The sequence below is a fragment of the Hippoglossus hippoglossus genome, chromosome 8 (genome assembly GCF_009819705.1).
Source record: "Hippoglossus hippoglossus isolate fHipHip1 chromosome 8, fHipHip1.pri, whole genome shotgun sequence".
NCBI classification, from domain to species: domain Eukaryota; kingdom Metazoa; phylum Chordata; class Actinopteri; order Pleuronectiformes; family Pleuronectidae; genus Hippoglossus; species Hippoglossus hippoglossus.
This window is the reverse complement of record NC_047158.1, coordinates 9,120-81,208: the sequence shown is the minus strand read 5'-3', so window position 1 is coordinate 81,208 and position 72,089 is coordinate 9,120. Positions and strand designations below refer to the sequence as shown.

The following is a 72,089-nucleotide window of genomic DNA, read 5'->3' as shown; positions in this document are numbered from 1 at the left end:
TCTAAGCACTGTCCTGTGCCCCGTACACCGTACGACCCCAGGACATGCTGTACCCAGGACATGCTGTACTAGAACAGACTCATCTTGGATGTCTAAAACAGTGGTCGCCAACCCGTCGATCGCGATCTACTGGTCGATCTCGCAGTCTTCACTGTCCATCTCCGAACTCTCTGGACTCACTGGCTGGAAACTGACTGTTTCCAAAAGTGGGGGCTTAAAAATGTCATAGTGTGACCGCAAGGCCTAAATGTAGCCACATTGATGAGGTTTAAAACACATTAATGTTGAAGTAGTTTCTGTCTGACACATGGACATTTTTTCCATTGCTATAGAATAGTGTCTCAAGTGTAAATAGGGTACGAAGTGTGTGTTGATGAAACATTCCCATGAGCCCTTCTATTCTCAGTGGAAAACAGGTCGACAATACAACAGGTTTCACTCTACTGCTGCTGCAGACTTGGATGATGTAATATAGCTAGTTGAGCTCCACTTTATCTTCAGAACAGTGCTATGCAGGGCAGCCATGTCACACCCTCCTGCTGTAGTGACTATCTCTCATGTGCACATGTTGGTACAAAACACCGCCCTCCGGACACTGAAACAAGTCTCATACTCTATATCAGTGGTCGCCAACCCATCGAACGCGATCTACCGGTCGATCTCGCAGTCTTCACTGTCGATCTCCGAACTCTCTGGACTCATTGGCTGTGGCCGCGCCGCAGATCAGCTGTGTGTCGGTTGTCTGTTTTTCACACGCGCTGTGTGTCTGCTACTGGCGGCGGAGCAGCTGGTTTATCTACTGCATTTCCTTCAAACAAGTCGGTTTATGTACTAAACTAAATGTTAGGATACGGTATGCATCTTCCGGTCTGTCGATAACAATCAAAGCCCCGTTAGAACAAATTAATAAGAAAGTGAAACACTGGAGTGCTTTTACTTTGAAACGGGTTCCGGAAATGTTGTAAATATGTTTGTGTCATAGACATATAAACATTGTGTTTCACAGAAGAATAAACAGAGGAAATGATCTTTCACCTGAGTTTTAATGTTTATTTGTTGGAATTATGTCACAAACATGGATTTTAAAATGTTAAAACCACTTTCTAAATGCGTTTCAAAATAAAAGCTGATGTTTATTACCTAGTTCAGGTAGGGGACAAAGGGCGCTGGGGATCCTGGGGAAGGAGGCCCCCCAGAACTGGGAATCTGGGGTGGAGTCAGGGGGCTGGGGGAGAAGGGTGGGAGCGAGGGAGGCCAATGTTCTGTTTTTGATGGATCTAAGAAAGCGTTTAGAGTATCCTCTCTTTCTGAAGTTCTGGAATAGGGTTGTAGTGACTTGTTTGAAATCTGTGAAATGTGAGCAGATGCAGTGAAAATTGATTAATTTGGATGTTATGATGCCTTTTTAAAGGTGTGTTTGGGATGGTAGCTGGATTTATGGAAAAGTGTGTGGGTGTCTGTAGCTTTGAAATGTACTTTTGTGCATAGTTGTTTTTGTTCTGGGTTTGAATTTTGAAAAAAAAACTGTAGGAAGGAACCTCAAAGGGAATGGTCCATGTCTGTGGGACCTTGTGTATTTTGGGTAGTAGATACAACTGTCTTGAACGTGGGGTGTTGGGGCCGAATACAAAGTTTCTTTGTTTTGCGAAAATGAATTTTTTATTGTAAAGTGTTTGGATGATGTTACTGAGATGGCATCTGTGTGTTGGGTTGCATACTGTCCTGGATTGGTCTATAGTGGTGCCTGTTTGTGTGCTTCTTCCAGATATTGCTGTCTGTCCATGATGATAGTTTTGGAGCCTTTGCCCGCTGGTTTTATTATTATATTTGGATTGTGTTTAAATTGAGTTAGGGCCCTGCGCTCGGCCCCTGACAGATTATGTGGGATGGCTATCAGAGGCCGATATGAACGCAGGGCCCGTCTGTCTGTTTCTATGAGTTGTTTAGCTTTTTTAATAGATGTGTAAACCGAGAGTGTTGGTGATTTGGCCTGGTGTGAAAGAATTCTGTTAGTTTGAGGCGTCTTTGATATCTGTATAAGTCCCTTTGAAGTTCCTCTCAGTCATATTTGTAGGGTTGTTGAATGAAGGAAAGTCCCCTCTCTAGTGGTTGTATATGTGCCGGGGACGGAGAAAATTATTTTTGAAAGGTTGAGTATGTTGGAGCTCCACCCCAGGTCCGGGCTGGGGACAGGGTTTGGATTTGGGGTTACAGAAAGGGAGTTGGAGGGGTTGTTGTTTGGTTGTAGTTGTTGATCTTGGTGATGAAATACCAGGTTTGGTTTATTGCTTAATGTAAATTTAGCTGATTGCACCAGCTGTTGAAGATGAGTTGGGCTGTGTATCTTGTCCAGTGTATATTGTCTGGTTCTGTAATGAATGTGTCATGTGGGATTTCTGTGACAAAGGGTACACATGTGGTCATTACGTTGTTGATGAGTTTAAGGTTCTGTTGATGTTGTGTGCAGAGCTGTTTTGAAAAATTCATGATGGGGAAATAGATGTCTGCGTTTGGGAAGGTGGTCTTGGGTCGTCTGAATAATGTCTTTAATTGTTTGGTGGAAGTTTGTCTTGGGTCCTGGTCCTTGTAATTTATGCCGATGGAGAAGATAACAATTTTGGCTGTGGGGTTGGGGGATGTTTTTTCACAGATTTCTAAGAAATGATAGGCGTTGGCTCCGGGATAACTTTCTAGCTGAATGTTGGGGTTGGTGTGGGCCGGGATGCGATTGATGTTTGAGTCAATGGGGAAAGCACGGGAGGTACCTGGGTTAGCAGGGTCCTGGTTGACAGGTGGGCTGGCTCCCGGGGTTCGAGTTAAAGTGTTAAAATGTTTAGGCCACAGCTCACACACACAAACACTACACCAGAACTCACACTTACACCACAGCTCACACACACAAACACTACACCACAACAAACATACACCACAGCTCTCACACACAAACACTACACTCTGACCACTTATGTCCATTAACACACACCAAACACCACAACATAACCACCACATCACACATAGGACTATAACCAGGAACACACAACGCACCCAGACACTTAATCATCCACCAAGCAACAAACACTTTTCCACACGGCATGATGCGACAGGTTCACAGACTTACAGATTTTATCAAACCAGACACACCAACAGAAAATACAGGAAAACACAAAACACTGGATGCACACAAACACAACAATATAACAGGACCACTACAACAACACCATACTCACCCTCAGCAACACCAACCGCAACACAGTCGGATGGGCCAGAAAAAGGTATGGGCAAAGACTCAAACCTAAGACAATAGAAACAACAGAAATTGTCCCGAACAAACACACACAACAGAGTAAAGTCACTAACCACCACAACCTCCCACCTTCCTCCAAAACCAAGAACAAGTTGGAAAGCTCTCTTCCCACCATCCTGGAGGTATCCGATGAGGAGGAATTTTCCCCACTGCCAGCTCTGAACCAGGTATCACTCTCACCAGATCCACACATAATCAGAAACAATAAGCATAAGAACAACCGGACACCCCCCCTCCCACACAACCTCAGATAATTCCACAAACACATAATCAGCTACCACAGTCCCCACGACCCACAAAACCTCACCCGGTATAAAAACACTAGAAACAAGAGACTTTCCCCCTATTTCAAACCAGGACCCCCAGATGACCCCTTTCTCTTGACCCCCCCCCCCCCCCACAGCACAGACCAAGGAACCCAAACAATGACAGATGACACCCGACCAGCTACCCACCCAACCCATTTACACTAATGGGCCTCTGCAGCCACAGAGTGTACCCATTAAAACCTGTTCAAACCCCTCATAAACCAGGGAACCCAGACAGGTCCCTGTTGAACCAGAAACCTCAACCCCTCCCGACAGGGAGTCAAGAAGGTCTCCTGGGGGCCCAAACCGGCCACACAGAAGACTGAAACAGACAAATCCAACCCCCAACTTTCACCCATCATACCGTTAACTACCAGACAGACCACCTGACCCATGCCATCACCATCCCACTCTCCAGACTCACCAACTACCTGCACTCAACCAAATGCCACCAGAAAAACCCTGGAAGTTGGGGCCCAGGTCCACCAGCTAGCAGACAGACGAAACAATAGTGCAGAACTTTTATCCATATCCCTCACTACTCAAAGCTAATCCAACTTGACAGTTACCCCGGAGCAAACTTATATCATTTCCTCAAAATATGCGAAAAAACAATACCAAATCCCACAATAAAAATTGTAATACTCTCAATTGTTATTAATAACAGGGACCAGGAACCCAGGCAAACCTCCTGCAAACAACTGAAAACATTATATAAACAGGCCACAGCTGTCTTGCCCAATGCTGACATCTATTTCCCCATCATAAACTTCTCACCTAACCTCACCACAAAACAGCAGAGCAACCTCAAATACATAAACAACACAATAGCCACATTTTATCCATTTCTTGCCTTCAACACCGAACAGCTAAACAGCTCAATTTATAAACCCAAATGAACCTAAACCGGCCATTAACACTCACACAATGTGCCAGACAACCTTTCGGGGACCAAACGCAGGGCCCTAACACAACTCATCAAAAATCCAAACATCATAATAAACCGGCCGACAAGGGGTCCAAAATAGTAATCATGGACCGAAATCAATACCTACAGGAAGCTAACAGACAACTTTCAAACACAAAGCACTACAAACCCATCCAAGAAAGCATCCAGAGTCATACTCAGACAAAACTCTGCACTATCATCCAATCCTTATACGTCAAGAGAATCATGACAAAACAGAAAAATTACCTATTTGGCCCCGACAACCCCCGTCCCAGACAATTTTATTTACTACCCAATATCCATAAGGAACCACACACATGGATCATTCCCCATGAAGTCCCTACCGGCAGACCAATAGATTGTAACAGCACTTCATACAAAACTTCTGAATACATTGAATACTTCCTCGGCCCCCTCTCCACCAAGCATCCCACTTACATCAAAGATACATACCATTTCATAGACATCATCCGACCCATGGCTATCTAAACCCAATCATATTTATTTACATTTGACATTCTACACTAACATCAACACAGAGGCCGGACTCACCTAGATCCACCTTCAAAGACCACCTTGACAAGAATAGACCGGACAAAGAAGTCATTCAATTGTTAACCACCTGCATAAACAATAACAATTTCTTATTTAACAACAACCACTTCCTCCAAATACAAGGAACAGCCATGGGTCAGCACCAACATTTACATGAGCGAGTGGGAGCGAAAGGCACTAGCCAAGTGCACCCACAAACCTTCATTATACCTCAGATTTCTGGGCGACATTTTTGACATTTAGACCCATGACATCTCCCTATTCCCAGCATTTATCAACACTCTCAATAACCACAATCCAGCCATTAAAATCAAACACATCATAGATTCCAAAAAGGTAAATTTCCTAGACACAACAGTTTTCAAACAGTCAACCAATTCGGCACACACCAGATTACTAAAGAAAGTTTTCTTCAAAACCACAGACACACACGCCCTTCTTCACAAAACCAGTTACCATCCTAAGCACACATTCAAAGGAATAATAAAATCACAAATCATCCGATTTCACCGCATATCCTCCCAATTAACAGACTTTCAATCAGCCATCTCCATTCTATTCAATAGCCTTAGGGAGAGAGGATACTCAAAACTATACCTCCGAACAATAAAAAAGAGCACCTTGGCTTCCCTCACTCACACTCACTCTCCCAATCACCAGGCTCCACCTCAGGTCCCTGACTCGGAGTGGCCCCCGCCTGCAGGTCCCCCAACACTACTCCCTACCTACTACCCTAACCAGGGTCTTTACCCCAACCCTAACCCTAATCCTAACCCCCCGACCCCCCTACCATAACCCTAACCCAATCCTGGCCATAACCCTTACCCAATCCTAGCTCTAAACCAATCCTAGCCCTAACCCCAGCCCCAGGACCAGAGAGCCACCCACACGTTTGTTTCACCTCCATCTCACATGTGGAAAAGAAAAAAACTAATAATCAGCTCATTGATTATGATCAGGATCAATTCAGTTTATAAAACATCAGAGAACCTTATTTCTACATTGATTTAGAAAACAACAGCAACATTAGTTCTTTCAAATATATTCATGTCAGCATAAATATAGATTTCTGTGTTTACAAAGTGAGAAGTAAATATCTGTGATAAAGGAAGGTCAGTGTTCGATTGAAAGCTGATCTCTGTGTGGAGCAGAAACATCACAACGACTAACTTTGAGCAACAAACATGGAGACAAAATAAGTTAAAGATTTAAACACAGAATCTAAATCACTGCTTTTAATGACTTGAGTTTACTTGAGTTTACACCACTCAGCTGTGTCTCCATGATAATTAACCATAACTCCAGCATAGAGAGGCTGAGTGAATGTGGTCTGGACTCTGTGGAGGAGAGTCATGGTGTCAGAGACGCTGCAGAAGGACAGAACACCTGCACTGTGATCCAGGTACACTCCTACTCTGGAGGACTGAGGACCTGACACTGGAGTGTTGATTTTGTTGTAATAAAAGTTATAACTGTTTCCATCACTACGTAACATCCAAGATTTACCATTGAATCCAAATCCACATTCAAATGAAGACCCTGCTCTGCTGATATTCTTGTATGCGACAGCTACACGAACTCCATCTCTCCACTCCACCTCCCAGTAACAACGTCCAGTCAGACTCTCTCTACTCAGGACCTGAAACCAATTAGTGAATATGTCTGGGTGATTAGAATAAAACAGTTTTTCTCTCATAAATGTTACTTTTCTGTTTCCCTCAGATAATAACAGACATTTGTTAGCCGTGTTTGGAGCCAGTGTGATTTCCTGTGAATATTTTAAGAAGTCAGCTCTGGTCTTGGGCTCTGGTTGTGGCAGTAAAACATCCATTTGAGACACAATCTGTAAAGTCTTAGCTTTCCGTTTGCTCCCAGTGCAGGAATCACAGGCCACATCTTCAGGTCCAGCATAGCAGTGATCAGCAGGAGCAGCTTGAAGTCCAGTCTTCTTCAGCTCCTCCAGTAAATCAGCTATCACAAAGCTTTTCACCGGGATAGGCCTCGGTGTGAAGGTCTGTCTACACTGAGGGCAGCTGTAGATTCTTCTCTCATCCTCATTGTCCCAGTGGGTTTTAATACAGCTCATACAGTAGCTGTGTCCACAGCCAATAGTCACTGGATCCTTCAGTAGATCCAGACAGATCGAACAGCAGAATCTTTCTCCATGCAGTTGATTTTCTTGCTGCCCCATTTCACCTGGTGCCAGTGACTGTAGAATAGTTTCACTTCCTCTGAACAAAAACAGATCTCTGCTCCTTCTGCTCTTGTTCACTTCCTCTTTTTAACATGTTAAAACACACAATTGAAAAGACCAACGGTATGGTTGGGAGGCAGCTGCCTTTGTTGTCACACTGTTTAAAGGCAGCTGCCTTTGTTTGTCACACTGTTTAAAGGCGGCAGCAATGCCCCTGAGGTTAGGATTAGACTTGGGGTTAAGGTTGGGGTAAAGACCCTGGTTAGGGTAGTGGGTAGGAAGTAGTGTTGGGGGGACCTGCAGGCAGGGGCCACTCCGAGTCTGGGACCTGAGGTGGAGCCTGGTTGTCGGGAGATCGAGTGGGAGCGAGGGAAGCCAAGGTGCTCTTTTTTTATTGTTCGGAGGTATCGTTTTGAGTATCCTCTCTTCCCGAGGCTATTGAATAGAATGGAGACGGCTGATTGAAAGTCTGTTAATTGGCAGGATATGCGGTGAAATTGGATGATTTGTGATTTTACTATTCCTTTGAATGTGTGCTTAGGATGGTAACTGGTTTTGTGAAGAAGGGCGTGTGTCTGTGGCTTTGAAGAAAACTTTCGTTAGTAATCTGGTGTGTGCCGAATTGGTTGACTGTTTTAAAAAAACTGTTTGGAATCTATGTGTGGATTTGGTGAGAGTGATACCTGGTTCAGAGCTGGCAGTGGTGAAAATTCCTCCACATCTGATACCTCCGGGATGGTGGGAAGAGAGCTTTCCAACTTCTTCGTTCTTGGTTTTGGAGGAAGGTGGGAGGTTGTGGTGGTTAGTGACTTTACTCTGTTGTGTGTGTTAGTTCAGGACAATTTCTGTTGTTTCTATTGTCTCAGGTTTGAGTCTTTGCCCATACCTTTTTCTGGCCCATCCGACTGCTCTCTGTAGGGCCAGCGTGTTGCGGTTGGTGTTGCTGAGGGTGAGTATGGTGTTGTTGTAGTTGTCCTGTAATATTGTTGTGTTAGTGTGCATCCAGTGTTTTGTGTTTTCCTGCATCTGTTGGTGTGGCTGGTTTCAACCTTTCAAAATTATTTTCTCCGTCCCTGGCACAGATACAACTACTAGCGAGGGGGCTTTACTTCATTCAACGACCCTACAAATATGACTGAGAGGAACATCAAAGGGAGTTATACAGATATCAAAGACGCCTCAAACTAACAGAATTCTTTCACAATAAGGCCAAATCACCAACACACTGGGTTTACACATCTATTAAAAAAACAACTCATAGAAACAGACAGACGGGCCCTGGGTTCATATCGGCCTCTGACAGCCATCCCAGATAATCTGTCAGGGGCCTAGTGCAGGGCCCTAACTCAACTTAAACACAATCCAAATATAATAATAAAACCAGCGGGCAAAGGCTCCAAAACCATCGTCATGGACAGACAGCAATATCTGGTAGAAGCACAGAGACAGCTCACAAACACTCACCACTATAGACCAATCCAGGACAGTATACAACCCAACACACAGATCCATCTCAGTAACATCATCAAAACACTTTACAAGACAAAACAAAGAAACTTTGTATTCGGCCCCAACACCCCATGTTCAAGACAGTTCTATGTACTACCCAAAATACACAAGGACCATTCCCTTTGAGGTTCCTCGACCCATTGTTTCTTAATGCAACAGTGTTTCATACAATATATCACAACACAAAGACCACTTCCTTGTCCCCTCTCCAACAAACAGCCCAGCTACCTTAAGGACAAGTACCATATCCTGGAAGTCATCCGACCCATGGCTGTCCCCATCCACTCCATCCTCTTCACAATTGATGTAGACAGTTTATCCACTAATATTCAAACAGAAGCCGGACTCAAGGCCATCACATCCATTTTTACTAAATAACCGGACAAAAACAGACCAGATCAATACATTTTACAAATATTAGAAATTAGAAAACCCAGCCCCCTGACATCCCAGATTCCCATTTCTGGTGGGCCTCCTTCCCCAGGATCCCCAGCGCCCTTTGTCCCCTACCTGAACCAGGGTCTGCATCCCAACCCCAACCCCTACCTACCGACCCCTGGGGCAGGAGGTGTGGTGGCAGTTTCTGTTTAATAATGATACTCTATTGTATAATAATACACACATAACATTGTCTCTAGGAAAGTTCAACCAAAACACCTGCAGGTGGGCTCACCCCACACAGCCACCTAGTGTGACGTGTATAGAATGAGCACAGAGCACAGGAGAATCACTTCACTTATACAATCAGAAGCCCCTCCCCGCGAGGAGCCAAAAGGTATTCTTCAGCCTCTTGATGTCTGACCAGGTTGGGCAGAGTTCCTGTCTCAGATCTCCGTCTCAGACCCCTGGTGTGCCTTTCTGGTGTGAGACAATCTGTCTCCGAGATCCCCTATCTAGATTTACAACATCAAAAGACTCCAGTCCTGTATACAATGCAGAGTTCCCCTCACCCATCTCTATCAGACACACTAAGTAACCCCTGCAGTGAAACATTTGCTAAGACACACATGTGGGGGCCATAAACACTTATAGTCCCCTCTGCAACTTTTGTAAGTCACAGAAACACATTTGTTATCTACTTCTTCTAAATACATATCTGTTCTTCTATTAAACATTACACAAATGCAAATCTGCCATTACAGAGGTCAACCACTATCCCCTAACCCTAACCTCCACCTGCCGACACAGTTCAATCAGGGCCCCCACCGGTTCACCCAGACTAATACCTCTACAATCCACTTTCTCCCAAAAAAAATCACACTTCTCCACACCAACATAAAACACAACTTCCAGAATATTGCATCACACCATCAAACATTTCACTACCACAGACCCATCTCTGCCCTCTGTAGGAACCCAAGCCTCCAGGATCTACTCATACATTCCAAATTCACAGATCACCACCTCAGTTACAACACAACCACCACTACAGAAACAGGAAATTCATACACAACTCACACAGCCTTCTCCTCCCTAGAGTCATTTTCTCTCAACAGTAAGAACATCATCTACATTATAACATACTCCCTCTGCAAGATTCATTATATAGGGCAGGGGTCTTCAACGTTTTTCAGGCCAAGGACCCCCAAACTGATGGAGAGATAGAGCAGGGACCCTCTACTATATATATTGTATAAAATTATGTTTTATATTAAACTGGGCCTAGTGCCATGTATAAACATAGCTACCCTGTTATTGTGCATTCAATACTAAGCTATTCAAATAATACACAGGTTCATATATTCATGTTTTTATTATTGTGCGTCACTGAATGTGTGCATTGCTGACTGAAAGATAACGTCTTCTGCCTCCATTTATCCGTTCACTACAATATGTTGGATTCATGTTAATGTTTATTTAAAGACATTTAAATTTGTGGGAAAAGAATTGATTGGAAAAATAATTAAAAATTAAAGAAATATAAGAAATTGTCTAATCAACCAAAAATGTTGCGACCCCCCCTGCAGTACCTTCGCGGACCCCCAAGGGGTCGCGGACCCCCTGTTGAAGACCTCTGCTGTACATACAGTGAATGACAATTGAACATTACATTTCATTAAACTTGAACTACTGAAATGAAAACACATTGACCGATAAACAAGGTTGTACATTTACATTCCCTACCAAACCAGCCACAACAGTTGTATGAACAATTTATTAATCTACACCCTTGAGAATTCTTGTCCCAGGTGGTTTCGGGTGAGTGTCCTATTACCATGTATTTCAACCACACTCAGGTGGGTGAAGTTGTTCATTTTAAAGAGGATTTATCTAAATTGTATTATCCTTCTATTTTGGTAATGTGCACAGTCATATAAAAACACCTACATGTTGCACTGAAAAGTGAATTCTCAGTGTTCAGATTATGTGGCAATGCAGTAATCAATTGATTACTAATAATTTATTAATCAGTTGGTAACATTGACCTTGCGATCATACTTACTTCTAACACGGATCCTGCCACATCCCCAAGTAATGCTAATGTTTGTCTGGTTTGCGATCCCATTTAAGTGATACTCTGGAGATAAGTTCTCCTACCTCCCCTATCCTTATGGTATTTAATGATGGTAAAGTTTCATGTGTAAGAAGTCGGATTTATAGTAAACAAGTAAGTAGATACTTGTCACTCTTGCATTTAGGACTAACTGAAGCACACAGAGTAAACCATTTGAACTCAACTTCTAAGTCATATAGAACTGAAAAAACACTACCATGATGCAACAGAAAATATGAATCTTAAACTTGTATCTATGCTGCACTTAGTGTCATTTCTACCCCTGGCACAAACAAAGGCTGACAGATATCTGGGTAATTGGCCATGATATCACACAAGCCATACAGCTTCAAGCCATCCCTTATCTGCAGCAGAATTGGAAACAGCACTGTTTTTGTAATAAATCACATGAACACACAAACACACATGTACAAACATTTAAAACAAGCATAAACATGGTTAATCACAGAATACTTAAACTTAAGGATTTCATGGAGAATGTAAATGTTATTTGGGAATACAATGAAACCAAATTTTGCAGCATTACTCATCATCATATGTGTAGAGCCATGTATAGCCACCAAATGTTTTTAATCAGCAGTTGGTGTATGGTATTTCATTAACAAAGGCCATTTTACTCCCAAAACATGGGAACCCAGTTGTGGCACAATAGCAGCTAAAGGGAATAAGAAATTGACAGAAAGTCTGGTCAGGCATACGTTTATATGTAATACAGTGACACAATGACCTTTTCTCAATAGGACGATGGTTAAATCAAGTAATGAAAAAGTGATTGTTATAGCTTGACCATGTTGTCAGGTGATGATGCCAAAGTGTATTGTTGTAGCTTTTATGGTTTTTGAAATCTAGAAACTTTCATGCCAATACACACACACACACACACACACACACACACATTTTTGATTCTGAAACAGTATTTCATCCTTTTTCTCCAAAGTGATTGATCCTGTGTAGCCACCATTCAAGATCTCCTCTGTGAGACCTTGAATTGTTGTCTCAGTGGCTTCCTCCACCTGAAATTAAAACCGACAGCTAACAGCTTTTGTGTCGTCAACATACACATCAAGCTATATTGCTAACTTTTCAAGAATGACACAATTCGAGCTACAGGTATGTTGACTATTGTATGGCCTGCTCCTGATAACAGGATTGTATGAGTGACAGAGATAGTCGGTGCCCTGATCTGTTCAATTCCTAAATTTTCTTCCGGGTGATCAATAAAGTGTGATCGTATCTTGGTTGTCTCCATGTTTTGTCAGATCTAGACTGCTGATTAGTCTTTAGTTTATGCTACGAAGACTCTGTAACTGTAATTTCGCTTGGTGTATTTAAAGAGTAATTAAACCCCCAAACCACTTCAGCTGAAAACCAGTGTATATGGGTATTTAGTAGTGTTGTTGATAGATTCAGGTCCAAATCTTGACATTTTAGTGCAAAGTATTTGAATTCTAGATAGTGTGTTTATAAATATGCATAGCCACTGCCCTCTACTGGTTGAAACCCGGCTATTGCAATGGAATGTTGCTATTGGCTGATCTGGAGGCAGGTGACGTATATGGAGGCAGCTTTCATCACCAAACAACCCCCTCCTCCTCGCCCCCTCCCATAAAACTAATGTGGCACGACTCTTGAGGCGTGTCTTTTGTTCTTAGTCTTGATAAGAGATCAGTATATTGATCATCTCTGTGGTGGGAAAATTCTACTGACCAGGTGTCTCACTGCTGTGACCTTGACAAACAGGGAGTTTGCTACAGCGGACGGATACAGCAGATAGACACAGATGATGATTTCATGTCTTTTTTTCATATTACGTTTTATGAAGCGCCTCTTTGTATTAGTTCTGGCTTGTCTTTTTTCATATTGTTTTATGAAACGCCTCTTTGTATAAGTTCTGGCTTTTGTGAACTTGCGGCCAGTTCCATTTTGAGCACCCGTGCTTGTTGTGTAACCTCTGCAGAGTTTACTATTATAAAGACTCAAAGGCAACTCCAGTCTGAGAATTTCATTATTTCAAATCTCAAGATGAATTTCCATCACATCTCCCAGATGTTTTTTGTCCAATTTTCAATGTCCATGGACCCAGTGCACAGGAACTTGTAGCACCAAAGCATCATGAAATTCGAAGCTGGTCCTCCTTGGGCCAAGCTGGCAGCCATTATTTCTCCAACAGTCCTAAAAAAAACGACAAGGGCACAGGTGCTAATTTTGTTGTTGCTCGCTGTGATGTACGCAGAGATAAGATAACACCCAACTCTTTAATTCCCCTAAGCTTTACAGATATTGGAGCTCATTGTTTTGGTTTACTGTTTTTATTCACTCTCAGTGCTCTCATAGCGTCATTTTTGGCTGCAGCAGGCAGCTGTTTTGCTCTAAAAAGCTCTAAAAACCCATTGTACAGTACCTGCTCAGCACCAAACAGCAAACAGCCAGTTAGCTGTAGACTAACTGGTGAACATAGTGGAACATTTAGCAGGAAAAGATACAGATATTTCCCTCAGGAGTAGGTGGAGACCAAAAACAGAGCTAAAAGAGACGGAAGTTTGGATTGTGATGCAACAAGTGGACAGAAACATGACTTCAAATGAATGATAATGTTGATATGTATCCACTGTATGTGGAAATGTACAACTGTTTGCTGCCATGTTTGCCATTTCAACTTAAAAGGTGATATGTCAAGGTTGTGTTAACAGCTCGTTTCAGCTGCTCCCAAGTGGAGAATTGCAGGTTTAAATATATTATTAGTAGTCAATGGTTGCCCAGATTAACCCAATCCAGATAACAGACACTGAAGTGGCGCATAAAGCACATACCTGAAATGACCTTTGTCCAAATCAGACAGTGAATAGTTAGGTGTTCTGCCATGTGTGCTGTCCACAAAGAATCGCTTTTCGATGCCCTCCACTATTCCTTAAACAAGATTAGAATTATGCATTACATTACATTTCCTGATAAAATGCACAATTACATATCTTGCATAAATACAATATTTAAAGTACAACTTATGTGAGACTCTAGAACAGTGGTTCTTAAGCTGGGTTCGATCGAACCCCAGGGGTTCGTTGAGTCACTCTCCAGGGTTCGGCAGGGGTCAAGACACACACAATATAGCCCGGTTCGCACTAGCAATGTCGGGCCGTTTTTGTCGGCCGTCAAAAAATTGGCAACACACAATTCTTCTTCGCTGTGTTAGATAAATTCAGCCCACTCGTATTATTCGTGACGTCACGCTCCGCTTGGCCATCATTGGCTGCAGCGGATCACGCCACATTGCGTGATCAGGAACTTGGTGCGCTCAGTAGTCGACTTGTGGCTGTTGTGATTGTACGTCATTTGTGATTTTCTTTTAATCTTTTAACCCTTCATACTAACTATGTCGAGCAAAAAAAGAAAGTGGTTGGACGAATACGTACAATATGGATTCACGAGTATCAAGGAACGTGATGGGAGTCAGTGTCCTCAATGCATGATTTGCAATGCCAAGTTGAGCAATTCTAGTCTAGCACCGGCAAAACTAAAGGAACACTTCCTAAAGCTGCATGGAGATGGGAAATACAAGAACACAATGCTCGCTGAATTCAAGGTGAAGAGAGCCAGATTCGATGAAAAGGCTACTCTGCCTGTTCTCGGCTTTGTACCCATCAACAAACCAATCCTCACAGCATCGTACGAAGTTGCGTACCTGATCGCAAAGCAGGGCAAACCACACACCATTGGTGAAACACTCGTAAAACCAGCTGCGTTGAAGATGGCAAATATCATGCTGGGAAAAGCTGCTGAAGATAAGTTATCCCAAATTCCTCTTTCAAATGACACTATCAGCAGCAGAATAGACGACATGAGCGATGACATCTTGGCTCAAGTAGTTGCAGATCTGATTTCAAGCCCAGCAAAATTCAGCCTCCAACTCGACGAGACCACCGACGTTTCCAATCTAAGCCAGCTTGTTGTATTCGTGCGCTATATGAAAGACGACGTGATAAAGGAAGATTTTTTTATTTTGTAAGCCTCTTACAACAACAACCAAGGCAGTTGATGTGAAGAAACTCGTGGATGACTTCTTCAGAGACAACGATCTTTCGTGGAATAGGGTTTCTGCAGTTTGTTCTGGTTTTGAAGCGCTGGTGAAATCCGATGCACCACACATCATTGTTACGCACTGTGTTCTGCACAGGCATGCGTTGGCAACAAAAACCTTGCTTCCAAAACTGGCAGAAGTATTAAAAATTATAGTTGAATGTGTGAACTATGTGCGAAATAGTGCTATGAAGCACCGCATCTTCAAAGAGCTGTGTAAGGAAATGGGCTCTGAATTTGAGGTACTTCTGTACCATTCGGTGTAACATTCGGTGGTTATCCCGGGGAAAGGTGCTGAAACGTGTTTTTGCCATGAGTGTGGAATTAGCCCTGTTTTTGCGAGAGTACCAACATTGTCACGCAGATTGCTTCGAAAATTCTGAGTTCATTCTCATTTTGGCGTACATGGCCGATATTTTCGATGCTCTCAATCATCTCAATCGACAGATGCAGGGCGGTGGAGTCAACATCATCGAAGCGGAAGAAAACCTGAAGGCGTTTAAAAAAAAGCTACCTTTATGGAAACGACGAACAGAGAATGATAACTTCGCAAACTTTCCCCTGCTGGACGACGCTACATAAGATCAAAGACGTGTCTGGAATTGGAGACATTTCTGTACCTGGGGAGCTGAAGCAAGCAATTGCCATGCACTTAGATGAGCTTGCAAAGTCTCTCGACGGATACTTCCCCACCAGAGAGTCATATCCAGCATGGGTGAGACAGCCGTTCACGTTTAGTGTTGCGACAGCAGATGTCAACGATGAATACCTCGAGGAAATCATTGAACTTCAGCAGAGCCAGCTTCAACAGCAACTCTTCAGAACAACAACGCTCTCAACGTTTTGGTGTCACCAAATCGTACCATACCCTCTTATTGCTAAGAAAGCCCTTGAGATACTCACACCGTTTGTTACAACGTATCTTTGCGAGCAATCTTTTTCGAGGATGGTAGACATAAAAACGAAGAAAAAGAACAGACTTTGTTGCGAAAATGATATGAGAGTGGCACTTGCCAAGGTGAAGCCGCGCATTTCTGAACTTGTATCTGAAAGGCAACAGCAAAAGTCACATTGATTTGCAGTAAATATTCATTGAGTTATGTTTTTGTGTGAAATTCATGTTTTCTTGGTTTTGTTCTTTGAACACAGTGATTTTGTGTGCAACTGATGCATGGTTCATTTTGTGCACTAATAAAATATATACCTATGTTTTGAAGAAATCATATTTTATTTTTCCAATTACGAAGGTTTCGGTGAATGCACTGATGAAGCTTGCAGGGTTCAGTACTTCCAATAAGGTTAAGAACCACTGCTCTAGAACCTTTCAAATTATTCTGATGGCATATTTTTATTTTTTGTATCCTACACATACCTGTCAGAAATTCTTTGCGGAGAGCTCCTGTATCTATACCAGCTTCACCTAAAAGGGTAACTTTCAGTTGGTTAGTTGGGGATGTTTTTTTGGGCGCTGCCATTGCATTAGGCCCCTCTCCAACATGTTTTGGCATGACACTGTGATGTCAAAGGTTTTGCCATCTGTGGTTACTGCATCAGCAATTGCCTGGATTACATCATCAAGACTAAAGAGGGGGGAAAGGAAAGGAAAAGAGTTGTTACGCGTTAGTGAAATCTTTCATTCAGTGCTCAAATCAATGATGAGTGAAAGATGCTATGACCCACACTTGGGTACAGACAGTAGGGCTGGGTATGATGCAGGCTATTATTTTTAGGTCCAAAATTAATGTGAATATTGATTTGATGAGATATGGTCAAGGTGGCTAGTGATCAAATTTAATCTGGATGTAGTTCTAGATAATATACAGTACATATAGATTATAGAAATGGTTTCAAACTGTAACCAAGTCCATCAAATTTTTCCGACAATATTCCAGTCCAGTTCATAAATTACTTCATTATTTTGCATTATTTTATTCTTAACAGCACAGGTTGAAAAACTTGAATAAAAACTTGTAAAACATGAGTATAGGTAGATGATAAACTGAAAACACACTTCTCAATTTCACCTTCAGTTGATTTATAGACATCTTCCACCCTGGAAGGCGTTTCCTCCAGACTGTCAACTAAAACATGAATACACAAGTATTACAAATGACCATTATGTACATTTACAAATGAAAATAGTATCCATTAAAGCCTTTATGTTGCCGTAGAAGTATACAGTAGAAGGGAACAAGATTAACATTTCTGTATTGTTGAATTGCTAAAGGTGTCATGGTTTTGTATTTTTCAGTGTTTTTTTACGCCTCTTTATTAAGAGTGTTTTCTGTTTTATTATTACCTTGTGTTTCTTGACTTCCTTGTGTTTGTTTGTCTGAGTTGTTTCGGTGTCCCTTTGTTCTGTTTCCTGTTTTATTTTGTAGTCTCTGTTCCTAGTGTGTTTTCTTTCTTCACTTCCTGTCTGTGATTGTCTGCACCAGTCCTCATGTTTTCCACCTGTGTCCAATTGCCCCTGCCTTCCCTGTGTGTGTATATAAGTCTCTGTGCTTCCCTTTGTCCTTGTCGGTTCGTTGTCTAAATGCTGTCTAAATGTCGTGATCTCCTGTGCTTCGTCTCCTGTGCTTTTTGTTTTGCCTCGTCTCCTGAGCTCCCGTCCTTTGCTTCTCTTCGTTTGCCTCCAGTGTTTTCCCCTGTGTGCCTTTAGTTGTTTTTTCTGTTAAAGACTTTTTTCATTAAAAAGACACTTTTTGTTAAACTCTGCATCCTGGGTCCATCTGCCTCACCGCTCCCTGACAGAACGAACCGACCACAAATATGGACCCAGCAGAGATTAGTTTTTTTCACAAACAAGTTTTTTATTTGGATTCCTTGGTTGACAAGCTGTGTTCACCGGGCACCCAGCACCAAGCAGAGACCCTGGAAGAGATCTCTGTTCTTGAGGCATGGCTGAAGGACCGACCTTGGGTGAGCCATTTCGTCCCGCACCTTGTGGTGGTGCAGGACAGACTAAGGGAATTCCTCAACCCTCCAGCCCCATCCACAAACCCGTACGTGGGAAGCCGCCTGGCGTTTGGAGGACCCTGCAGCTATATGGATAAAGTTTCTGCTGGGGGTGGCAGATGTCGGAGAGGGGGCGCTCACAGCAGGAACCCCTTTCCTCTGCAGCCTGCTCACTGGCACCAGCCTCCAGTCCTGGCTGAGTCCCAGCTTCCACCAGTCCTGGCTGGGCCGCAGCCACCTCCAGTCCTGGCTGGGCCGCAGTCTCCTCCTGTCCAGCACCGGAGGGTCCCGGCAGACGTCACTCCAGTTCTGGCGTCGGGGGTCCCGGCACTGATTCCTCCCATTCCTGTGCCGCGCCGGAGGGTCCTGGGAGACCCACTCCTGTTCCGGCATCGGGGGTCCCGGCAGCAACTACTCCAGTCCCTGTTCCGCGCCGGAGGGTCCCGGCTGACGTCACTCCAGTTCCGGCGTCGGGGGTCCCGCTAGGCAACCATTTGCATTCGGGTTCGGAGCACCTTAACATCATGCAACAGCTCGTCTCTCTGGGCACGGAGTTTTTCCACCTCCTTGGCGAATGCCCGCTTTTCGATTTGGCACCCAGGGACGCCGCAATCAGTGAGAGGACTGGGGGTGGGCTCTGTTGCAACTGTGATGTCCTCCTCCCCAACCTCCGTGAGAAGGTCGACAGCTCTGCTGACCTCTGGTGTGGGATTTGTGTCCTGGAGCTCACGCAGGAGCTTGAGGCACTGCCGTCGCTTGGCCACCTGCACACTGCTGGCCCTCTCACTAATGCTCATCTCAGTGTGGGTGTCAAGTATGTGTTTGTTCAGCCGGGACTGTGCATACGAGCAACCACTGACCGGGCAAGGGCAATGCCTGATATTAACCCGGCCCGAAGCCAGGTTTAGCAGGATTCGGCGTTCGGCCACATTGTTGACAGCATGCGCACGGTGCTTGCGAGGCTGCTCATAGGTGCTCTGGCAGATTGGGCACAGAGGCATGGTGATCTGAAAAGAGAGAAAAGAAAAAGAAACGTTTTTATAACATATATTTATTTCTTAGTTTTTATAACATTATATATTTATTTCTTAGTTTTTATAACTATTATTTATTTCTTAGTTTTTATAACAATTATGTATTTATTTCTTAGTTTTTATAACTATTATTTATTTCTTAGTTTATACATCATTATATATTTTAATATAGAATATACCTTGCAAAAACGGACAAAGAAAGCAACTGGGTCAGAGAATGCATGTTTTGTTGTTGAAAAGTAAATTTAAAAAAAGTTTACAAAAAAAACAAATTACTGTGTCAGGTAACTGCGTCATTAAAGACCTGTGTTCAACATGTGGAGTTTTAAAGTCATTAAAAGGCAAAATAAATGGAAATTACTTACTTTCAGTGAAAAGGTCCTTCTCTCGTCTGTATGTGTTGTTCTGTAAACCTCCTCCCCCCCCCTGCGCTTATATAGGGCTCTGAGCATGTGACTGAGGTGTGACGGGACAGTGGTAGGTATTTATCATTAGTGCCTAGAAGTGTCCCGGTCAATCAGAATGAGCCAAACATCAAAGCCTTTTTATAAGGTTCCTTTTTGAATTTCATCCCCAAAATGATACCACTGCTTGTTTGACACACGCCGAACACTGTGAATTCACTTTTGCAGTCGTACGTTGCTCCTTTCAGGAGTTAGCCATACAGAGTAGATACAGGTCTGACGTGCTAGAATGTGTATCCCTGGGCTCGTGTGAGTGTACCGAGTAAGTTTCCAACATTTTATTGGTATTTAGGCTGAAATATGGCCCTGGACGCTTGCAGGCATTTATCATGTGGATTTTCATTCCCATGCATTGTGTATGGCAACTGTTCCGCCTCCAGCAGGGGCCACGAAATACGTAGAGCTTTGAAAACACCACGTTCACCTTCAGGGCACAACATATGTCAGCCTCATGTCCACAGACACTGTAGAAAAAAAGTTTGCCCCGCGAGAGTGTGGGGAAAAACGTAGGCCTCAAGCCTGCCGTCCTGTGAGCAGTATAATGCAAATAAAAAATATTTCTGGTTCAGCTACGGCCACCAAGTTTCACAAGCACCACCGCAGGGCCCCCACGGACGTCTGCTGACAGTATGAGCCCCCTGTGTTCCTCGGGGCCTGAATCATGTCTTGAAGAGTTTTCAGCCAGAGTGCCCGAAGACCTGGTGGGCTATATCTTTGGAAGTGCAATTCACAGAGCTTTCTAAACACAGTCGAGTCACCAGGGGGCACATGTGAAGTTTTGTGTAAAGTTTCAGCCGTCTAGCTACTCAGGGGCCGAAACAGGGGCCAAAACAGTGGTCAAAACACACACTCGGCCACTTGTAGGCATTTATAATGGTTACCCTAACTTTTCAATCCCATTCATTTTGAAGTGGAAATGTCCCATATCCCCCCAGGTCCAGGAAATACACAGAGCTTTGGAAACAACACATGCACCTTCCTAACACACAGATGATAAACATATTAAAGCCTCATGTCCGCAAACACTGTAGAAAAAAAGTTATCCCTGGTTGAGTGCGGGAAAAACGTAGACCTCAAGCCTGCCGTCCTGTGAGCAGTATAATGCAAGTTAAAAATATTTCTGGTTCAGCCAGGGCCACCAAATTACACAAGCACTACATGGGTCTCTAGCTGAATCTCTGCTGAGACGTTTAGCCCCCTGTGTTCACCCAGCCATGATTCGGGGCCCGAATCATGGCTGGAAGAGTTTTCACCCAGAGGCCCGAAGACCTGGTGGGCTATATCTTTGGAAGTGCAATTCACAGAGCTTTCTAAACACAGTCGAGTCACCAGGGGGCACTTGTGAAGCTGTGTATAAAGTTTCAGCCATCTAACCCACGTCTCTTTGCCTCGGGGTGTCCCGCAGTTCCCTAAAGGGGGTTAGGGTTAGAAATATGATTTTTTTTCCCATATTTTCGACGACATACAAAACTGACTTTTTAGGTGATTTCGAACGACATACCGAAGTATGATTTTTTTTATCATATTTTGGACGACCTAAAAAAACGATGAGTTTTTAGGTGATTTCGAACGTCATACCGACGGTTGACCTTTTTATCATATTTTGGACGACATACAAAACTGACTTTTTAGGTGATTTCGAACAACATACCGAAGTATGACTTTTTTTTCTTTTTTTTGACGACATACAAAACTGACTTTTTAGGTGATTTCGAACGACTAACTGAAGTATGATTTCTTTTTCCTATTTTGGACAACATACAAAACTGACTTTTTAGGTGATTTCGAACGACTAACTGAAGTATGATTTCTTTTTCCTATTTTGGACAACATACAAAACTGACTTTTTAGGTGATTTCGAACGACATACCGAAGTATGACTTTTTTTTCATTTTTTCGACGACATACAAAACTGACTTTTTAGGTGATTTCGAACGACTAACTGAAGTATGATTTCTTTTTCATATTTTGGACGACATACAAAACTGACTTTTTAGGTGATTTCGAACGACATACCGGCGTATGACTTTTTTATCATATTTTGGACGACCTAAAAAAACTATGAGTTTTTAGGTGATTTCGAATGTCATACCGACGGTTGATTTTTTTATCATATTTTGGACGACCTAAAAAAACTATGACGTTTTAGGTGATTTCGAACAACATACCGACGGTTGACTTTTTTTTCCTATTTTGGACGACATACAAAACTGACTTTTTAGGTGATTTCGAACGACATACCGAAGTCTGATTTTTTTTATCATATTTTGGACGACCTAAAAAAACTATGACGTTTTAGGTGATTTCGAACGTCATACCGACGGTTGACCTTTTTATCATATTTTGGACGACATACAAAACTGACTTTTTAGGTGATTTCGAACAACATACCGAAGTATGACTTTTTTTTCTTTTTTTTGACGACATACAAAACTGACTTTTTAGGTGATTTCGAACGACTAACTGAAGTATGATTTCTTTTTCCTATTTTGGACAACATACAAAACTGACTTTTTAGGTGATTTTGAACGACTAACTGAAGTATGATTTCTTTTTCATATTTTGGACGACATACAAAACTGACTTTTTAGGTGATTTCGAACGACATACCGGCGTATGACTTTTTTATCATATTTTGGACGACCTAAAAAAACTATGAGTTTTTAGGTGATTTCGAACGTCATACCGACGGTTGATTTTTTTATCATATTTTGGACGACCTAAAAAAACTATGACATTTTAGGTGATTTCGAACAACATACCGACGGTTGACTTTTTTATCATATTTTGGACGACATACAAAACTGACTTTTTAGGTGATTTCGAACGACATACCGGCGTTTGACTTTGTGACAACCCTGGAGTTGTCCTGCTGTGGGGTTGTGCTTGTGTCTGTGTTTCAGGCTCCTGTAGGCGGAGTCAGACCCTCGTGATCAGCAGGGATGTGGCACACCTGGGCTGACCAATATTTAAGAGGCCTGCAGACTGGGCTCTGGCTCTCTCTCCTTCACCAGGTCTACCTCCACATGGACATCCCAGCTTGGCATTTGCGTGACTCTTACCTCTATACACCCACCCACAGAACTGGTTACCACGTTTAACTTTAAGTTTAGTTTTCTTTGTAAAATAAATACTGCAACTGCTGAACTTTTTGACCTTCCTTGTTTCTTGTTGCACAACATGAGCCAATGTGTAACAAGTGGGGGCTCGTCCGGGTTCCAGATCCAGGTTTGTTTCTCATTCTTTTCTGTACTGAGAAAGTTATAGGCCTCTAGTAGGTTAATGTTCCCCTGGAATAGTGTAGTTGTTGCCTGTGTGTGTCCAGGGTGTGTGATAACTTTAGAGTGTGAATGTAGTACTTTTAGCTTACATCTGTGGTACTAATTGCATTCATTATCAGGCACTAATTAGGGGGAAGTTTGGCTATCAGGGGTTAAAGCATACAGGGGATTTGCAGTGAGGGTCCTCAGTTGGACAAATGCCAAGGAATTTCAGACACAGAGGCTGGTTTATTTAAAGGGGACATATCATGAAAATTCCACTTTGTTAGTGCTTCTACACGTTAATTTGGGTATCTGGCATGTCTACCAACCCAAAAACTCTGGGAAAAAAACACTCGCGCGTTTTGTTATGGTTCCTCTACGTCAGAAACGTCATGCTTGAGTGACTGGAATGAGCTTCCTGTGTATTGTGTCGTCACGATACACTGGAAGTCTCCCTACATGGCCTTGGCCCACCCCCCACCTCATCCCCCCCGCCCCCCCACACTCGTTACGCCGGGTTTACACCGGACGCGGAAGCGCCGCGCAGCGCCATTCTCAAGCGCGCAGCCGCCTGGCTGTTCACACGGGACACGCATTTCTCCGTGCCGGTCAGCCCGCGATTCTGCTTTCTCCGCTTGTTGTTGTACCCGTTGAATGTCGGGGTTCGGGGGTAAATGATGGTCTTCATAGCCTCCCCCACTCCTCTCTTTCTCTCTCTGTCTATCTGCTTGTGTGCTTGTAGTGGATGGGCAGAGGGGGACATTTAATTATGTGATTGGGAAAATTAAAACTGCAGGACAACAGAAGGGGAATACAAAGTATGGGATGCATATTTGATAATTTATATCATATAAAATATGTAATTTATATCGTTTAAAATCATGGGGGGAGAGGGGGGAGGGGGGAGCTGGCTCACTAGCATTTAAAGGAACAGGCACTCAAAACAGGTCACTCTGTGGAGGGCTGTTTTAGACAGGGTAAAAAGGGTGCTGTTTTAAATGATCCTTGTGGTATTTTGACCAAAGTGGTTCTGTTAGAGCAGTTCAAAGATATTCTTCCTGACCGAGTTACTACTTACCTAAATGAGCATCAAGTTAGAAAGGTAAGAGAGGCTGCAGTGTTGGCTGATGAATACTCCTTAACCCATAAGATGTATGACTGGGGCACAGGGAAGATCTATATAGTAGTCGTCAGGTTAAAATGAGTGGCGAGGTTTTGAGTCCAGGGTTAAAGTCCTCGTATGGCTGGAGGGATAAAGGGGATCAAATCAGAACCTGTAACTATTGTCTAGGTAAGGGAATTTGCCTCTTTTTCGACGAAAATTGAATTGCAATCGCCTGGCGGTGTCCCTAATGCCTCACGATGGCCGTGCGATGACCCTACACGGTGACATTGGGGACACTGGTGACACAACTTGCCTACCAGTGTCCCATAATTGTGTAAAGGCGGTACTTGACCTGATGGTGGCGCTCAAGTCTAACTTTGCCACTTCTAGGCATTATAAATACAATGCAAAATGCCTAAAAGTGTCCCAGGTGTCCAACATGGGCCGGCGGGCCCAGGGAGGGCCGGGGGATCGCAGGGACGGACCTAGGCATTCTGAATGGGGCTTTTTCATGCAAAGTGCCGACAAGTGTCCCAGGTGTCCAAGATGGGCCGGCAGGCCCGGGGAGGGCCGGGGGATCGCAGGGACGGATCTAGGCATTCTGAATGGGGCTTTTTCATGCAAAATGCCTACAAGTGTCCCTGGTGTCCAACATGGGCCGGCGGGCCCGGGGAGGGCCGGGGGATCACCGAGAGGGGCCCTGTCCATTTCTAGGTACTCTGAATGGGGGTCAGTTCCATGCAAAATGCCTACATGTGTCCCCCATTTAGGCCAGGGGCCCAAGTGCTGGATCCTGGCCCCAGTGCTGGACCCTGGCCCTGCGGGGCCCGCCGAAGTGGCTGGCGGGGTCCCCGGGGCCCCTAGGGGCCCTTCTTAACTTTTTGACTCCTAACAGTGCTGCTGGTTTGGGGGATGAAAGAGGGGACCCCACTCTACATCCTACCCGGTCAGGGGCCCTGTCCGAGGTTCGGACACTTCCAGGCATTTTGCATGTATTGGATGTGGCCCCCTGTGGTATATTCAGCTAACATAGATTGTTAATGACATGTTCATAATTAGGGGGCCCCTCGTTTCCTGACTCTCAGAGGAATCTAATTATTATTCGATATGATACTTGTTAAGTTCTCTGTGACCCGGAGAAACTCTCTTTGACCTGTTAGATAGAGGGGTTTCCATCTTTAAGTAGGAAGTGGATAGAGGGGTTTCCATCTTTAAGTAGGAAGCATGTTTTGTATTAGAGGCCCCTATGTATGACGTCATTTTGTCTTATTTCCTGGGCGGAAACAACTTCCCTATATGAAGGCTTGTCCGGCACCGGCGAGGTAGACTTCTGAATTGGCCGAGAACGTCTCCGGGTGTGCCGGTACCCGTCCTGACCTGTAACTTCTGTGTAATAAACCTTATTATACAAGCAAGAACGGTGTCCGCGGAGATTCCTTCATCATCATCTTCAACATCACTGCTGCTTAAATATACGACAAATTTGGCGTCACGAACTCTGGACGTGCTGTGGCCTGCGGCATCTCCAAGACCTTCACACACGGTGAGCATTTCTCACTTGACTGGACGCTGGTTCATTCATTGAGGCTGTTGTGTGCCTGCTGTCTGGTCACACCGTAAAGAACCTTTTCTTTTTTATGGACATGTCATGTTGTGTTGATGTTTGAAGTGAAGCTCCGTGCTAAATTTGATTTTATTTGCGTAGTGCACAACGCAAATAAAGGGGGGATTATTATAAGAGAAGATAAAAAGTGAAGAAAGGAAATAACATAAATACAAGAGATGTATTGTATGTGTAGAATAGCTTCATTGTAACGATAAGGTGAGCTAAATAACATTGTGCAAGATTAATGAAGATTGGGCCCTCAACTTCTTAACGGTAAGACATGTGTAGATTAGTCACTGCGTGACAGTTGGCTTTGACATAGTCAGGAATTGAGTTAAAAAGAGAAAATTGGGATAATCCTGGATCCAGGAAATTTGAATAAATAAATGTAAACAGTGATAAGGGACAGAGTAATGAGAGAGAAATAGGATCAAAGAGATGATCAGGGAAAGACGCCGCAGAATCTGGATATAGAAGCCCTCAGGAAGAGGAGCTGTTAGAATGGGCCGCAAAACCTCACCACAGGTCAGTTTAATAAACTGGAGATTGTAGAATTAAAAATTCGATTGTATGTTCTCACTCTGAACATTTGTTGACGAACAGTGTCTGATGCAGCCTCTCATCGAATATTTACATCTCATAGGTAGCATAAATTTAAAAGAATAAGAGAGAAAAGTGCGCGGCAAAAAGCATGCTATATGAATGTATGGTATGAATGAGTTGTTTTGGGGAATATAAGATGAGTGCTGTTTGTGTTTTTGGGTTGAATTTGCAGTGTTTTTCATTGTGTGGCAATGTGTGTGCGTTCATGAACAGGGAGACATCTCCCAGCCGTATCCTGTGTCTGTGTGTGAAGCGTGGTCATTACTGTGTTCCAGCTGTGTGTGACAAACTGTAGAGGGGTTGGTCCTTGTGGGTTAGGTTAATAAAAAAGATTTTATGATTGAATAAACATATATAGGTTGTGGTTGAGAACGGGAAATTTGATAACTTATAAGGAAAGATATTTTGCTTCCTGTATTAAATAAAACAATGAGCCTCTTCAAGAGGACGTAATGAATCATGTGGGTCTAGCTTTCCCTCCCTCCACTCGCCCCCACCTTCCCCATGTGTCGCACTGGTGTGTGTGTGTGTGACAGGCTCGCTCTCTCTCTCTCGTGTATAAAGAGAAAAAATAACCTCTGTGATTAACACCCTCTTGTGAGACGCAGGGGCAGAGTCACAAAGTTTTTAAAACCAATTCTTTAATGGGGTTTAGTTTAAGCTAAAAAAGACAATTTGTTTGTTTGTGGGACAGCGAGATTGTGCAGACAGTATTAGGAAATATTATTGTTTGTTTGATTCAGCTAGATTGGATATGTTTGTAGTTCTAAAATTTCTTTAATCGCTAAAGCTTTTTGATCAAAGCTTCATTAAATTCTACAATGCTTAGTTAGGGGTTTAATTTGGGAACAAATTGAGTTTAAATTGACATTTTTGACTTTAAATACTGGATAATGATAATTTTGATAGAAGGAGAGATAGTTATAATTTTGTTTTAAGGTGATAACGAGAGGAAATTGGTTGCATTGACTAGAGAATACAAAAATGCTGGTATCAAGAGTGTGAACATCTACACTACGGGCTGGTATAAATAAGAATAACATATCTGTTTTTCCTCACTGGGACTGACACATGTGCTGTGTGCAGGCAGAGAGACATACAGATATATTGGTTTACGAAAGGACTGTTGAGTTATTAATACAGCCGTGAATAAATAATAAACTATTGAGAACTTTAAAGATATTATTAGAGTGAAATAAATTAAATTATATATTGATGATGCATGGTATGGGATTATAACTGGTATTTAAAGGAGAAAAACATCTGTTGACCTAAATGCTGGCAGATAACGTGTGCAAATGTGTGCAAATCATACTGAATCGCTTATGATGCTGTTCAAAGGACCTAATGGGTTCATAGGATACTAAATCATTGCCTGTTTCTTTCCCTTATCCATTTACGGTGAGTGGGAATTGAGGCAGGAAGACGAGAAGGCAGCTGGCCGGTGCATCACACAGATTGAGGCTTGCTGACATCTGCGTGTGCAGCTCCTGTCTCCAGTCTGATCAAGGCCGGTACAGTTTATCCAAAAATAAATAAATAAATAAATAAAAGGCTTGGCAACGGACTGACCAGTTAATACATTTAACTAATTAATAGAATATGATTGTTTGGTCTAAACTCTGCTGTCAGTTGCAGATGTGAGTTTTATTGTTTGTGCGTGGTTTATTCTGATCTGTGCTGTGTTGGAGATTCACTATTGTGACTGTTTGACGATTTGAGGTGAATATTGGGTGATAATTAGGTGATTGTCTTGCTGCGACTAAGAGCGCATTTGGTGACAGTGAGTCACTTGTGAGAGTGTGATCTTTTTGTCAAATATTATAAGCGGACTTTGGGTTGTGCTATTACATCAATGAGCTTTTGATTCCTTTGGAGTTGGCAAATCAATTTCATTTTTATTATTGGCTGTGGTGTCTTAATGGTTGTAATACATGAATTGATGAATTGATTAAATTGTTAGTTGGTTGATTGATTGATTGAGTGCTTGATTGATTTGTTGATTGATTAATTGGTTAGTTGACTGATTTATTAATTGTTTGATTGATTTGTTAATTGTTTAATTGATTGATTGGTTAATTGGTTGGTTGATTGAAAAGTAATAAGTAATCTAAATAGCTTTAAGTAGTTTTAATCTTAGCAATTACTTTTTAATTTACAATAAGGGAACATAAGGAAGCTGTTACAATGTGGAAAAAGTAACTACTCCTGTTGATGTAGTACAGAAGAATAATCCTTTAGTTAAAGGCATCGCAAACATTGCAAAAAATATCGGAAAAATGGCATAAATTCTGGCCTGAAATTGACCAACCATGGCCAGTAGAGGGGACTCTTAACCCAGATGTAATTATAATAATGGAGGTACTTGTGTCCACATACAAGGCAGAGAAGGAAAAGATGGAAAATGAGAAGGTGGACAAGGAAAAGATGGAAAATGAGAAGCTGGACAAGGAAAAGATGGAAAATGAGAAGGTAGACAAGGTAAGGATGGAAAATGAGAAGGTGGAGAAGGAAAGGATGGAAAAGAGAGGAGATGATACCACTAAATGACAGTGAGAATGGAGACAGCGATGAAGATTTGGAGACCAGGACTCCTTCATCTTCAAGAAAGTTTTGTCCTGCGACATTCAGTACTGAAATAGAAGAGGATGTACGGAGGACTTTAAGAGAGGTCGAAAGAAGTATGGACCGATGCTCCTATGACTTGGGAAAAACTAGTAGTCCAGAAAGACAAAGAACACTGGAGAACCAGTTAGAGGAGTTGCAGATACAGAGGGATGAGCTGCAGAAAGAAGTCTCCCAACTATTGGGCATGAAAAATGCATTGCGCTCAAGAAAACAGTTGACACTCAAGAAGCAGAGAAATACTCTAGGCTTAGATCAGATTTACAAGCCCTCCCATTGCGTGAGGCGGACCTGGAGTATTGGACTGATGGGTCCTGTTATCGTGTGGGCGATAAATTGAGTGCTGGCTATGCAGTAGTAAAAGCCCAAGGAACTGGATTTGTTGTTGAGAAGGCTGAAGTGATACCACAGCCTGCATCTGCACAGCTTGCTGAGCTTGTGGGGCTAACTGAAGCGTGTTTGTTGGCAGAAGGTAAGCGAGTGACAATATATACCGACTCTGCATATGCACATAATGTGTGCCACTTGTTTGGATCGGTGTGGAAGAACCGAGGGTTTAAGAAAACGGATGGTTCTCCAATACAGCATCACGCCCAAATCATGAAATTGTTACATGCTATGATGAAGCCTAAAGAAATAGCAATAGCTAAATGCACGGCACATAAGATTGATGCGTCAAAGGTTTCATAAGGGAATAGAGCGGCTGATGAAGCTGCAAAAGCAGTCACTGGAGCAGATAAATTGGGCAAAGTTCTTCTGGTCACTCATGAAGTGAACTTGGAAGACAAAATTACGCTTAAGGATGTGATTTTAATTCAGGAAGCTGCTCCTGAAATGGATAAACAGTTGTGGCTAGACCGAGGTGCCACCCGAGATTCTACTGGACTTTGGAGAAATCATGAGGGGCTGATAATAGCACCTCCAGACTTGTTGGGTCTAATGATTCAGGAGGCGCATGGGTTGGCTCACGTTGCAAGGGGGGAAGTTAGGAGAAAAATTACAAAGGAGTATGGTTTTTGGGCACCATGTTTGCTTGAACAGATTGATTATGTCATAGGCAGGTGCACTATCTGTCTGAAAAACAATGTTCGGAGGGGAGTGATGGTTCCTCCTGGTCACATTCCAACTCAGAGGGGTCCTATGCGTGAACTAGTTGTGGACAATGTTGATGATTCTGTGCACATTTCTGATGATGCTAGAAATGACTTTGCAGTTAATGAACAGGAAAGAAGATTTAGTGACATTGTCTTTCAACATGTCCCAGACACAGCAGGACCTATTTCAGTTGCCTGCGAAGCGCCAGAGATATCAAAGGGCTGTGACTCCGCTGCAGGACAACTCAGGGATCCAGTTAGACCAAGGAGCCCGAGACCAGTTAGGAAAAGGGTTAAACCAAACCGTTACTAGAACCAGGGTTGAAGTAACCTTGGGGAAGTCAGTTCAGCTTCCATGTCAGTGTACAGGAGAAAATAGTGGTGAAGGGAAACTTAGAGTTGAGTGGAAAGATAGCCATGGTAGGGTTCTAGTTCTGTTAGGGACATCACCATTAAGGAAGTATACGTTAATTAATGATAAAAGGAGACTGAAGGTTGAGGGAGATTGTAGTCTTTATGTATATAGGCCTCAACAGGAAGATCAAGGTGATTATAGGTGTTCTTTTTATGATCCACGTTTTGGAAGTGAGCGGTCTGAGTTGGGATTTAGAGTTCGTATAGTGTCTCTAGTGATAATAGGTGAGAATAAGAATATAGACCTTCAAGATGTTGGGGAAACAAGAGAATTGACGACGATGACATCAACTCCCCAGACGAAAGCTGGGAAAATGGAAGGGAAATCTACCCTTTTAGTGTTAAAAGTTATTGAAGGTATAAATGTATCGCATTTAACTACAGTGGCGCCTCAGATGATTTCTATAACGCCACCTCCTTTGAATACTGTGATCAGAGTTAAGTTAGGAGGAACAGCTTACCTTCCTTGTCGATGTGGAAGGTGGAATGTTGGTAGTAACATTCCCCCCAAGTGGGAAAATAGTCGTGGTGAAGATGTGTTGTTGACAAGACCTGAAGTTGATATTGTGCCTCGTGATCAAAGGAAGTATGTTTTGTATAATGACATGAGGTGGTTGAAAATTAAAGATGATTGTTCACTTGTCCTGCGTAAAGTTACATGGGAAGACCAAGGGGAATACATGTGTACTTATTTAGAACCGGAGTTTAAATTTGTTCCATATCAAAATTATTGGATAAAAGGTCATATAACTCGTAAAGTGACACTCATGATAAAAGATTTGAGTCCTATTGGAGTTTTCACGGTTACTAAAGGGGTTCAGGAACAATTTACCACAGTAATCACTCCAAGGCTGAATAGTACACAGATGAAGCTTGTTACTTTAGCTCCAGAAACAACTAAGAGTGTTCATACATCAACTCAGGCTACTACTCTAGCTATGACTTTGAAGGGGATGAATGCTACAACAGTGACGACATCTTTGACGTCTACGACATTTGTAAATGTGACGCAGACATCTGACATGACACCTTTGACATTTAAGGATGTGGTTAATGTAACCCAGAAGCTAATGTTAAAGATAGAGCCTAGGGTGAACAGTAGTAATGAGATTGTTGAAGTTAGAGAACAGATGATGGAAGAGAATGATGCAGATTCATCTGTGACAGCTCAGAGGACTATTTCAGACGTAGATAATGATTTCTTTGACTCTGATCGGACACCAGAACACATGACTGATCAATACCATACATTACAAAAGAGAGAAACTAAATGGAAGGCGTTTGGGTTTGATCCTTCAGTATTACAAATTGCAGACCCATGGGCAAGTAGGAACTTATGGTTCCAGCAATTAACGCATTCCGTAAGATCGGTTACGAATTGGAATGGTCCATGTGTGGTAAAGATTCCATCGCCGAACTCATGGCCTTCAATTTTAGAGACTGTACCAGAACCACTAACCGCTATATGCCAAAGTTATGCACTATCGTAGCTGTTGTATCAGCAGCAGTCAGCAGAAGATATAGTGATGGCTTGGTCAGTACATCTGTTTAGGCCTAGATCTACTTGTTCTTGGTTGGGGGAATTACCATATGTAAATTTACTTGATCAGCATGAAAATATCAAAACGGCGGTCCCTGATATAATGGAAGTGACATCAGTGAGAGCTAACAGCTGTTTTTGTTCAAATAATACTCATGATGGGCCGGGAATGTTTATGGGGATATCAGATTGTGACGAATATATGATGGACTTGGGTAAGCGTGGACATAAGATGAGTAATGATTCGTATGAAGTAACTTTTTATGTACCACATCACAGACAGAATATAACTTTAAGGGTGCAGATCCAAAGTTTGCCTGGGAATGTGACTATAGGGAATTTCAAGGATATTTGGTGGGTTTGTGGTGATAAGGCATATATATTTCTACCGTATGGGTGGACAGGATGCTGTTATATGACAATGTTGAAACTCCCATATGAGGTTTTTACTATGCAGAAGGGAAAAGGGCCAGATGAGGTCCAATCTAATGTCGTTTCCGGAAGTAGGAAGAAACGGGAGATGGCACAGTTTAACAATTTGGAATCGTACCATTGGAGAATAAGTCTAGCAGAGAAGTGGGCTATAGGATTATTTCCATGGTATGGGGTGACATTCTTGGCAGATCACATTGATAATATTACCTATACCCTACAGGGTTTTGCAAACGAAACCATAAAAGGTTTTGAATATTTGTCAAATACTCAGAAAAGCCACAGACTGACGTTGCTAAAACATGACATGGCTCTTGACTATATTTTGGCCAAACAAGGTGGCCTATGTGTGGCTTTGAACTTAACTGGGAATGCTTGCTATACTTTGATTCCTGATAGTTCTGATAATATGACTAGTGTTATAGATGCATTGAAGCTTATAAGGGATGCATTTGGCCCGTCGGAAAACGCTGGATGGTCTGCAAATGCTTGGTTGCAAGACAAATTAGGGCCAGTAGGAGCAGTGTTAGTTCAGGTTTTGGCAGCACTTGTTCTAGCGTTGAGTGTGATGTTTTGTTTTTGTACGCTGTTGTTGACCTTTGCGAAGGTTATGATATTGAGATGGGTTGGAGTTGTGATGCCCGGTGATCAAACTCAGATGCCATTATTATGTGGTGCTGACACGGACCTTGATGAGGACGACGTGATAAGGGTGGATGTATATCCATTTTGAATATCTGATGTTATTATAATCCTAACATTTACCTCTGTTATTGCTTAGTTATTTTGTAGTTTCTTCTTATATTAGTGGTGTGTTACAGGGGGGAAATGGACAATATGACTTATACTTTCACATTTACTTAAAGAGTGTTAATCTATATTTGATGTTTAATTTGTATCTGTTTTGTATGCAAAAGATACTGGTTTTCTTTTCTTTCATTCTAGAACATATTGGGGGAAGACCACTGTGAGGGTGGTTGATTGTTCAGGGACTCCGATGTGTTGAATGGATTCAGACACTTCAAACATGGACAATACGAATGGACTGAAGGATTCTGAACAAGGACTTATGATACGATATCCAGATTCAACATGTCATCGATACTACAACTGAGAATCAATGCTGCTGAGAAACTACAGTGTTATACATTCTTATGTTTTCTCTTATATATTGCATGAGTAATATTAAAATTGAACTATATTCTCTGTGTGTTAATTGCTAGGAAAATGATGTTTTCTGTTATTGGGTAAATATACTGGGACCTCAGATGTTTTCTTTTTCTTGGTGTTTAGGGATAGAGGGGTTAGGCAGGAAAAGGTCCGTTGGAAGGTGCGATGGGTCGACCAGCCTGACTTTGGACATTTGTTTTGTTTTGATTTGCTGAGGGTTCCATATGTATTTGCTTAAATCATTTCCTTACACAATTTGCTAAAATTCCTAATTTCATTGGTATGGAGTACTATGTATGGTCGCCTAGGCAGAGGGGCCGTGAGAGAATTTTCCCGTCTAGTTTGTTTGATGGATATTTCAGGAAAGATAGCTGCCTGACGGGTTTTTCACTCTCACTTTTACACTCCATACAGTTGCTTTATTGTTACAATTATGTTACAGGACGGATTGTTATTTTTGTCATGATTATATACCTGTATGTTTTCTTCTTTTGTTCTTTCGAGACTTTGTGAAGTCTCGAAGGGGGGAAATATGTGGTATATTCAGCTAACATAGATTGTTAATGACATGTTCATAATTAGGGGGCCCCTCGTTTCCTGACTCTCAGAGGAATCTAATTATTATTCGATATGATACTTGTTAAGTTCTCTGTGACCCGGAGAAACTCTCTTTGACCTGTTAGATAGAGGGGTTTCCATCTTTAAGTAGGAAGCATGTTTTGTATTAGAGGCCCCTATGTATGACGTCATTTTGTCTTATTTCCTGGGCGGAAACAACTTCCCTATATGAAGGCTTGTCCGGCACCGGCGAGGTAGACTTCTGAATTGGCCGAGAACGTCTCCGGGTGTGCCGGTACCCGTCCTGACCTGTAACTTCTGTGTAATAAACCTTATTATACAAGCAAGAACGGTGTCCGCGGAGATTCCTTCATAATCATCTTCAACATCACTGCTGCTTAAATATACGACACCCCAATGTTAAATGCCTACAAGTGTCCGGCTCATTGTAAGTGACCTGGACATGTGTAGGCATGTTGCTTCAATGTTAGGTGCCTAGAAGTGTCCGGCTCATTCTAAGTGACCTGGACATTATTAGGCATTTTGCTTCAATGTTAAATGCCTAGAAGTGTCCGGCTCATTCTAAGTGACCTGGACATTTCTAGGCATTTTGCTACAATGATAAGTGCCTACAAGTGTCCGGCTCATTGTAAGTGACCTGGACATTTGTAGGCATTTTACTATAATGTTAAATGCCTACAAATGTCCAGCCAATCAGAATTGGCCGGACACTTGTAAGCATTTTTACTGTAATGTTAAATGCCTACACGTGTCCGGCTCATTCTAACTGACCTGGACATTTGTAGGCATTTTGCTTCAATGTTAAGTGCCTACAAGTGTCTGGCTCATTCTAAGTGACCTGGACATTTGTAGGCATTTTACTATAATGTTAAATGCCTACAAATGTCCGGCCAATCAGAATTGGCCGGACATTTGTAGGAATTTTTACTGTAATGTTAAATGCCTACAAGTGTCCGGCTCATTCTAACTGACCTGGACATTTCTAGGCATTTTGCTTCAATGTTAAGTGCCTAGAAGTGTCCGGCTCATTCTGATTGGTCGGGACATTTCTAGGCACCTAACATTGTGCTGTAGTGCCTACAAGTCTCCCAAGTATTCTCGTCCCTTACCACAAGTGTGGGACATTCCTAGGCATTTTGCGTCAATGTTAAGTGTCTAGAAGTGTCCGGCTCATTCTAACTGACCTGGACATTTGTAGGCATTTTGCTTCAATGTTAAGTGCCTACAAGTGTCTGGCTCATTCTAAGTGACCTGGACATTTGTAGGCATTTTACTATAATGTTAAATGCCTACAAATGTCCGGCTCATTCTAAGTGACCTGGACATTTGTAGGCATTTTGCTATAATGGTAAGTGCCAACAAGTGTCCGGCTCATTCCAAGTGACCTGGACATTTGTAGTCATTTTGCTATAATGTTAAATGCCTACAAGTGTCCGGCTCATTCTAAGTGACCTGGACATTTGTAGGCATTTTGCTATAATGTTAAATGCCTACAAGTGTCCGGCTCATTCTAAGTGACCTGGACATTTGCAGGCATTTTACTATAATGTTAAATGCCTAAAAGTGTCCGGCTCATTCTAGGCACTTAACATTGAAGCAAGGGTGCTTGCGCCCCCTCGCAAGCACCAAGGGGGCGCTAGTCAGTTATTTTGCCATGCCCATTCCTTAAAACCATCTGAATGTCTGCGGGGGGGGCTGTTGTTACACAAATGTAGTTTGAGGGAGGTTGAACCTCCAACACCGAAGTTATAGTAATTTCGTGTGTCACGGCGAGTTGATGAACTTTGACGCCACGCCACTATTATGGCTGTTGTGCCATAATGCATCAAACGTGATACCATGAAATGGTGTGCCTTTCGGCATTCAATAAATTTGGTTATCAAAATAAAATATTAAATATTAATATTTTATTATTAATATTAAATAATAACTTTAATTGATTAAAGTTACCTCGGGGCACCACCCTTCAAAGGAAGGGAAAAGATAGCCAATTTATTGAATAAGTCTCATAAAAGTACTAACTACAAATTTGGAACTCTGATTAACAATTAAATTAATAACTATAACCAAAATTACCATATAGATAGTTAGCTAAGTTGAAGGATATGGAGTTCTTGACAGTGTAGAGGTTGGCAAAATTCACTTATGCAACATTAATGAAAAAACATTGGTGAAAGAAAAACATTTATTATGAATATAATAAAGTATAAAAACACAAATTACTAACGGTCTAATTACTAAACAAAGATAGGTATGTGTGTGTGTCTGTGTGAGTCAGCGTGCTTTCAAAATGGTGGCTGGCCAAAGAGATAACACCCTTCCCCCACCTATTGGAATGTTTACGACCGGTAGAGATAATGAGGTGAAGAGTTATGCGTGTGTCTGTGTGTGTGCCAAATTAGAGAAAGTTACTAGATTGGATGCAACAAAAGACTGAAGAGCATAACAGACTAACATTACTTTCTCAATAACTTGTACCCAAAATATCACAACACCACAATTCAAACTTATAAACATCATACAGAATCGAATAAACAGTCTTGCTTAGCCTAGTATAATTATTAAGCCCAGTTGTGTTACCCGTCCTTTGGAAAGGGGAAAAAGGAAGTTGCTGTGCAGTTCGAAGTCCTGTGAAGTCTTCTGGCTGGTTGTGGCTCCCGCCTTAGTGGTTCTGTTGAGTTCATACAGCAGGACATCGAGTCGCTGCTTGAAGGGTTGGCAGAGCTTGGAGTGCGAAGAGGTTTCCTTGGTAAGATGAGCTGGAAGCGGCACCTTGGTGCTCCTCTCGAAGAGTTGGATGGGAAGATGAAGATGTGAGCTGGAGAAGAGGCTCAACAGCCTTCCCTCCTGTAGAAGGATTGTAGGAAGAGGCTCGACAGCCTGCTCTCCGTAGAGGGAGTGTAGAAAGAGGACAGAAGAGGGGGAGAACAGGCCTATATTGGCCCGGTGACCTCACAGGTCATGGGGTCCAGAGTGACCAATGGGAGTTGAAACCGGTGTCCCTGGGGGGGTTTTCACACCTCTGATGCCCCCTGGGAGACTGAGTCTTGGAGGAACATGCGGCTCCAGGCTTTGATGGCACATGTAGGCCGAAGTGTGGTTTCACAAAAAAACATGGCCCAACATGGCGTTTGACGAAAAGTCACAGTAATGTTATGCCTACATTATCAATGTCTTGAGACCCATTTGATACAGTTTGACATGGCTGCGAGCAGTGGGTGAGGAGGAATACCTCCAAGTGTAAGACGTTCCAAAAACAAGACATTTCTTGTTTCCACCAGGGGGCGCTGTGATTTTAAGTCAAGATTTCTGTGTAGATATCATCAGGCCGGGACTTTTGTTTTACATGTCTAGTTTGGAGTCGATTGGACCTTGTATGTCCGAGATACAGAACCTCGTGTTTTGATGGCGTGTAATCAAACTTTGATGCCACGCCACAGTCACACCGTGTGATGAAAAATCGATCTTTTAGTTAGTTTTTATCTCCATCTTGTTGTGATGACACTCATCTCAATTTGAAGTTGATCAGATGAAAGCCCTGGGACAAGTTCGTCAAAGTAAAAATGTGGAATATGGCCAAAATGGCCACTAAATGCAAAATGGCGGGCTTCCTGTTGTGTTTTTCATAATGCTCCTTGAGACTTTTTTGTATGACTGGTCACGGTACACCTGGCCTACGTTTTTTGTGAAGATCGGTCAAAGGGAAACCTAGGGGCTGCGTTCCAGGTGGCGCTGTTGAGCCATTTTGCCACGCCCATTTCAAATTACTCCAGAATATGTACATTTTCACCACTTTCTAATTTTCAGCAAAGTTTCATAACCTTTTGAGCATGTTAAAGCTCTCAAAAAGCCAATTCATTTGGGTTAGAATAATAATGAATTCTCATATTGCTAGTATCTTTGTCTCTTTCTGCCCATTCCGTTGTCACTCTACTTGAAATGTTACACACCGTCTCATTCTCCATTTACAAAGCAGAATATATTAAATCATATAAACTCTTGTTGCTTTTTACATAAGTGAGATATAAAAAATATGTTGCAGTTGTAATATTTCCATCTTCCTGCAGAAATTTAACTCCAAAATTGAATTAGTTGAGATCTCAAATTTCCTTCAAAATTAAGACAAACACAATCAAGTAACACTCTATCAATTTACGGTGATAGTCAGCAGCAACTGTGTCTTATTCTGAAAATATCTGACAGTTAGATGCTTACTATCGCTATTTGATCACCAGCCATAATGAGGTCACTCTACTCTGCCTTATACAGCTTGTTGGAGCTAAGTTCAGGTGAAGGTGCTGATGGCTGATGAATTAAAAGAAGAAACTAAACTTGCACCTGTGAAACAGTGAATTTTCAGCTTGTAAAACAGCAAAACTTTAGTCTCAGTGGAATAAATCCTGAGAACAAATTATTCAATTTTGAATCTTTTAATAATTGTTTTAAATATGGGAGGGAACCGGAGCACCTGGAGAAAAGCCACAACAAGACTTAAGTCTGAGTGGAATAAATACTGAGAGCAAATAATTCCATTTTATACATTTTATTCATTTTTAGAAATGTGGGGATAACAGGAGCACCTGGAGAAAACATATTTGAAATTGAAGCTATCGGAATAACATCATCCACCTTTTATCTCCGGAAGAAGGAAGAGAAGCCTGCTCTGAAAGAGGAGAAGACGCCAGGCTTTTTGCACAGGCGTCTTTTCAAAGAGGAGCTAATTGATATCTCAAGTTCTGGATCTCTTAAAAGAAAGGAAACCAATAGCATCTCTGGACAAGGCCACTTCTTACACAACTCCTTGAAAATGACCTCGTCAAGGATTGTGTTGGGGTTGAAAGTTGAGTCAATGTCTTTGACCTCGGCCCATATTCTCTCCAGCAGATGATGACTTGTGTCTGTTATGTCGACATCAGTCCAGGTCACCTTTGCCTTATTATAGATTTGTGTGATGAGCTGGTCCAAGAGAACACTGACATACACTTTATATCTGTCTGCTGCCAGCATCTTTGCAATCTTCTCCCTGGAGTTCCTGTCTGATGATGCTGAGTTCTCCTTTTCTTTGCTGACCTCTGATGATGTTGTCTGCTTCGATCTTTTCTCCTCAATGCTGCTGACCACTGCTGGTGTTGACTGCTTCGATCTTTTATTCCCACTGCTGCTGACCTCTGATGATGTTGTCTGCTTCGATCTTTTCTCCTCAATGCTGCTGACCACTGCTGGTGTTGACTGCTTAGATCTTTTCTTCCCTCCGCTGCTGACCTCTGATGATGATGACTGCTTCGATCTTTTATTCTCATTGCTGCTGACCTCTGATGATTAAGTCTGCTTCGTTCCTTTCTCCTCAATTCTGTTGAACACTGCTGGTGTGACTTTGGTCTCCTCCTTGAATTTTTTCGCGACCCCTGTCAGTATTTGAAGCGTCCCTGCTGTGGCAAAAGTCTTTATGAAAAGACTATTGATCGTCCTCATTCCTTTACTGATTGAGAGGTTTGGCTGTGGAGATTCCTTTCCATTTTTGCTTTCCTTATTGATTGACTCAATAATTTCATCTAAAGCCATATCAATCTCTGGAGAAAACGATGAATTGAGAAAGAGGCTGTCATTGAACTCATTAAAGAAGTCTGTGATGTCAGTCAAACTATTGTTGATTGTTTCCTGGACAAGCATCTTCCCACTGTCCATACTGCTTGTTGTTGAACCTCCCTCTGAGGAACTACCTGACTTGGAGCTGACTCCTGAAGAGTGGGAGCTTGAAGAGGTCCTACACATCCGAATGGGATCATCTGAAGCATCCTGTTCCTCTGAGGAAATGGCCCGACTTCGCCTGCACGATTGACACTCGAGCAAGAGTTGGATTTTTGCATCTGCCTTTAACGTCGCGCAGGCATAACAGATCATCTTCTGGACTTTAGCGGGGTTAATGAGGCGGGTTGGTATAGGCTTCTCAGAGCTCACACAGGTGGAGCTTGCAGACAAGGTGGAGTTGACAGTCTTCGTCACCTCCTCTACAACCAAGTCTGTGAGCTTATCCAAACTCTTAGACTTTGTTGTGCCTGGTGAAAGACTGTCGTTGAGAGTGTCGCCCAGAATGGACCGCACTTCTTCCTCAGACAAGGGTGCATGGGGACATCGCTTTGCAATGGCATTTGAAACGGTCGTCATTAACTTCAGCAGAAGATCTGCCAACATAAATGTTGTAGCTTCATCCGGTTTGCATGACTTCAACAGCTCCCACTGCTCTGCACTGATCTTCGTAAAAAAGGACTCGAAGTACGGGCGGACAGTCTCTACCTTTATATCCATTTGTTTCACTCTCCGAGTGATCTCCATTGCGACTGTTGTTTGTTTCAATGTGTGTTACGAATTGTTATTTTCGCTGTTCAAGATGTGTTTTCCAAATTCTCATGAAAAATCTCTTATCTTCTTTGTTCTACCAATTCGCTGGTTAGTGCACACTGATTCTTCACTTCTTAATTTTCTGAGATAAAGAGCATCTTTAAAGAATAGAAAGGGAATTGAAGCAAAGGAGTTTAAAGGAATTGAAGCAAAGGGGGTTAAAGGAATTGAAGCAAAGGAGGTTTAAGAAATTCAAACAAAGGGGGTTAAAGGACTATGATGTGACTAATAGATCAAAGGAAACCATAAACTGTTTTGCCTGCTGCCGTCTGGCCGACGGTACCGCAGCATCCGGGCCCGCACCACCAGGCTCAGAGACAGTTTCATCCCCCAGGCCATAAGACTTTTAAACTCCTCCAATCTGCAATAACTCCACTAAACCAGCACCTTAGCATATTTGCACTATTGCACATAATTGCACTATTGTTTTTTTTCTTTAGGTGTATATATATATTTATATATATATATATTTTATTTTCTATTTTAAATTTTTGATATTCTATTTTATATTATTTTATTCAATATTTTTTTGCTTGTAATATTCGGAGCATTGCTATAAGAGAGCCTGTGACCCAAGCATTTCATTGCCAGCGACTGCTTAATGTAATTGTTGTGCATTTGACAATAAACTCTTGAATCTTGAATCCATTTGGATCGACCTTGTATTGCAGTACCTCTAGGAACGGTGCACCAACTCAGTAGATGGCGGTAATCAGTCCAAAATACTCTATTTAATCTATGACAATACCATGACACAAAGAAGTTTTTTTAGTTATCTTCTGGGATCACATGATCAAAGTCCCTTTCCCAACATATTTTAAGGCCCTCCAACTTTGGAAATGTATATAAATATAATGATAGAGTTTTGATGCTCCCTTATTTTTGGGCTCCATCTTAGGTGAGAGATCTTCAATTCCAGTTGTACCTTGAAAATGTGTTTATTTGAAATACAGCAATGCCTAATTTAATAACCAATGCCTAGGTACACTGAGTGGAACTAATGCAGTCCCATCCAAAATGCCATATATTATATAAATATTGTACATTTCATGAAGGGAGGACATGTTTTAGGGCTGTTGGTGTTGGATTGTATTAGTTTTAGCTTGGTGTACCTAATAAACTGCTTCACTTAGTTCCTTATGCAATACGTTACCCTTCATGTCCATTGTATAATACTTTGTGCATTGTCAGGGATTTGTTCTGCAGTTGAAAAACAAATGACTTAAGATAAATTGTGAATAAAATTCACATATTTTTCATTTGGAGAAGTGATGAATGTCACTGTCTGATCTGTGTCAGCACCAATGTTGGGATTTGCGATTTTGTTTTATGGTTTGTATTAAGCATATTTTTAACAAGGCACTTTGTCAACTCCAAATACAAATGACTTCTGAGTCCTGTTTTCTATTGCTTTTTTCAAAATGTCAGTTTTTACTATGTATGACTGATCTGTGGAGAAAGGCATTTTCTTCTTCATCATTCCTGTGTATGCTGAGTGAATATTATAGAAGTGACACTAAATCTGATTCTGATTGTGTTGCAAGTTGATTTAGCGCAGCATCACACAAGCCAAGAAGTTCATTTGCCTGAAAACAAAAAAAAAAAAAAAAAAGGAAAGCAATAGCTTGCCCTGTGGAGGTTGGCTGCACCATTAGGTTGCACAAAGATCTGGAGATCCATCGACAAGCCCTGCGCCGGACCATAAAAGAAACATCACACACTGCAGAACACTGCAGCCAATGGCTCTGGATCAGGAGGAAAGATCCCAACTGGGCCCCAATATGCTAGGGACATGCACCCAGGTCTGATCAACCTGTGGTGGGTTTCGAGGCAAAATTATGAACTTTGCCTAAGTAAAACTTCAAGTCCCATAATGCACCACCAGCAGGCCAGTGCAGGCTGCTCATTATGACTTGAGTTGGGACACCTGCGGATGAGGACTCTCAGCAAACGTCTCAGCAGAGAGAGAGAGAGGCAGGAGAGAGGATTCAGCTCATGGTACACCAAAGAAGCCACTGGTACTGTAGCAAGACTTTTATTTTGATGATTTAATATTGGAAGCGCTGCTATCGTCATGAATGTTAGGATGTCTTCTTTGACGAATTGTGAAATAAGAACCAGCAGCGCACAGCACACAGGCACAGCATACAGGCTTCATGCATATAGGTTTGGCTTTTTGTTTAAGTGTACTTAGTTATTTGTTCAATTTATATAGGTGTTTGAATACTGTTTACATTCATTCATTTACGTACACTGTAAAAACATATTTACTTTATTTATTGGATTGAAGTTGTTTGAAAAATATTTGTATAACTTCTTGTTCTTTTTGTGTTTTGAAGGTTTTCAACCTGATGAACCAACCAGCAAACAATGAACAAATAAGGCAAAATAAACATTGAGCTGTGTTTAAAAGAGTTGTCCCGTGCGTCCTTTGGGGGTAATGTACCAGGCCATTGCAAGTTGGGCAGGAGTTGAAGGAAAAAAACCTAGGAACTTGACAGTGGGCCTGCCTTAAAAGAGGATGTCTTGTGATTAAAAGACCTAAACACCTGATGACGCTAAGGTACACAACTGAAGATATGTCCCTAACATCCGCTGGTGGTCACTAACATCCGCTAACATCAACTGGCAATAGGCATTAATTGCTGCGGTCAAACGTACAAGGAATATTCTCCATCTTGTCCTATGTTCTAAAATGGTACAGAGTTTAGTTTAAAAAGGCTAAAGTGTGTAGTAGAAAAAATTAACTAAGTATGGTTGACAAACTATTTTGGAATTAGAAGTAAGATTTTACAGCCTTGTCTAAAGACTTTTATGACCTGTATCTACATATATAAACAAACTGTTCAAATGCTTTATGACCTGAGCTGTTTTATGGTCTGAACTGTGTATGACCTGAAAACTGCCAGACCCTTTTGCCACTTATTTACCCTCCAAAGAACGGAATGTATGTCTGCTTATCTCCTTAGGAAACACATGTAAATCAGTTGTTTGTGTTTAGATTCCTCTCCTCCTGCACCTACAGAACCAGTCTTAACTGGTTCTGAGAGACAGCCTTAGTCCTCCTATATAAGATGCTTGCATTTGAGTGTCCTGCATCTTCACTCTGAGATCCTTGTGACTCTCTGTGTTGATCCTTTCTGCAGAAAGCCCCTATTAAAATACACGTGGATAACTTTGGTGTTTCCAGCCTCTTGTATTTCCAGATTTCCATCACAAGTGGTAATGATGTCTGATCTACTGAGCAGCCACATGGCTTTCATAGTACTGCCATAATACCCAGCAGCCAGTCAGATTTACCTTTATCCTCAGCGTACCCTCAAGTTCGGCCTGTATCATTGATCAGAAGGTCAAAACACTTGATGACGCTAAGGTGCACAACTGAAGTTATGTCCCTAACATCCGCTGGTGGCCCCCAACACCTGCTAAGACCTAATGTTTTTTTTGTGGTAATTTGTGCAGAAGACCTTCAGACGTACAAGGGATATTCTACATCTTATCCTATATATTAAATCATATAAACTCTTGTTGCTTTTTACATAAGTGAGATATAAAAAATATGTTGCAGTTGTAATATTTCCATCTTCCTGCAGAAATTTAACTCCAAAATTGAATTAGTTGAGATCTAAAATTTCCTTCAAAATTAACCCTTGTGTTGTCCCTGCTTCCCCCGGCTGTTGGCCCCCTCACATAGCCCACCCCATATTAGGACGCACACGTAGCGCAATAGACAAGTGAGCAGCCCTTGCAGATGTATTTGTTACACCCGCGGCACATGGTGTGAGTTTTACAGTCCTTTTTCCTGGGGCATATCTGACACCTCTTACTCGCCCCGAGCGGGGCTGCTGCTAGGGCTATGGAGGAGGCCGGACACTCGGGTTGAGCATCGTAGTCAACAGCTCTCTGTGCGGCGGCGGCGGCGGCGGCTTTTACAGCCTTCACAACCGCGGCGGATGCGTCCGTGCAGTGTCGGTAGCCGCGACACCCACGTGTCCCAGACCTCTCACACGGCCGCCAGTTTGTCCATGGTTCGTCTCGTGCGTCTCGTCTCGCGGTCGTCGAAGCGCAGCAGTCTGGAGTACGTGTGGAAGAGTTTTAGGGGCATCGTGGCACGAAATATCGCCCGGCCGCTCTCGGCGTCCCACAGGCTGGCGGCGGCCTCGCCCGGGACCTGTACACACCCGCTAAGATCAGCAGCCCTACGTAGGCGCGCAGGTCGGTCTCGTCCATCCCTTTCCATTCATCACCGTATTTTCGACGACCCTCCCGCAGTCAATGCAATCTGTCATGAGTGATATTGACACTCTGCTTCCAACAGCAGTTGGTGAGATACAGCAGGGGCAGAATGGGTCTCAATGGATGGATGATATTTTCAGTGGTGAAACCCTCGAGTTAACCAACAAGCTGAATAATATCCTCAACAATCACATAGATAGGATGAGATTTAAGATTACCTCACGACCAAAAGCCTCACAACCACAGTGCACAAGCATAACGGTTTGTCCGCCACGTGCTATCATATCAGCTGACATCCTTGCCATTGTGTGGTGTTTCCTTGGAGTAATGAGGTGGTGGCTTCACACACAGTCAGAAACTCTCACCTCCAGGGTGATAACACATACTTTAGAAAAAGCTGTGTCAGAGGGCCCGATCGGTGGGGCCAGTCTGCCTTCGGCACCTGGTAAAGGGTCTGGCTCAGAAAGCAAGGTGACCACTCCTGAATTCAATGAAGAATACAGAGAAGAGCAAGAACCAACAGTGGAAGGAAGGAAATTACCCATCAGGATAATTGTTCTGAAGCTGGTTTCGAGGATCTTTGCTAAAGCAAAGTTGTCGAACACTCTCAGATCACCAAACACCATCATCGAGCGTCTACTCGAATACATATGGGTCGAAATCAAGGATGAAGATTTTGAGATCACCCCAAAAATGATGAAACACCTTGACAAAGCCGTTTTCAAAAAAATCTGCAAAAAGTGGCACGGTGTTGTAAGTGTGCTGTTTGAATTGGAAATGGAAGGAAGACCCAACACTGGACAAATATATTGTCTCTGTCTTCAAAGATCTGATTGTGACACCACCATAAAGATCCAGCGCCATCAGTAGATTTTTCTCCTCATTGTGCTTCTCCAAACTCTTTTCATGATTATTTCTGTTTCTTTGAGAATTAAACACTTAAAAACAGAAAACAGTAAACTAATAAAAAGATATTCAATATATCCTCATTTCTTGGTGTTTTTATTTATGCCTCTTAAGCCCTTACTCCTTTAAAAGAAATGGTCTCTTGTCTATTACAAAAGATTTAGGAATATACATATATAAATATCCATAAATTGTCTGTCATATAACCCAATATGTATCTCTTTTCCACATGACAATGTTTCCTTGTATAGTTTGCTGACATTCTCAACAAGGTTGTAGCGTAGGTTTTTCTAAATTGAAAAAATGAAAGAGTTGGGCACCAGACAGGGCTTCTTCACCTGTCAAAAATGTTAATATCTCCCGGTAAGAGAGTTAACCCGGATAGCTTATTTACCTAACTACAAAAGGCATCAAAGAAAAAGAAACCACAAACAATCAATTCGGTTAATCAATATATATTCCATTGAATTATTCAATCAAGTTAACAATCAAATCAAAAAGGTATAATTGATAAACAGACAGAACTCATATTGACCAAAATATCCAGTAATCAATGCAAACAAATTCATTTCCAAATAAGAACAATTAACCGTCCATCAAATAAACATATGAAAGAAGCTTCCGTTAAGAGTTCATGATGAGTATAGGTCGAGTTCAGATCAAGTGAGATTGTGTGTGTGGGGAGAGTGTTCAGGAACGAAACTGTTTGTATATAATATGCCATTCAGTTCATAATTCGATTTGTAAAGAGGGATATGTGTGTGTGTGTGGGTGTGGGGTTGTTGGAGAGGGGAGTTAGGGTCCAATGAAAAGGTAAAGTGAGGGAAATGTGTGTTCTTTATGGCGGTCCTTTAATCTCCAGGTAGAGGGAAGATGAGGGGTGAAGTTTCTAGAGGCCAAGGGAATTCGGTGAAGCCAGGAGAGTTTCAATAGGGGGACTTAGCTTGTTTGGTTCATCCAGGAAAGAGGGAATCACGTTCCAATCCGAGCAGGTTAGATAGTTTTTTTAAATCCACTTCAGGCTCCAGGGATCAGCTTTCTTGCCTCATGGTCCAGGACGATTGTGAAATAAATCCAGCCGGTTCTGGGATCATGCTTTCCAGAAAGTAGTTTATCTTTTTTATGATCTCCTTCCTACATTTTCTCTGACTTCATATGCTTCCACTCCATGCTGCCTTTGTTTGAATTTCCCTCTTCTCTCTGGCTCACAGGTGTGTCCCATTTATCATCACCCCTACTTTTCCTGTTGAGGAGTAAAGGGCCATTCTGTCTTTTTAGTTTTCTCCTTTTCTGCTACACTTCTCGTAAAACACCGTAAAACTAGAACGACAACAAGTACAACATAATCATTTAATAAAAGACAAATACAACCGTTAAAATACCTAAACATCAGCTAAACAAACAAATAACCACGTGAGACAAGTTTGACGGGTTAATGTGACATAGCGACTCCCATTCCGCGCTACCTGTAGCAAAGTGAATAAAACCTGCTTCCTACCTCATTCCGCTCGGCGAGGGGTGTTAAACGAGGATTAAAATACGTCCGTAAGGTAAGGAATCGCCGTGCAGCTGGCGTCCTGTCGTTTCCGCTGCTACCATCCTTAAGACGCAGCTGTACGGCAGGTGTTTTATATCGGCTCGGACCGGAAGCGAGGGATTTGGTGTGTATATTACATCGGTCCGCGCCGTGAAAGCTACAGGCATTTACGCGAGGTGAGTCGCTACGTTTAAAAAGGACAAAAAATTACTAACTTAAATAACACGATACATACTCGAACATAAAGAACAAAATAAACCCAACCCAAATAATAAATGAAACAATCTGCATAACCTACCAGGTTTAGCAGTCAGTTACAACTACTACTAATAGGTATTCCTTTCTTTCTGAACTTCTTGGTAGTGGACCCATAAGGTCAATGCCTAACATCACATTAGCGCCTTTGACAGAGGTTTGTTGCATCTTTCCAGCAGGTTTCTGATTACCTGCTTTGATACTTTGGCAAACAACACAGTTTTTTAAGAAGTTCTTCACATCTGTCCACATTCCCGGCCAATACACTACTTCATAAAGCCTTTTATAGGTTTTGAAGATACCTGCGTGTCCAGTTAATGGATTCTCGTGATAGATTTCAAGTATCTCCTGAACCAGACTCTGGGGAATGTAGAGCCTATAGTGGATCTGATTTTCTGCCATCTGTTTTTTGTGATATAGTTTATCTTCCAGGACAACAAAATCCTGTTTCAGTTTTTGGTTGTCAGCTAGCTAGCTAGCTGCATGATTTTCTCCGCATTAGGTTCTTTATGTTGCTCTTCCCAAACTTTTTCCAGGGAAATAGGGATATTCCCATATTTTTAATTAGAGTACAGGCAGCACTGGCTGAAAGGGGGGATCCTCGAAAAAGAGCATCAGGAGCACCATTTAGTTTTCCTTTCCTGTATTCCACAATAAAGTCGAACCGTTGCAATCTTAGTGCTCATCTGATCAAACGACTTTTGGTTTTTGTTAATGAGAGGACCCATTTCAAGGCAGAATGGTCTGTAATGACAGTAAAGAGATTTGGCTCCAGATAGTGTTGCCATCTTTCTAGAGCCCAAATTATTGCAAGGCACTCTTCTTCTGTTACAGAGTAATTTCTCTCAGCTCGGTTTAAAGTTCGACTGGCATAAGCAAGAACGACTTCGCTTCCAGTGTCTGCTCTCTGCGTCAACACAGCTCCAAGACCTGTATTACTTGCATCAGTATAGACAAAGAAAGGAAAGTTAAGATTTGGGTGGCCTAAGATAGGTGGTGAGATCAAACTGGTCTTTAGTTTGTCAAAGGAATTCTGGCATGCTTGACTCCAGAAGAAAGATCTTCCTTTTTTCTTGAGATCATTTAAGGGCTAAGCAATTTTTGAGAAGTCTGGTACAAATTTATGACACCATCCGGCAAGCCCCAAGAAACTCTGAACCTCCTTGAGGGTGTTCGGTGCTGGATAGGACCTAATTGCCTCGACTTTGTCAGGATCAGCACTGACTCCTTGACCAGAGACAATATGTCCCAGGAATCTGAGTTCTTGCAGGCAGAATCTAGACTTCTTGAGATTCAGATTAGCTTTTTGGAGTCGATCTATTACATTTCGCAGACGTTCAAAATGCTGAGTCACAGATGATGAATAAACAATTATGTCGTCTAGATATACTAAACAGATTTCTCCCCGTAGGCCCTCCAGGACTTTCTCCATTAGTCGTTGAAAGGTGGCTGGGGCATTCTTGAGACCGAAAGGCATGACATTGAAATGATACAAGCCAGAATGAGTGACAAAGGCAGTTTTTGCTTTACTGCAAGGATCCATGGGTACTTGCCAGTATCCACTATTTAAATCAATTGTGGAGAAAAGGGAGGCTCCAGAAAGGGACTCCAGTATTTCATTTATGTTTGGGAGAGGATATGCGTCTGTTTCAGTGACAGCATTGACTTTCCGAAAATCTACACAAAATCGATGTCCCTCCATCTTTTTTCGGTGGTAGGACTACAGGGGAATAGGAATAGGAAGGTTCAACAACTCCAGCAGTAATCATATCTCTTAATTGTTCTTTCACAATGGCTTGCTTACCAGGATTCATCCGGTAAGGCCTTTGTTTGATGGGTACACAGTTGGTAGTATAGATGGTGTGCTGAAGAATATCAGTTTTTCCAGGCTGATTGGTGCAGACTGTGGGTTAGACTCAAGGAGCTGTCGTAACTGTTTCTTTTCTCCATCTTGCAAGTGAGCATGTGACACAGCAAGGTTGATGTAATCTTTGGCTTCCAGTCGCACCGGTTCCAGAGAGAGAATGGGAGGTGGAACAGAGCTTATCAATGAAAGATTCCATACTGGACTGGTCTTTGACGTTCGGATGTTTGATTGATTTTCATGAGCTCTTTTTCCTGGGGGATGGGCACTGCCTGGTTGAAAGGGATAAGTAACAGGGGGGTTGGACTTGAAACTGTATACATTGTCAGCCACATTGATTATCATACCGACACTACAAATGAAATCAAGACCAAGAACCATACCATAGGCTAGAGCTTCTGACCCAAGTACAACTGTAGGTAGAGTGGACACTTGTCCTTGAAGTTCCACAGAGAGGTTTTGGCCAGATACAAGGGACCTTCTACCCATGGCTGGAGGTCAGCCTTTGACCCCTTTAATTCCACCCAGAGGTACTCATGAATGAGAGTGTAACTGGCTCCGGTGTCAACTATGGCTTTTCCACGCCAAGTATCAATGGAAATCGGCACAAGGAGTTGATGGGGACTGGATGAGGTATCAAGAGGTTTGCATGTTGTCTCTGAATTTGCCACAGTTGAGGTTTCATGCACTCGTTGAAATATCGGTTGGACAGGTTTTTTGGATTTCACAACTGACACAGAGCCATTGCCAGGCAGACCTTTTGGTTTTGGAGGTCGGGGAGGGTGCTTAGGCACCTGCTGCTGGTGATAATGAGTGAACTTGCCAGGTGAGTGGTAATGTGGACAGGAACCAGGAGGGTGGTTTCCTTGACATCTCCAGCACAAAACTAAGTGTCTGGTTTGATTTTCAGGTTGAACTGAGGTGATATTTTAGGGAAAAAGGTAAGGATTTCTAACACCCATTCTCTGATTGTATCCAAGATGTTGTTCATAATCTCTTTCTAGTTGGTGACCAAGGCGTACTAAATCTTCAACAGTTTCAACCCTGCCCCTGAGCTGACTAGCAAGTAGAGGTTTAATGTTTTTCAGAATCATTTTAACAATGCTAGCCTCTGTGAGAGTGGGGTTCCATCTTTTACAGAGAGCTCTATAAGAGAAAGCAAAGTCTCTGATGGTTTCTTTCTCTTGTTGTCTTCTGGTTCTGACACGTTCAGCTAGCTCTTCCTCATAATCTTCTGATAGGAAAGCTGCTAGAAAAACAGTTTCAAACTGGCTCCAGGTGGTTACCGTTGATCGGGCAATTTCCCACCAGTCACGAGCAGTCCCATGGAGTACAGTTCTGAAGGTGGCCAGAATCTCAGCATTAGATAATGGATGCAGAGCAAGAAAGTCATGGCATTTTGACAAATAAGTGAGGGGATCAGGGTCATCCTTAGATGTTCCATAAGTAGTAAAGGTCAACCTGATATGATCACTTTTTATCATAGCTGAGGTTGTGGCTGCAGCTGAGGATTGTTTATCCAAAGGATAAGCACTAGAGCAGTGGTTCTTAAGCTGGGTTCGATCGAACCCCAGGGGTTCGTTGAGTCACTCTCCAGGGTTCGGCAGGGGTCAAGACACACACAGTATAGCCCGGTTCGCACTAGCAATGTCGGGCCGTTTTTGTCGGCCGTCAAAAAATTGGCAACACATAATTTTTCTTCGCCGTGTTAGATAAATTCAGCCCACTCGTATTATTCGTGACGTCATGCTCCGCTTGGCCATCATTGGCTGCAGCGGATCACGCCACATTGCGTGATCAGGAACTTGGTGCGCTCAGTAGTCGACTTGTGGCTGTTGTGATTGTACGTCATTTGTGATTTTCTTTTAATCTTTTAACCCTTCATACTAACTATGTCGAGCAAAAAAAGAAAGTGGTTGGACGAATACGTACAATATGGATTCACGAGTATCAAGGAACGTGATGGGAGTCAGTGTCCTCAATGCATGATTTGCAATGCCAAGTTGAGCAATTCTAGTCTAGCACCGGCAAAACTAAAGGAACACTTCCTAAAGCTGCATGGAGATGGGAAATACAAGAACACAATGCTCGCTGAATTCAAGGTGAAGAGAGCCAGATTCGATGAAAAGGCTACTCTGCCTGTTCTCAGCTTTGTACCCATTGACAAACCGATCCTCACAGCATCGTACGAAGTTGCGTACCTGATCGCAAAGCAGGGCAAACCACACACCATTGGTGAAACACTCGTAAAACCAGCTGCGTTGAAGATGGCAAATATCATGCTGGGAAAAGCTGCTGAAGATAAGTTATCCCAATTTCCTCTTTCAAATGACACTATCAGCAGCAGAATAGACGACATGAGCGATGACATCTTGGCTCAAGTAGTTGCAGATCTGATTTCAAGCCCAGCAAAATTCAGCCTCCAACTCGACGAGACCACCGACGTTTCCAATCTAAGCCAGCTTGTTGTATTCGTGCGCTATATGAAAGACGACGTGATAAAGGAAGATTTTTTTATCACAACCAAGGCAGTTGATGTGAAGAAACTCGTGGATGACTTCTTCAGAGACAACGATCTTTCGTGGGAATATGGTTTCTGCAGTTTGTTCTGGTTTTGAAGCGCTGGTGAAATCCGATGCACCACACATCATTGTTACGCACTGTGTTCTGCACAGGCATGCGTTGGCAACAAAAACCTTGCTTCCAAAACTGGCAGAAGTATTAAAAATTGTAGTTGAATGTGTGAACTACGTGCGAAATAGTGCTATGAAGCACCGCATCTTCAAAGAGCTGTGTAAGGAAATGGGCTCTGAATTCGAGGTACTTCTGTACCATTCGGTGTAACATTCGGTGGTTATCCCGGGGAAAGGTGCTGAATCGTGTTTTTGCCATGAGTGTGGAATTAGCCCTGTTTTTGCGAGAGTACCAACATTGTCACGCAGATTGCTTCGAAAATTCTGAGTTCATTCTCATTTTGGCGTACATGGCCGATATTTTCGATGCTCTCAATCATCTCAATCGACAGATGCAGGGCGGTGGAGTCAACATCATCGAAGCGGAAGAAAACCTGAAGGCGTTTAAAAAAAAGCTACCTTCATGGAAACGATGAACAGAGAATGATAACTTCGCAAACTTTCCCCTGCTGGACGACGCTACATAAGATCGAAGACGTGTCTGGAATTGGAGACATTTCTGTACCTGGGGAGCTGAAGCAAGCAATTGCCATGCACTTAGATGAGCTTGCAAAGTCTCTCGACGGATACTTCCCCACCAGAGAGTCATATCCAGCATGGGTGAGACAGCCGTTCACGTTTAGTGTTGCGACAGCAGATGTCAACGATGAATACCTCGAGGAAATCATTGAACTTCAGCAGAGCCAGCTTCAACAGCAACTCTTCAGAACAACAACGCTCTCAACGTTTTGGTGTCACCAAATCGTACCATACCCTCTTATTGCTAAGAAAGCCCTTGAGATACTCACACCGTTTGTTACAACGTATCTTTGCAAGCAATCTTTTTTGAGGATGGTAGACATAAAAACTAAGAAAAAGAACAGACTTTGTTGCGAAAATGATATGAGTGGCACTTGCCAAGGTGAAGCCGCGCATTTCTGAACTTGTATCTGAAAGGCAACAGCAAAAGTCACATTGATGTGCAATAAATATTCATTGAGTTATGTTTTTGTGTGAAATTCATGTTTTCTTGGTTTTGTTCTTTGAACACAGTGATTTTGTGTGCAACTGATGCATGGTTCATTTTGTGCACTAATAAAATATATACCTATGTTTTGAAGAAATCATATTTTATTTTTCCAATTACGAAGGTTTCGGTGAATGCACTGATGAAGCTTGCAGGGTTCAGTACTTCCAATAAGGTTAAGAACCACTGCACTAGAGCTTGAAGGAGATGGGGTAGATTTGGCTTCTACCATTAGAGAGTCAAGCTTTTCTTTCAGAAAGGAAGTTTTCTGTTCAAGACTTTGTAACCGTTCTTTGCCACCTCCACTTTCCCAAGGTTTGTAGTCAAGTTAATTTGCTCACTGTTACTTGCTTGAATCTTTTCTGATAACTTGCAGAGTCTTTCTTCAGTAACTGTGTGAAACTTTTTGAGATCTTGTTGAATCTCCACTTGAAGTTGTTCTATCATAAAATGGATCCCTGACAGAATGGAGGTTTCTGAATTTTTCAGTTCCTCTTCCAGCATCAGTTTGACCCCCTTCACTATCTTATCCATTTCAGTTTCCATAACTTCTTTGTTGGATGTAATTTTTTCAAAAATCTGGCGATGATTTGCACTTATTTGAGCTACCAGATCTTTAACTTGTTCATTTGATGAGTTTTTATGTCTTTCCAGGCACACTGTCAGCTCTTTGATGGCTACACTTTGTCCTTCCATTTCCTTCCCCCAGACAGGGCTTCTTCACCTGTCAAAAATGTTAATATCTCCCGGTAAGAGAGTGTGATGGAAATCTGGAAATACAAGAGGCTGGAAACCACCAAAGTTATCCACGTGTATTTTAATAGGGGCTTTCTGCAGAAAGGATCAACACAGAGAATCACAAGGATCTCAGAGTGAAGATGCAGGACACTCAAATACAAGCATCTTATATAGGAGAACTGAGGGCTGTCTCTCTGAACCGTCTCTCTGGCATCTAAAGTTACACTTGTCACTTTTTCTGTTTTTCATATTATTCAAGTAATAAACAAATATCGGTATCGCTCTCGGCTATCGGCTAGATTGTTGTTTTAAATATCGGTATTGGCCAAGAATTTCCATATCGGTGCATCCCTAATCATCACTGTAGTGCAAAGCAAACTGCCATTGTTGTGGACACAGGTATGTGTCGCAAAAGGGAGTAAGGACTGATAAGAGCCGACTAAACAGCCAGTACAACATCATCACATTCTTCATCGCAGAGAGTTATTCAGGGCAATTGCTCTTGTTTGCTGGACGTCCGAACAGAATCTTAAATGGGCTCAATCCATATTTTGGTCTAATTCTCATTCTCATCTGTATGAGAACAAGCATAAAATTTAGCCAAATTGTTTTTTAGTGTGCCATTTTCTCTTTCCACCGCTCCACCACTGGATGGGTGGTAGGCACAATGTTGTCTCAAATCAATGCCCAAATATTTACTTAATTGTTTTAATGCCGTACTAACAAATGGAACCCAAATCATGCATACGTGACAACATTTCTGAGAGTAGTTGGAAAACCCCTTTGTTAACCAGTGTTGTAAAATTGCAGCCAACATCGATCCTTTTGAAACATAGTTTGGCAGACAAGGTTTATCATCAGAGCCCACCCACACTCCATCTGTGTACGTGCAGCCAACATCTCCTCCAAAGTGCACGCTCATCTGCTGTGGCTCTAAGTTGGAGTTCCTGCAGGTCAGCTGTGGGGGTGGTTGGGTCGACCTGAAAGAGAATGTGTGAAGCAGGTAGTGGCTGGCGAGCAGTTTCTCTTGCTGTTGCATCCGCTCCGGCATTACCTTGTGATACTGGGTCATTATTAGAAGTGTGAGCATCACATTTACATACTGCAACCTGTTTGGGGAGGAGGACAGCATCAAGCATCAGAGACACTAGAGCATGATGTGCAATTGGTTTGCCTCTGTTTCCAAATCGTGAAAAAATCATGGACTACACCAAATGCATATCTACTGTCAGTGTAGATTTTCACCCCTTTCCCCTTAGCCAATTTGCATGCTTCAATGAGAGCAGTGAGCTCTGCTGCTTGTGCAGACAGAGAAGCAGGGAGAGGTCGTGCAATCAATGTATCATGTGCTGTTACCACAGAGAAACCAACTTGATTTGCTCCTGTGTCTGAATTGTGAGACGCTGATCCATCCACAAACAGTTCAAAGTCTGGATTCTGCAAAGGTGTTTCCTGTAAATCTGGTCAGGGGGAACAAACTTCAGTTATTGTTACTACACAGTTGTGTTGTTCACCATCTCCTTCTGTTGGAAAAAGTGTAGCCGGGTTTAGAACATTACATCTTTTCACTGTGATATTAGGCATTTCCAACAGAATAGCATGATATCGAAGCCACCGTGCAGCAGACAAATGAGATGTCTTTTGTTCTAACAAAATCAGCATGTGGGACCAGCAGGGTGAGTGGGGAGTATCCTACTAAATCCTTGGATGCCATGACAGTCTTATCTGAAGCTGCTACAGCTCTAAGACAAGTAAGGAGGCCTGTATCAACAGGATCAAGTTTGGCTGAGAAAAATGCCACAGGTCTCTGTTTGCTCCCATGGTCTGGGAGTAGCACTGATAGTAGCCCCCCCTTCTCGTCAACTGCCTGTGTGAAAGGTCGGTCAGGGTTGGGTAGTCCTAAAGTCGGGGTCGATTGTAAGGTCAGTTTCAAGTCAGTGAAAGCTTTCTCTGTGTCATTAGTCCATATAACTATACTATATGCTTGTAGGCCTTGCCCGTGTGCGATTGCGCTGAGGGGCTCCTCGAGGACAGCATAGTTAGGAATAAATGATCTGCAATAAAAGCAGATTCCCAGTAATGACATCACTTGTTTCTTTGTAACAGGTTTAGGAATATTTTGAATTGCTAATACTCTCTCAGGGGAGAGGGATTTGCCCTCTGCTGTGATCACATGCCCTTAAAAATTAAACTTGTACTTTTACAAACTGCAGTTTTTCAGGCTTGCCTTATGTCCTTCTGCATTTAGATGTTTTAGTAGAGCTACAGAATCATTTTCATAATATTCTTCAGTTAGAGCACAAATCATTAAATCGTCAACATATTGTAAAAGTGCACTTCCTGGTGTTATCTCTAATGATCTTAAGCTTTCTTTTAGTGCCTGGTTGTAAATAGTCGGTGATTCACAATAGCCTTAACGAAGGCATGTGAATGTATAACTTTCTCTGTTGAACTCAAATGCAAACCAGTATTGGCTGTCTTTATCAATTTGAACGCTGAAAAATGCATTTGCCAGATCAACAACAGAGAACAATTTACTATCCTGCAGAACTTGCTAAAGAATTGTTTCAGGATTTGGAACAGACGGAGCGCTTTGTTGTACTGCGGCGTTGACAACTTACAAATCTTGGATGAATCGCAAATCATCAGGTTGTGATTCATCAAAAATATGCTTGACCGGAAAAATCGGAGTGTGCACTAGTGAATCCTTGCAATAGAGAGTTGAATAGAGAGTTGAAAACTGGTGTAATACCATCGATGGCTTTCTGTTTCAGTGGATATTGTCAGATCTTGGTCTGACAACCACAGGTTCCATGTTTTAAATTAAACCCACTTCATGATTACCTTGAGCCCTTGAAATGTTGTTTACATAATGTAAATATACATATGCATATTGGGCATCTGTATGTGTGTCTGGTACCAGTTAAACAGTCCTGAATGTGTGAATAACAGATGTAAATCATTTTCTAAACACTTTCAAAAATGGATTATACTGAACCAAAGGATCTGATGTCTTTTCCCAAACGTCAGCATTGACAATTTTTTTTATCCACGGTCCCAAGTCTTGCCATTCATCATTTTTGTGTTTTGACAGCAAGTCATGTGAGTGTGAACCAGGAACATCAAAAAAGGAAAGCATCCTCTGAATATCTGTGAAGGAACTGAGAGGGTGACTTATTTTCTGGTTGGAGTAAAATTACAGAAACAGCACATCTATGTTCATTCCAGAACATGCAACTTAGTGTTAAATTCTCTTTCAAACAACTTTCTTCACAACTTTCTCTAAACCATCTTTTTTCAAAACATGCATCTTTCCCTTTGTGTTTGAGTGCAGTGCAGTGTAAATCTTCTGGATGCATATACGTGGTGTCTGTTCTTAGTGTGACTGAATGTGCCTTATCCACTAGATCAGTGTTGATTGATGTGACAACAGATGAACAGAGCTTCCATTCATACGCATATAACAGTGAAGCAGTGTAGTGGAAAATTCAACTGACCAGTGTCTAAGGTATTGGAAATCCCCCTGACCAGGTGTCTCACTGCTGTGATACTGTCTACCTGACAGGATGGAACCCTTATTTGGTGGTGTCTCACTGCTATGACCTTGATCAACAGGGTGCATGCCCTTATTTGGTAGTGTTTTTCTTCCAACTGCTACAGCGGACGGACAGACACAGATGATCTCATGTCTTTTTTCATATTATGTTTTATGAAACGCCTCTTTGTATAAGTTCTGGCTTTTGTGAACTTGCGGCCAGTTCCATTTTGAGCACCCGTGCTTGTTGTGTAACCTCTGCAGAGCTTACTATTATAAAGACTCAAAGGCAACTCCAGTCTGAGAATTTCATTATTTCAAATCTCAAGATGAATTTCCATCACAAACTTGGCGTCACGAACAGGATCCCTTGAAAGATCGTCTGGACCCGAGAAGTCTTCGGTGGCTGATCACCCAGGAGAGAAAATCTTCTGCCTCTACCTCCAACATTGAAGAGAAGAGAGGGCCGAAATAACTGGGGTTCCGGACCTTCTTCACAGGGATCCAAAGACCTCTCTTTGGTCATCTTATATCTGGTGAGATGTTGAAATTCAGATTTTCATGACTGTTTAGATGATTTCTCAAATACGAAATCAAACATAAGAAATAATACATTTAAAGGGTTTTATTTGGAACGGGTGTATTAGTCATTCTCTCTGGATTATTGTGGATTATTAATGTTAATCTGACCAGTCCTCGTGGCAATCAACCTTGTTGAAGGCTTTTTTTCCTGTTTTTTGCCGCAAAGAGAAACAAGGATTCGTGGAGACGTCCACGTCTTAAATTGAGTGTTCAAGGGAAATTGTAGACGTGCACAATTTCATACACTTAATTGATAAAGATGGGTAACAAGGGAAGTCAGGGACTTCAAAACCCAGAAGGTCCAATTGTGGACGCTATGGTTGCAAGATACGGAGGGGAAAGTGTGACATTTCTTCCAGTATGGTCCAGAGACTTTGCTTTTCCTCATAACGGGTCATTCAGTGTCGAAAAAAAATTAAACTTTTAAGAGAGAAACTCCTCGAGAAAGAGGAAGAATTAAAAAAAAAAAAAAGGAAAAAATAGAAAAAATAAATAAATAAAATCAAGGTCGCAATGTGGAAAGACAGAAGATAATAAGAAAGTGTCTTGAAATGTGGGAAAAAGAGGCAGAGTGTAGGGACAGAAAACAAACATTTAAACAGATGGCTAAGGTTGATAAGAAGGAAACTGAGAAAGTTGAAAAGAAATCATATAGATCTCTGTATTCTCCATTACAGGGTGTGGCAGTCCTCACCTCAACGCCTGCCTTCCTCCTCACCTACGACAAAACCCTCCTCCATATGATGTGCAGAGACCAAACTCCACCAATCAACGATCAGGCCCATCTCAGACTCCACCCACCGCTCTCCCAGTCTATGGAGACGGGGCAGTGGGAGGACTGAATGATGACGCCACCTCTTCCTCATCTTTAGGCCCCACTGACTTTGCAAAGATATGTCCGCACTGTGGGGGAGACCTCCGTCTGACTTCACCAGACTGGGATGATGCGTTTAATGCAGCATACGTCAACGCTCTCAACACACTCCTCAACGCTCTGAGGACCGCCTTCCCCAATAAAATTGACATGTCCAAAATAACGGGGTGCAGACAACAACCAGGCGAAACCGTCGGAGATTTCCTCACACGTCTGACCGTCCTGTTTAATCAACACAGAGGCATCCCCATACCTGACAACCTTGGCAACGAGCCAGGGGCTTATGAAACACATCTGAAACAGGCCTTCCTGAATGGTCTGCTCCCCCCACTACGGGCAGACGCAGGCCACACCTGCATCAGGCTTGAGGATGCTCGCTTGACAGAGGTCAGATGTCATTCTGAACATGCTGAACGTCAACACAAAGAAACCAAAGACAAAACTCAGCAGAAAAAGAATCAACAACTCCAGAAAGCACAGCTAACCATGATGCAGGCTGTGTCTGCCCTGTCAAGGCCACACAGACAGATGGCACTGTTTCGCGTCTCGAATTCCAGCCCTCACATCTCGCTCTCCAAGTCCCATGATGACCAGTGGCAAGGCTTAGGCCCATTGGTCAGATCATGCCAGGCTGCCGTTGATTGGCAACCCACAACCACGTCTGATGTAATGTATTCACCCAGTCTGAGTGCATTTGATCTAAAAATGTCTCCAACCTTCTGTTCTCCAGCCACACGCTCATTTGTTGTGACTGAAAATCACCTTCATTCTTATGCAATGTTGTCCAGCCCCTCTGATGTTTTCTTCTTTACTTTCAGATCTGCCTGAAACACTGTGGGCAAAGGACAAATATAATGTGGGCAAAATCACTCCAAAATCTGATTATAGGCCATGTAAACAACAATATCCACTCAGACAGAATGCAGTGGAGGGGATACGTCCTGTTTTTGAATCATTTTTGCAGGCTGGTGTAATTGTCCCCTGCCCTGATTCAGCGGTCCGCACTCCACTGTTCCCAGTTAAGAAGATCAGAGACAAAGGTCAACCTATTGAGTGGCAGTTTGTGCAGGATCTGAAGGCTGTGAATGATGCTGTAATTGCTCGATCGCATATTGTTCCCGACCCATACACGCTGCTTTCCCAAATTCCGTCTAATGCAGCGTGGTTTTCGGTTGTAGACTTATCCAATGCTTTTTTGTTAGTGTTCCTGTCCACAGGGACAGCCAGTACTGGTTTGCTTTTAATTTTGAAAACAAGGCCTACACGTTCACACGCCTATGTCAAGGCTACTGTGAGTCTCCATCATTATACAATCAGGCTCTCAGGAACAGTCTTGAACCCCTCATCCTCACTCCGGGTTCAGCTCTCTTGCAGTATGTTGATGATCTACTAGTTGCCAGTCCCACACAGGAGCAATGTGAAACAAATACGATCGCTTTGCTGAGATATCTGGCTCGTGAGGGCCATAAAGTCAGCCTCAGCAAATTAGTTTGTTCAACAAACTGTCACGTTTCTGGGTCATGTCGTCACCAAAGATCCCTGTCTGATAAGAGAGTAGAAGCTATTGTTAACATGCCTAAACCCTTGACAAAGAAACAACTCATGTCATTCATCGTAGAACGTTCATTCCTGACTTTGCTCTTCTTGAAGCCCCTTTAGGTGCTCTGTACCATGGCAAATCACTCACTCCTCACGAACGTGTCGTTTGGACTCCAGAGGCAGACAAGGCATTTGTCACACTGAAGAAGACGCTGCAGCAATCTCCCACTCTTGCTCTCCCTAACCCTGACAAACCTTTTGTTCAGGCTGTGGATGAGAGAGACCGCTGCATGACTTCCGTCTTCCTTCAGTCTCATGGTGACAAATATCGCCCTGTCGCCTACTTCTCCGCCGAACTTGATCCGGTGGCAGCTGGCCTTCCACGTTGTTTGCGTGCAGTGGCCGCCTGTGAAAAAAGCCGTCCTTGCCTCATGAGACATAGTAGGTTACTCTGACTTGACCTTGTTCCTCATGCTGTGTCTCTCATTCTTACAGAATAGAAGACCTCACATCTCTCTGCTGCTCGCTGGTTGAGGTATCACACTGTTCTTCTTGACATGCCCAACATCACAGTGAAACGCTGTTCAACTTTGAACCCAGCCACGCTTCTTCCGCTTCCGGATGACGGGGAAGAACACAACTGTGTGGCTGAACTTCAAGTCCAGTGTTCCCCACGACCTGACCTCTCTGACGAACCTCTTTCTAACTCTGACTTGATTCTGTATGTCGATGGGTCCGCCTCACGTGACCCTGTCTCTGGTACTAACTGTGTTGTTTTTTCTGTTTGTTCAGATAACGAAGTTCTCCTCTCGAGTTCTCTTTCTCATCACCTCTCAGCCCAGGCAGCAGAGCTCATCGCACTCACGGAAGCATGCAAATTGGCTACTGGTAAAACACTCACAGTCTACACTGACTCCAGATATGCGTTCGGTGTAACTCATGATTTTGGCACCCTTTGGCAACACAGAAACTTCCTCACATCTTCTGGTAAAAAGATAGCACACCACGGTCTCATCACAGATCTTCTGTCTGTCATTTTGCATTGTTAAGAGACATTATTCCACGATGGGGAATTCCTAGCAGAATTTCCAGTGACAACGGCAGACACTTCGTAAACGAAGCTGTCAAACAACTCGGTTCTCATCTAACTATGGATGTGCGAACACACTGTGCATATCATCCAGCCGGTGGTGGAACTGTGGAACGAGAGAACGACACACTCAAAACTAAACTTGCAAAATGCTGTGAAGACACAGGTCTCGCATGGACAAAAATCCTGCCTCTGGTGCTGATGTACATGAGGATGAGAAAACGAACCAGATCTTTCACCTTATGAGATTCTTTTTGCAACTCCTCCCCACGTTGGTGTGGATCCTCCATCTTCTCCGCTTCCATCCACAGACTTGTGTGATCATGATATGTTGTCCTATTGCTCTAACCTGACTTCTTCTCTTTCAGACATCAGGAAACAGGTGGCAAGGGCCCTACCAGGTACTGCTCACAACCCACACAGCAGTGAAAGTTGCTGAAAGAGCCACCTGGATCCACGCCAGCCACTGCAAATGAGTACCAGCTCCATCTGACCAGCTGACACCTTCAACTCAAAGCACACACACTGATACTTCCACAGGTTGAGAAGCACCGAGAGTGTTGTATGATTAACCACACGAGCGTTCTGCCACAACACAGAAGAAATCTGCCTGACAACTGAGACCATGGACAGGCCATGGCATCCATTTCGACATCCAGGGTTGTGTGGCCTGAGAGGCTCGCTATACGTGTTACTCATGATCTCCTCTATTATTGTTTTGCACATTATTCTGTCTAGATGCACTCCTGTAAAAGTCTCTGATGATCTAACGAACTGTCTTTTCCTACGGTGTCCTCTCAGAACCATCCAGCACATGCAAATTTGACTGGACACAAGAGAAGTGATTCAGGTCCCCTTGATCCGTAACTTATTCCCCATCCCTCCCTACCTGGACACTGACAGCACAGATGGTTCTGATGACGATACTCAATTTTAGGTTTTTTATGTTATTTTCTCCCCCCATCATGCTTATGTGTTTCTTAGTGATTTCACTAGACAAAAACAGCTACTGCAATTATCCTTTCAACTTCATATTTTATGATGCTTTAATTTGAATCTCTGTGAATTTTTAAGGTTGATGTGAGTTACTTTATCAACTTTGTACATACTGAATCAATTTTACTTCCAAGCAAGAATTAAAAAAGTTTTTACTGGATATTTTCAACCTTAGATATACTGTATGTTGACATTTAACGTTTTATTACATTTTAATATGAGTTACTTTTGCCAATCAATACAGTATGTTAAATTTTGATAATGGTTAATGAGATGATGATGTTGTTTGACCTGATTTCCTTCCATTTTCATTTTAAATGCTTGCTCAATTACAGGAAAAGAACTTTTTTTCTCCCCACCATGCATTGATGTTCTAGAACCTCTCCATGGTGGATGTGACCCTGTATGTACGCAAAGTGAGGGGGTTGAAGACTCGTTGATATTCTTCTAAGATTGATGTTTGTTATTGATGTTTTTTTTTATGGTGTTTATTGATTATTTTTCGTTAGTGATCATATTTTTATTGATGATCAAAGGGGGAAGTGTAGTGGAAAATTCAACTGACCAGTGTCTAAGGTATTGGAAATCCCCCTGACCAGGTGTCTCACTGCTGTGATACTGTCTACCTGACAGGATGGAACCCTTATTTGGTGGTGTCTCACTGCTATGACCTTGATCAACAGGGTGCATGCCCTTATTTGGTGATGTTTTTCTTCTAACTGCTACAGCGGACGGACAGACACAGATGATCTCATGTCTTTTTTCATATTATGAAACGTCTCTTTGTATAAGTTCTGGCTTTTGTGAACTTGCGGCCAGTTCCATTTTGAGCACCCATGCTTGTTGTGTAACCTCTGCAGAGCTTACTATTATAAAGACTCAAAGGCAACTCCAGTCTGAGAATTTCATTATTTCAAATCTCAAGATGAATTTCCATCACAGCAGCATTACACTTAATGCACGTGTAAATCTGTGGTGGATCCAGATCAGCCGTTCGGATCACTATGACTCCTGATGGGGTGGAAACGATAAAAATATCCACAAGACAAATTACATCACTTCCCATCAAATTAATTGGACAACATGAGGATAGCAAAAATGAACACTTGAATTTTTCAGTGATGCCATCACTACATATTAAGGGAGTCATGTATTTTTCAACCACGGTGCTTCCTGAATCCAACACAGATCTAACAAATCATTCGCTCATTTTAGGATGTCTGTCAAACATATCACTCTTGATGACAGAATGTGTTGCTCCTAAAACTATAAGGAATGTAATCTCTTTCCCTAGCACTGTGAGTGTGTGTGTTGGCATATTAGCATATACATCTCATTGATATTTAACATATGTTCCTATCAGTAGTTTGTCTTTCTTTTCTAAAAAATCTTTACTTCTGTGATAAGTGTTTGTGTTGGTGTGGTGCATTCACCCTCTTGATGTTTGAGGTGTTCCTCACGGTCTCGTTCTCTGTTCAAAGTTGCTGGTTCCTCCCTCTCCTCCATCCCCGCCTCGGTTCAATCAGCCTTGTCAGGTTGTTGCCGTTTCTTCGGACAATTTCTTGCCCAATGTCCCTTCTCTCCACAGTGAAAACAAATGTCCCAATCATCATTCCATTTGCCGTCTCCCCTTCTTCCTTGAAATCCTCTTCTTTTGCATCCGCGATGTACCTCTGAACATTGTCAGTGAAGCTTTATGCAGATCAGTCTCTCTTTTCTTCTTCTTTAATTAACTTCTTCGCATCAACGGCATGTGTTTTTATTAAGTTCTTCCTGAGTCCCACTTGATGCCTGTACGTTTTAACAGGCTGGCAACATCAGGTCACTTCAACCGTCGCGATTTGGGCTGGATCCTGTGTCCCAGTCCATATTGCCCGCTTGTCTGGTGCGAGGTGAAGAGAGCAGTTGCGGGTCTGGAACTTTATCAGGTGGAAAAGGTTGTGGAGCCTGGGCTCCTGCCTGTGGAACAATCGCTTCTAGTGGAGCTTGGTGTTGTTCTGGTTGTCGTCTTCTCGGCGGGGAAGAGTCGAGGTCGGAAACCTGCATTTTGAGACACTGAGACACTTGTGAGGAGTTATCTGTCCCTGTCAGTGTTTGTTTTCTGTCCCTTTGATGCAATTATTCTAACCACATTCCACATACCTTCCTATCTGCCTGAAATGTAAGATTTTACTTTTCTGGCCTGACTTACTTTTTTCTTTCTCCTTTAGCTTCAGTCTCAGCTGTTTTAGCCTGTCTTATACTAAAACTTCCCCCAGTTGGAAACCCACATTCTTTCATTCACACTTGTATCACACTTAGTGCTGTGTCACCATAGTTCCTCCACATAAAGTTCATATTAGGATTACTCAGATCAGTTCCATTATCCAAATCATCAAATTTTTCATTTACCTGTGTAAAGAAATTCTTTTATTTTAAGTATTAGTTACCTTAAGTCTTCAATCAATCTCCAAAACGCTTTCGTAAGGAGCAAATAGGAAACTCAGTAATATAAACATCCTCAAAATAATGTAATACCCCCTACATAATATTACCAATAGTAATTTCCTTTTAATTACTTGGTCTCTGGTAATTTCTCAATTTATCTCTTAATTTTTTTTTTTTATCCATTTAATACACATTCAAATATCCTGCCTTTATCTGAACATGAATCATAGTGCCTTAAAGAAGTTCTCTACAGTTCTCTGCGCTTTTGGAGTCTTGTTTCAACAATGCAAATACAACTCAGTATTATGTCCTATCCTGTGGTTGTGCTCTTAACAAACTCTTTAAGGTACCTCGTCAGTCTACCTTCCAGGTTTCTTCTAAACCTTGGTTAAAAATGTACGGGGCTTTCAACCGTCTGGAGATCCAATCCCCTTAGACCAACTTCTTCGTAACACTATGTTTGCCGGTAAAAAATAATAAATAAAAATACACTTGAAATCTCAGATCCTCACCAGATAGATCGCAGCGCTGAGACGATCCGGGCTCGGGTCTCGGTCCCTGCATCTCACCCGTCCTAATGGGGAGGTTAAGGTTGGAAACTTTTTTCCCCAAGAAGATCACTCAAACGTAGACACCGAGTCCAGATGCGTCCAGTCGTGCGATCCCACTTCTGACACCAAATTGTGATGGAAATCTGGAAATACAAGAGGCTGGAAACCACCAAAGTTATCCACGTGTATTTTAATAGGGGCTTTCTGCAGAAAGGATCAACACAGAGAGTCACAAGGATCTCAGAGTGAAGATGCAGGACACTCAAATACAAGCATCTTATATAGGAGAACTGAGGGCTGTCTCTCTGAACCAATCCAGACTGGTTCTCTGTAGGCGCAGGAGAGAGAGGAATCTAAACACAAACAACTGATTTACATGTGTTTCCTAAGGAGATAAGCGGACATACATTCCGTTCTTTGGAGGGTAAATAAGTGGCAAAAGGGTCTGGCAGTTTTCAGGTCATAAACAGTTCAGACCATAAAATAGCTCAGGTCATAAAAGTCTTTAGACAGGGATGCAAAAGTTACTCTTCAACTATAAAATAGGTTTCAACCACACTTAGTTAATTTTTCCAGTACAAGAGTTAACCCGGATAGCTTATTTACCTAACTACAAAAGGCATCAAAGAAAAAGAAACCACAAACAATCAATTCGGTTAATCAATATATATTCAATTGAATTATTCAATCAAGTTAACAATCAAATCAAAAAGGTATAATTGATAAACAGACAGAACTCATATTGACCAAAATATCCAGTAATCAATGCAAACAAGAACAATTAACCGTCCATCAAATAAACATATGAAAGAAGCTTCCATTAAGAGTTCATGATGAGTATAGGTCGAGTTCAGATCAAGTGTGAGATTGTGTGTGTGGAGAGAGTGTTCAGGAACAAAACTGTTTGTATATAATATGCCATTCAGTTCATAATTCGATTTGTAAAGAGGGATATGTGTGTGTGGGTGTGGGGTTGTTGGAGAGGGGAGTTAGGGTCCAATGAAAAGGTAAAGTGAGGGAAATGTGTGTTCTTTATGGCGGTCCTTTAATCTCCAGGTAGAGGGAAGATGAGGGGTGAAGTTTCTAGAGGCCAAGGGAATTCGGTGAAGCCAGGAGAGTTTCAATAGGGAGACTTAGCTTGTTTGGTTCATCCAGGAAAGAGGGAATCACGTTCCTGTTGAGGAGTAAAGGGCCATTCTGTCTTTTTAGTTCTCTCCTTTTCTGCTACAAGGTCATTTATTTATGTTCTAGTTTATATTTCGAAAAAAACAAGTCGGCAAAATAAATCTAAAGGACAAAAAAACAACCTACATGATCATTACTAACTTCACATGAACAATCTCCTGAACAAAACTGTTTTAACGACTGAAAATTCAAACTGTAAAGTGTGTGGTGGCAGTTTCTGTTTAATAATGATACTCTATTGTATAATAATACACACATAACATTGTCTCTCGGAAAGTTCAACTAAAACACCTGCAGGTGGGCTCACCCCACACAGCCACCTAGTGTGACGTGTATAGAATGAGCACAGAGCACAGGAGAATCACTTCACTTATACAATCAGAAGCCCCTCCCCCGCGAGGAGCCAAAAGGTATTCTTCAGTCTCTTGATGTCTGACCAGGTTGGGCAGAGTTCCTGTCTCAGATCTCCGTCTCAGACCCCTGGTGTGCCTTTCTGGTGTGAGACAATCTGTCTCCGAGATCCCCTATCTAGATTTACAACATCAAAAGACTCCAGTCCTGTATACAATGCAGAGTTCCCCTCACCCATCTCTATCAGACACACTAAGTAACACCCCTGCAGTGAAGCATTTGCTAAGACACACATGTGGGGGCCATAAACACTTATAGTCCCCTCTGCAACTTTTGTAAGTCACAGAAACACATTTGTTATCTACTTCTTCTAAATACATATCTGTTCTTCTATTAAACATTACACAAATGCAAAATCTGCCATTACAATTCCCCCTTTGAGCCTAAAAGGCTCAATATCCTTTATACATCTTTATACCATCTCATCATCCTGGAAGGGAAGCATCCAGGATAGATGAGTTTCAAGAAGTTGAACATATTGTCCAATCATAGACTTGATTAAGGAAATAACCATAGTCTTAAACTCAAAAGACAATACAACAGTTCAACAACACTAGTACACACATGAAAATCCAAATAGGTTTCAACAAACTTCAATAACATATTTTGCAATCATTCAAAAGTAGGCGTGACCATCAATTCCGCCCTTCAGGAATCTGAGTGTCCTTGTTCTTTCTCTGGACAATAGGTCATTTAAAATTTGAAACGATATGCATCATATTGTCAAAAATGTTCACTGTGTATGTGCCACAATTCGTCCTGATTATGTGACAAACACCTTCTTGGCTAGCATCTTTTCTCAAAGCCTTTCTGTGATGCAGAGTCATTCCTGACCCTAGATAGTGGGAGAAAGAGTTGGAAACCCCAGCCCCCCTCTAAAGATGTTAATCTTCCATCTCCAGAGCAAACTCATCTGTTTGTGTGTGTTCTTCACAGTGCTCCCCCCTGGGGCAAGTCCTCCAAAACCTTTCATCTGGAGACACTCACACTGTGGAACTCTCATCTCTTGATTACACACAATGAGTTGAATCTGTAAGTGAGCTTGGGTCTCTGATATTTTCATGGTCTCAAACCATGCATTCTCCAGGCTTTGTCAGTTCATCAGGGAAGTCGAACATGAGTTCTCCTTTTGTCCTGACTTTGATGCTCAGGTTATATTTCGTGTTTTTTTTTCTTCCTGCCAAGGTTTCACATGCCATATTATTGGTGGCAGGACGACGATGACGGTGTTCATGAACAGGGAAACCATCTTTTCCCTCGAACTGCATCCCAGTCGTCCCATCAGGTGTCGTTGTTTTCCCCCTTCGGCGCTATTGTATCAGCAGTGCCCCTCGCCAACCCCCTCTTCAAAGTGTTGCCTCTTCTTGAGATTAGAGACGTGTGGCCCTAATCATTTCCACACCTCTCCTTGCTTGCAAACACGAAACAATTGAAGGCTGAAGGCTCGCACACTGACACAACGCACGCTCCGTCCTGTAGAATCCACTCGTGGCTCCGGAAATCCTCCTTCAATGGCTTGCATGTCTCCAGGTTGACCTTCACTTCCGTCTGTGTGGTGAGAGGCACTTGGTTTGCACTCGTTCCATCGACGTGCTCTCCTGGTTTCCTCCTCACGTCCTTCACCACAATCCAGTCTCCTGGTCTCAGATCATGCAGTTTCCCTGTCTATGGATTTCGGTAGGGAGTCCATCACCTGCCTGTGGATTTTAAAGAGTACAGGGGACAGGTTTACACAATATCTACCAGTTCGTTTTTCAATGTGCTGTTGTCTCCTTCCACTGTTTGTTTCTTTCCACTGCCCCGCCACTGGCGGGATGATAGGCACGATGTTGCCTCGTGTCGATACCCATACTCACCAGCATCCTTAAAGCTGTGCTTACAAATGGGGTACCATTATCAGTGGACATCTTTTTGGAATTTCCCAATGTGGAATGAATTCTCCGAGCAGTGTCTGCGCCACTGCTGAAGAATCCTGTCTAGATGTGGGGAAAGCTTCTACTTGCATAGCATACATGTCAACAAGAACAAGACAGTATTTATTTATTTATCTAACTTACTTAATTCAATTTAATCTTTATCAAATTCCTCTATAAATGATCAAACTGTTTGTTTGGTGGTGGATTGTTTACTTTGTGGAATCTGGATTTCTTTACCTATTTTCATTGTAATTCAATTACACGACTCAGATAAAAAAAAAGTTTTATTGAGTATTGTTTAGAGTGTTGTTTTGTACACCCAATATCCTATATCTATATTCCTCCCTTTTGACACACTGACTACAGTCATGTGTCAATTCAAACTAATGAAGAAACATACATAAGTTAAACAATATCATCCATGTGACCCACATCATAAGTCTGTCAGCCACCAAACAAACTGTTATCCACCAAACAGTTTACTTCTTAAACTTATTAAATTAAATCTGTATTCTTAAAAAAAAAATTATTTAATTGCGATTGACCCTTGTTTATAGCTCCTATAACCTACATTAAGTTAATCATTAAAAATCTTTAATACGCACTCCTCATTTGCAGACTGCATACAGTTTGCATAATAACACAGCATCTATCAGCACACAGATGAAAGTGTGAAGTGAAATAGGTTCATGAATCTCCTATTCAGTCAACTCTACCAAAATCACATGCCACCCCCATGCAAACCTGCTATTAGTGTTGATCTTGACACTCTTGTCACTAGCGTATTTGCATTCTTCAGTCAATGCACAATAGTGTGATGGGAGTGGTTTAGCCTCTATTGTATCACACAGTCGTAAACCCACTTGGTTATCTCAGTTGCTGCATCCTTTGATGCTGAACTTATCACCAAACAACTATCACTTCTGCATAATTAGCTGTTTATCTTTTAAATCTAAATCTAAACTAGGAGAAAAAAACTTTTTTCTCTTTAGTTAAGAAAACTGCTACGCAATCATGTGGCTATCCCTACTGATGTAGGGAAGAGAGTCGCATAGTTAAAAACATTGCATCTCTAAATAGTGATGTCTATCATCTAAGGCAATACTGTCCCATATCTGAGCCACCTGGTTGTTAAAAGGTGGGAGGTATTTTGCTCAAGCAAAATCATCCTATCAGCATATTGGCACCAGTAAAGTCATATATCACAGCGTCACATATCACACATCAAATATCACAGCTCTCTCAGCAGTTGTCGAAACTCTAAAACATTATTTGAAGCTCTGCTTCCTTTGTTTTTCCTTACAGGAAAAAAGTAGTGTGTTAACAGACAATCTTTACATATTCCATACGAGGATTCAGATATTCTTTTCTATTTGGGTCTTATCCCTTGATCGGACCCAAAACATATTTGTGCCCGGTCCACAAACATGACGGTACCTGTTTCAACTCAGGAATATCATTAATGTTTACACCAAAACTAAAAATCGTAATATATTTTATCAAAAGATTTACCACATTCAGGAATGAGTTCAACATTCCTAATTTCATTTATCACTATGGAAAATCGTTTGCGATTAACCTTTAACCCTCTTTTAAAATATCTTATTGGTATTAAATGTCTTTTCCCCTCCAGTAGTATTATAATCAAAAGTTGATATTTTTAACAAACCTCTAGCGAATGAGTCTATCAAAACTACTAAGACAACACAGTGTTTACTATCTCAATACAACCAACTTACTTTATCCTTTCTTTAATTCACATCCTCTATAACCTTCTTAAACTTAGTTTGCTCTTACTTAATAGTTCGCTTCTCTGAGTAAATAACATCTATGTTCACATTTGTCTGAAGTCTCTCTGCCTCTGCCTTTCGCAAGAGGGTGTTACTTCCATAGAGTAGAAAAGAGTCTAGACATCTCATTGATATGCTAGTGTCAAATCCCCCTTTCTCTATCTAACAAATGCAGATGTTATTTAGACTCCAGTTACCTCTAATGCCCTGCGGTGTTTAAAATTTAACATACTACTCAATGAACACATCAAATCTTTACCCATAAGATTTATCAGGCAGTGTGGTGACAACAAAAATGAATCTTAAAAAATCACCTTCAACCACATCATGAAAAATAGCAATTGTACAGTGCATCTCTCTATCACTGTTGATAGACCTGTTGCTCCAATCATGAGATATCCAACATTCATTTTAGGAGTAATATCACTCTTCACATTTATTAACTGATTCCGGTTCCTGAATCTACAAATATATGTGATGTTTCTACCACTCACTGTGATTTGTGTGTTCGGGCATTAGTTTATACACATCATTGTGAAAATATTTAGCATAAAGCACAATAGGCCTCTCTCTACTGATCTTCTGATCAAGCTCACAATGGTCAATAGCAATCTTAATCATCTGTTCTATGTCTAACATTAATTCACATGGTGTGTGTGTAACCGTGTTCTTACTATAGTGACGTGCTTGAAACTCTCTCTCTCCATCTCAGTGTCCGCACCAGATGAATTCCTTCACTGTCCCCAGCTCACCGCTAATCAATCGCACTGTGTGCGCTGCTTCCCAGGGCATTCTCTTGCCCACCTCTTGGTGGAGCTGAGTCCAGATCAGAATCTAGTCGGAGACACCGAGACTGGAGATTATTTCAGTTCCTGCATATTCACTTCAGTTAAACAACATCCATACACTCTTCAATCCAGCACAAATATCCCTACTTTCATTTTCCTTTTTCTTTGTCCTCTCTACTTCATTCTTATTCTTTTTATTTCTCTCTTTTCACACGCAGTTTAGTTTTGAATTACCAAAGATAATTTAAACTCAAACTTCCCATGCTCCGAAAAGTCATCCTCTCTATTTTAAACCTATTTTCTCAAATAGGTTGTCTCAGCAATTGTGAACCCGACTCTTATTTTATAAATTTAAACTCTGGTTTGTTCAGCAGAATACGAAATTTGGAAAATAAAGTTCTGCTTATATGGGAAAAGAACTTAAAAGTCTCTTAATTTAATTTTTTAACCAAATCGTTTCTATCTCTTAAAAATTT

At 42.1% G+C, this 72,089-nt stretch overlaps 1 protein-coding gene and 1 long non-coding RNA gene across 2 annotated transcripts; one reads left to right on the top strand and one right to left on the bottom strand.

Moving 5' to 3' along the window:
• Window positions 1-6,101: 6,101 nt before the first annotated feature.
• On the bottom strand, window positions 6,102-7,406 carry LOC117767019 (tripartite motif-containing protein 16-like). Its single transcript, XM_034594547.1, has one exon. It carries the CDS (start codon window positions 7,305-7,307, stop codon window positions 6,366-6,368), a length of 942 nt encoding a protein of 313 aa, XP_034450438.1. The 5' UTR covers window positions 7,308-7,406; the 3' UTR covers window positions 6,102-6,365.
• Window positions 7,407-41,887: 34,481 nt separating this feature from the next.
• On the top strand, window positions 41,888-53,058 carry LOC117767031. Its single transcript, XR_004614818.1, has 3 exons — window positions 41,888-41,899; window positions 46,627-46,630; window positions 52,791-53,058. It is a non-coding gene; the product is annotated as an uncharacterized LOC117767031 (long non-coding RNA).
• The last annotated feature ends 19,031 nt before the right edge of the window (window positions 53,059-72,089 follow it).

Excerpts from the sequence above, each read along its gene's own strand:
- LOC117767019 (XM_034594547.1), bottom strand. The coding sequence starts at position 7,307 with ATGGGGCAGCAAGAAAATCAACTGCATGGAGAAAGATTCTGCTGTTCG.